Below are 72089 nucleotides of genomic sequence, written 5' to 3'. Positions count from 1 at the left end.
AGCTCATCAGAAGTCATTAACTGGAAACAACATCTACAGATTCAAAGTAAGAGAACCAGGGTACATGTGGCTGTTGTTATCTCCTGTGAACACATGGTAGAAGTCACTGTTCCTTTTGAACAATACCTTCTATTCCACACACATTTTTGCAAGCTATAGACATTTAGCATGCTGTTATCTGTTTCTAGGCTCAGCATTAACCATCCTTCAAGAGGAACTCTCAAGAGATGTGGGGTGTGAAGTGTACAAAGGAAATTTTGATGTAGTTTCTTACTGCCTTAGAACTTAAGATATCTTCTTTAGCATGCCCATGTTTTACTAAAGAACATAGGCATGGGGTCAATGTAACCTCACATTCCATCTGTTTTATTATATTGTCACATTTTCAAAGGAATATTTTAGTAAATAGGACTATGCCTTCTAAAGAAGTATGATCTAAGATTGAATTCTGATTGAACCAGTTGTTAGCTATGTGGGAACGACTGAGTAATTTCTGTTTTGAAGACCAAAGATTTGTGAGAAAAATATATTATAAGACTATTCTAAACATAGTCTCCTTAAGGACTGAATGAGAAATTTAATAAGAACTTCTCAGAAATATCCTATCTAGTTATATAGAATTTCAAATTGTCAATATCAGTTCAAAACAAAAATTATTTTAGCTTACAATTGCATGGGAAGGAAATTTGGATCATTAGGCAGCTCTGCTAGTCTCACCTGGATTCACACATATGGGTTCAATTGCCTGGAGGGTAATGATACGCACATAGAAATAGCTCACCTTGATCCCAAGTCTGGTATTTCATAATAATGCTGTTATTGGATTGGAAGGGGATTGAGTGACATGCAAATGTCACAGGATCAGGAACAGAAAGTGAAAGTCAACTTCGGTGTGCTCTTTGAACCAAGTTTACTAAATCACACTCTTCCCATGAACCCAATAAAGTATTATGACCGAACCAAGATAATTAAGGGTTAAAGGAGTCCTATTAGTGCAATAAATAGGTACTAAGAACCTTATAGTGACAATTTAATGGATTGAGTACATAGAAATGTCCCTTCAATTTCAGTTACCATACTTCTAACTCATCTTGTTTGGGACCTATAACTGTACTCTTCATTAAAATTTTACATACCAACCACAGTTTCCCCTTCCTCCTCTCTTCTCATTCCCGTCCCTATCTTCCTTCTACAACACCAACAATCCACTTTTTCTTAGTCTTCATTCAAAAGGGGTAGGTCCTCCCATGGGAGTCAACAAAGCATCGCATATCAAGTTGTGGCAGAACCAAGCTCCTCCCCACTGCATCACGGCTGGGGAAAGCATCTCATCATAGAGAATAGGTTCCAAAGAGCCAGCTCATGCATCAGGGACAGGTCCTAGTCCCACTATTAGGGGCCCACAAACAGACAAAGCTACACAGCTCTCACCCAGATGCAGAACACCGAGGTCAGTTCAGTGCAGGCTGTCTAGCTGCCTTCTCAGAGTCCTGAGCTCCCACAAGCTCAGGTCGGTTGTCTCCGTGGGTTTCTCATCATGATCTTGAAGCTCCTTGCGCATATAATCCTTCCTTCTTCTCTAGCTGGACTATTCGAGTTTGGCACAGTGCTTGGTTGTGGACCGCTGCATCTGTTTCCACCAGTTACTAGATGAGGTCTCTATGATGAACATTAGGGAAGTCACCAGTCTGATTACAGGGGAAAGCTAGTTCAGGCATCAGTTCCACTCTTGCTAGGGGTCTTAGCTGGGGTCATCCTTGTGTTTTCCTGGGAGATTCCATGGCACCATGTTTCTCCCTACTTTCATAACTCCTGAATATAACTGTAGTCTTAAGTAGTTAGTGTTTGTGATACTATACAAAACTTAAATTTTAAAAGGGGAGGGATATAACCTTTATTATATGAAGCTGGTCATGATTTAACACAAAACTTGATGATTCTATGCCATATTCCCTTTGATTTTTTTTTATTTTTATGTTAAGATGAATAGTGGTATATCATTTACTAACCTGTTTCCCCATCAAGGTTCACAGTCAAGCCTGGACAAAGTGATAAAAACACTTGGAGCCATTAACTTGGGCAAGGTGAAGCATACACAGTGCTTTCTCTATATGATACTTGAAACAGCAAAGAAACTGGCTCCTTCCTTGGTGGACACGAATAACTTAGTACGCAGCAGTGACAAGTTCAAGCCCATGTAAGTGTTTCAAAGCTGTTCTGCAACAATCACTGTCTTACTACTGACATGTGTCCTGTGTTAGATTTCTGAAGTGATCGTTAGAAGGCCACCTTAAAGGATAGGGTTAAAATCAAAGCACATGTGATCCATCATTGTTTTGGAGTCTAGAAGGTAAAAATCAAGATCTGAGCAAGGCTGTGCTGCATTGGAATCTGGTGCGGGATAATTGTCTGTATTCTGTCAATCATGTTTTAAATAAAATGCTGATTGGCCAGGCAGAAGGTGTAGGCGGGAAAACCAGACAGGAAGTGGAAATGATACAAGGAGAGCAGGAGAATTCTGGGGAGGAGGAAGTTGATTCCCCCATTCCTGCCCAGATCACAAAAGCAACAGGATATGATCTGTCCCAGCTGAAAAATGTACTGTGCCACATGGCTAAAATAGATCAGAAAAATGGGTTAATCAAGATGTGAGAATTAGCCAGTAAGAAGCCTGACCTAATGGGCCAATCAGCATTATAACTTATAGAGATCTCAATGTGATTTTTCTCTGGGACTAAACACCTGGGGGGCCGGGCAAGACAGAAACACAAACAAGCAGGCCCTTCATGTTACAGGAATCCACAGAATAGAATTCCTTATGGTCTTTTCTAACACACATTGCCATTCCAGGAGTACCTTGGCTTTATGCTGCAGTGTTCCACTCACTAAACTCACTTTCACATGACCTTCTTTATCCTCTGTGTCTTTTCCTCTTTTGTTTGTTGTGAGGACACTTACCAATAGATTTGGGATTAACAGAATAACTGAGATGAGCTCATTTTGATGTTTTAGACTTGATATTCACAGATCTTTTTTCTAAGCAAGATTATCTGCATAAAGGACTAGCAAGATGTCTCAGCAGGTAAAGGTGCTTGCTAACAAGCCTGATAACCTGAATTCAACCCCTGGGCCTATATGAAGAGAAATATAACCAACTTCCAAAATTAGTATTCTTATTTTCATACATGAACATGTAACATACATATATATACAGATACATATATATGCATGCAATTAAAAATCTTACTTGCCTATACAGCTGAATGTAGGTTGCTGTTTAGCTAGCCATGCCCTGAGTACCTCTGCTAGCTTTTGCCCTGGTACCTATCCAACCATATTCTGCAGAGTAGCTTTCTAATCACAATAAAATTTAAATAAGGATCACGTCTCTCTCCTGCTAACAAGATTTCAAGGCTTTCTGACATGCTTTCAAATCTTTCTGGAATTTACAGCCCTCTGAGCAGAGATTTTCATCTACTTCTCAGGCCTTATATTGTTTCGTACCTACAATATTTCCAGCCATTTTAAAAAGTACTACAAGTTTATTTTTAAAACATAACCTGTATTATAGACATGAGTCTAAAGTCAGAGGCTGAGTTACTCTTTCATACTAGTGTTCTCATGGATGTATTCTAAAGAGTTGATTTTATAAACTAAAGTTTAATTTTATAGCCTGAGGTAAGCTAAAATAACACAAGCAAACTTTTGTCATTTCAGTGTTATTTTCCACAGAAAATAAAAAGGAATAAACACATTAGAATTTGACATATTGGTTCACATCAGTTTGCTTCATGTTAATTATTTTGGTTAAATTTAGAGGAAAGGGACCCTCATTTAAATTCTCTTATCTCTCTCTTTTGCTTACTCACTAGCTCACTCTCATGTTCTTTCCTTCTCTCTCAGAAAGTCAATTAACACTGTAATATTGGTTAGATAACATGAAGCATTATGTGAATGAGTTATTGTTTCTAGTGTTGGAGCTAAATGCAGAAGGTAATGATGCTATGCCATAGCTTTACTGCAATATCTACTTGACCTTCACGAGCTCAGGTCTCCAAGATTGGCTCTTCTCTGTCTAAAACTTCTGTCCTATGCAGATCAGTCTTTACAATAACGACTTACTTTGTTATCCAGATCAGCTCACAAGTTACTTCATCAGAGTCCCGGGTATTCACTTCATTAAAAGTCACCACTGCACAGGATTCACATTTATTTTACTCATAGCACTGATGAGTATTTAAAACAGTTAATTTATTCTACAGATTTGATATTTGATTCATCCTATACCAATAATGAAAACCCTGCAAGAGTTAGGATCATCAGGAGCTGCCACACAGTGGGTTTTAAACCAATACGAGTTCAGTTAATTCTCTTCATGCAACAACTGAGTCCTATTAAAAATATTTTGAACACATTTTACACTGTCCCCATGTATATTTAACACAGTGCTGAGGAGAACCAGAAGCCAGCAGTGATTATATGACTTGAAGATGCTCAATTCTAAAGCCCTTTATGGAATTTTTCTCCTTGGAAGCACCATGTTCTCCTGTATACTACATGGCAACCTGGGAAATTCCCACCCAAAAGCTATTGGGAACTTTTGTCCTACCTAAAATTAGTCCAATCTCTTGACAGAAAGTAGACTCTTGTGGTGGAATAGTTTGCTTAGCACATGGATGAGTGGACCAGAGTTGAAAAAGAGTGTCTAGCTCCACCTACAGAACTCATTCCAAAATGACTCCTGAGCCTCCCACACCATTGCAGGTGTCTTCAGGCATCAGACTCAGTAATGTGGGCTATCTTCATTCCACATAGCTGCGAATCTATGCACTTGACTTTATCTTTTCTTTCAACACAATGCCTTAGGTCTGCAAGATATCAAATTCTATGATTCTGAACTTTGGCTTTTCTGCTTGCTACATTTATTTTGGGAAGTTTGCTTGTTCACAAAACTGTTTCCTTTTACATAAAATAAGACTGATCATATTTAAGCTCCCAAACTGAAAGATCATATTTGAACTCCCTAGCTCAGGCATGGGCAAAAAAATGGCAAATGTTTCCTGGAGCATTTGTACTAGCTGTTAGGCACTGAATCTGAGCCCCCATCACCCTAATGCGATAGTCTATAGTGCAAGTTTCTTATTAGCCCTTCTCACTAGATGGGGAAACACAAAAGGTGAAGAACAATTAACCAACACATAATGCACACAGTGATGACAGGGGCTCAGGCAGTCTTGCTACAGAGCACACAGTCATAGTGATTCTACTGTCTACCTCTTGGGACAATTTAGGGGAAAATAAATACAATTATTCATAACCTATGTGTCTAATGGCTGCTCTTTCCTCTTGTTCCCAACAGTAATCAAGAGTTCAAATTCACCTCCCTGGATGTTACACATGCTGCGTTGGTGAATAGCATCTGGCATTTTGGTGGCAATGAGAAAAGTCAGAAGTTCATTGAGCGCTGTATCCACACCTTCCCCAGCTTCTGTATTATGGGGCCTGAGGGGATTCCTGTATCCTGGGACCTGATGGACCACACTGGAGAATTGAGAATGGGAGGCACCTTGCCTCAGTACCGGAACCAGGGTCTCATTTACCATGTTGCCTCTCACCAGATTCAGACTCTAAATGATCTTGGCTTCCCCATGTATTCACATGTGGATAGAGCCAACTTCACCATGCAGAGAGTGGTTGCCAGGCTTGCTCAAGTTCCCATGCCCTGTACTTGGAACCAGTGGAATTATGTCCCTCTATGAAGCTGAAGAGTTTTGAGGGTACCATCCTTGTAGATGGAGAAAGAGCTGAGTGAACAGAGAGCAGTAATAAATTGTCATTAGGTGGACCCGTGTTTCTAGAAAGCAGGGGTACATCCTGAAGTGCACACACGTGTCTCTACCCTCACATTGCTCATGCACTTAACGTTACTTCCTTGTCATGCAGAAGGTCACCGTCTCCTGCTCCAACTCTGTCACAGGTCTCACATTCTCAGGATGCCTCTAACACAGTGATTCTCAAACTTCCTAGTTCTGTGACCCTTTAATACAGTTCTTTATGTTGTGGTGAACCCTAACCATAAAATTATTTTTGTAGCTACTTTCTAACTGTAATTTTGCTACTGTTATGAATCATAAAATTTATATCTGAGTTTTCTGATGGTCTTAGGCATCCCTTGTGAAAGGGTCATTCAACCCCCAAAGGTTTTGCAATCTGAAGGTTGAGAACACTGCTCTAATGCATTAACTGAATCATTTTCTTTTCTACTTTGATTTTATAGCTTCTGATCCATGCCTATTAGCAAATACGTTTGTTTTGTGACCTGCCACAGCACACACATTCATACTGCTTTTGGCTTTCTGTTGTTTTTCTTCGATAGACTGGAGAATTAGCTTACCATCTATAAATACCTATTCAAAATCATTCTCTCTCAGGTCACTTCCTAGCTGTTATATTGTTTTTATGTAAAAACTACTATACATGCATACACAGATGCACAATGTGTGTGTGGTGAAATTGTATAATTATTAAGAAATAAACTACGGATCAGCAGGTACAGATGCTTGCAGCCATGCGTGGATACCTGAGGTCAATTCCTAGGACCCACATTGTGGAAGAAGAAAACCAATTCCATCAAGTTGTCCTCTGGCCTCCACAGCTGTTCCATGACATATATACTCACAAATAAATAAATGTAATTTTCAGAAAGGATTAGTTCTCTGTAACTTACAATGACTTTTCACCATTAGTTCCCACAGCAGGAAAAAGAAATTAACATTGTTCTAAAGGTTGATTTTGTTACTTCATTTTAATGTTCATATTTAATAAAACTATTCTTTATTTATGGAAGCTTAAATGTTAGAAGGCAGAGCACTGTAGGGAGAGGAGAAAGCAACAGCCCTCAAAACAGAAAATGAATGTGTTTTGGGTAGGAGAGAGAAAAAAGGGGAGGGTGAGGAAATCAATGTTACAGCTTCTCAGAAAATTTGAAATAAGTCTAACTCAAGGCCCAGCTGTATCACTCTTGGCCATATACCCAAAGGATACTCATTCATACCACAAGGGCACTTGCTCAGCTATGTTCAGAATAGCTTTATTGTAATAGTCAGAAACTGAAAACAACCTACGTGTCCCTCAATTGAAGAATGCATGAATAAAAGTGATACTTTTGCACATGGAAACTTGGCTGTCAAAAACAATGACACCTGGAAATTTGAAGGCAAACGGATGGAAGAAAAAATCATTCTGATTGAGGTATCCCAGACTTAGAGATACAAACATGGTATGTACTCATTCATGGTAGATATTTACTGTGAAGTAAATGATAATCTTGCTATAATCCAAAGCCCAAGAAAGGCTATATAGAAAGGAGCGCCCAAGAGTGGGAAATATATGAATCTCCTTGAGAAGAAAAAATAGTAGATATCTCCTGGGTGGACATGGGGGTCAAGTGGGCATGGGAACTTGTGGGATAGGGTTGGGGGTGGGTAGAGAGGGAGACTACTGAGATAACTAGAAAGGGGGACTTTACAGATTTGGGTAGAAGCCCGATGCAAGAGAAACTCCCACAAGTCTATAAGGATTGCACCAGCTGAGCCTCTTCCAAACTTTTGTTAATATCTAGAAATAGCATAAAGCTAAAAGTCTAAATCAGATACCTCATCATATATTACTATTTACAGTTGAGAGATGTAGCATGGATTCTAATTGTTTTAATAATTAAAACCCAGAGTCAGACATGGGAGTTAATGTTAAAGATCAGAGAAGCAGAGCAACCAGCTACTAGAGAATTCTTTTGCTGCTACCGATTCTCAGACCAAAGGGGTGATACTGTCCTTAGACTCTCTCCTCAGACTTCATCCTTGACCACAGGGTTGATTCTCAGATGACAGGTGTCCCCAATAAACCTCAGACTGCAGTGTTCCTTGCTCCTGCTTTAGATTCCTCACTCTACCCAGACATATCACTTCTGTCCTACCTCACTAGTGCTGGGATTAAAGGTGTGTGATCCCAAGTGGTGGCCACCTTCGTGTGAACTTTGTTTCTCTTAGACAGATTCAAACTTGTGTAACCCAGGACGGCCTTGAACTAACAGAGATCGCTCTACCTATGCCTCCCGAGTTCTGTAATCAAACTCCATGGCCTCTAGTGGCTTAACTCTGGACTTCGATCTTCTGGCAAGCTGTATTTGCCCAAACATAAACAAAATATCCCTATTGAGACATTCACACTCTTATAGTATAAATAACACCACAAATTATAGGCATATAAAACAAAGAACAGTCTGAACTTTCTTCATAAGAAAACATCTTACTGTATATCTGATCTTTTAACTATAGACATTAATTCACTTTAATATGTTTTATTAATTCATAGAGGATTTCATACAGGTTTATTTTGATCACATCCACTCCCTGTCTACTTCATCCTTTATCAGATCCTGGATCTCCTTCTTCACTTTCCTCAACTTTATATCTTCTTGTTCCCTTTTAAAAACAACATACCAAATCAAATTTGTGACGCCTGTGTCCTCATGAGTGCATCATCAAACAGCTGGCTGGGGCAGCAGGCAGGCTCACAGACCTTCCATAGCTACTTCACAGGTTCTTCGGGAAACCCTGCCACTCGTGCAGCTGACTCTTGGGCATGCAGAGCCTGGAAGCACCACCACCTTCCACTTGCCCAGCTGCTGCCTTCTCCTTATGCTGCATGCAGATGGGTTGCCCAGCTGGATCTGTGCGGCTCCAGCTTGTCTCAGCTGCAGCATTTGTTACCACATTTGCTGATACTCCCGGCACCGCCATGGTGCCCCCCAGACTGGGCACCAACTGGGCTAAGGAAACATGCCTTTCACCACAGCTGCCCAGCAAAGCTCTGCCCCAGCTACATTCGCTTTGGGTCCAAACTGGTGGATGGATTGGAGCGGGACTGGAAAGCAGGCTTGTCGATCCAGAACCATTTAAGGGGCCCCACTTTTAGGGAATTTGGGCATCGCCAACCTGTCTGACTTCTTCATGCTAAATGGGGGCGCTGCATTCTAGAGGATATTTTACATCCTTATATCCATATTTTTATACATCAACATTTCAGGGGACATCAAATCCTTATATTACATCAACATTTCACATCAAATCCTTCACAATACCTTTTTTTTAAGCAATTCTCAGAGTCAAATGTCTTTTTTCAGTCCAGAACACAAAAGACAACACAATCAACATACACATTTTATCTTTTTGAGCTGTATACATTCTATCTTTTGCAGGCCTTCAATTCACCCTCCCACCTCCTCTTTATCGGGAGGGTGCCCCTCAGAATGTCTCTGGCTATAAAAGCACATACTCTTTTTTCTTTTAAACTTACTCCTTTTCTTTCATTCTTTTTGTACTCATTTTAGTCTATTTTGTACTCTTCTTACGCTTTTCCTTTTTGAAACCTTTCAATTCACCCTCCTGCCTCCTGTTTTGGAGGGTGTCGTATGGAGTGTCTCTGGGGATGAAAAACACATACCACTCCCCAATTCACCCTCACCATTCCCAAGGTGAACTTCTCAGCATTCTCTAGTTCCCGATCTTGCTGGGATCTCCACTTGTAGTGCATAAAGCCCATCTGTACTCTTTGTGCTGCCATACAGTTCATGAACTCGGCAAAGGGCTGGAAACTGAAACACTCAAAGACACAAAGACAGAGACACGGGTCATCCTTGAAACAGCAATGCCCCAATAATGCCCCCTTTATTGTGTCCAGGGGAAGCTTATATAGGGACAGTCACACCCCAGCCAAAAGCACCAGAAACCATTCCCTTGCCATCAGGAACTCCTGAGGGTGTGATGCTCAGAGCAGCTATAGGCACTCGGATCAAGGGAAAACAAGTTGATTACAAGAAATTCAAGATTTGGGGGTTCACAGCTCCTAACATCTAGATGCTCAGCATATTGAGGAATCAACCAGCCCTTGGAATTCTCCTGTATTTGTTGTAAAAAAGAAATCTGGAAAATGGAGAATTGTAACAGATCTACGAGCTGTCAACAAGGTTATCCAACTTATGGGCCCTCTACAATCTGGAATTCCTCTGCCTTCCCTATTACCAAAAGGATGGCCTCTTATATTGTTGATTTGAAAGATTGTATCTTCACTACACCGTTACAAGAAAAGGATAGAGAAAAATTTGCCTCACAGTGCCTACTCATAACAATTGTCAGCCTACTAGGAGATATCAATGAACTATCCTCCCACAGGGAATGCTCAATAGCCTCACCTTGTGCCAATTCTTTGTAAGTCAGCTATTGGAAATAATACATAAGCAATTTCAGAAGTCTATAATTTACCATTACATTGATGACATTTTCTATCTGATTCAAACATGAATACTTTAGAAAGAATATTTGAAGAAGTTAAAAAACAGTTTTGCCAAAATGAGGATTACAAATTGCTCCTGAAAAAATAGAGAGAGGAGATTCTGTTAATTACCTAGGTTATAAAATAGGTTTGCAGAAAATTAGGACACAAAAGGCAGAAATTAGGAGAGACAAGTTACAGACTCTTAATGTCTTTAACATTTTAAGGAGACATTTCCAGTCTATGACAGGTTGTTGAGATAACACCTGATCTAATAATTCATTTAAACAAAACCTTAGATGGTGATAAAGATTTGAATAGTCTCAGAGAAGTAACAGCTGAAGCAGAAAATGAATTGACAATTGGTGAGAAAAATTACAGGAGGCACATGTGGATAGGGTGAATCCAAATCTTAGTTGTATTCTAGTCATATTGCCTTCCACAATTTCTCCTACAGGAATTTTATTGCAAAGGGATGATATTATTTTAGAATGAATCTTTTTATGACATAATCCAAGTTAAAAAAAATAAAACTTATGTGGAAAAAGTCTCTGAATTAATTATAAAAGGTAAATTGAGACTTTGTCAATTAGCAGGTATAGACTCAGTGGAAATTATAGTGCCTTTCACTTCTGATGAAATAAAAAAAAGTTATGAGAAGACAATGAACCATGGCAAAGAGCTTGTACTAATTTTTGGGGAGAAATTAATAGCAACTATCTCAAAAGCGATAGACTTAACCTTATAAAAAGAACTTCTTGGATTCTTCCCCAAATTGTACATTTTATACTGATGTAAATAAATAAGGGAAGACAAGTTACAAATCAGAACAATTAAGTAAGGTGTATCAAAGCCCTTATAATTCAGTCCAGAAGGCAGAATTATATGCTATTCTCAGGGTGCTAAGGAATTTTTCTTTATTTTTTCCATTCAAAAATTTACACTTCCTCCCCTCCTCCCTTTTCCCTCCTGCTCCCACATACCTCCTCCCCCCTCTCCCACCCTGCTTGAGAGAGGGCAGGGAACTCTGCCCTGTGGGAAGTCCAAGGCCCTCCCCCCTACATCTAGGACTAGGAAACTTTGCATCCAAATAGACTAGGGTTCCCAAAAGCCAGTACATGCAGTAGAAACCAGTCCCAGTGCCTTTATCAATGGCTTCTCAGTCAACCCACATTGTCAGCCAAATTCAGAGAGTTCGGTTTGATCGCATGCTCTTATAATCCTGCCCAGAAGACAGAATTATATGCTATTCTCAGGGTGCTAAGGTATTTTAAAGAACCTCTTAATATAGTTACTGATTCACAATATGCCGATAGAGTTATCTTGCATATTGAAACCACTGAATTTATACCAGATAATACAGAATTGACTTCATTATATATTCAGGTACAAGACAAAATCAGGAATAGGCTTTGTCCTATATACATAACATACATCCAATTCCATATGGGTCTGCCAGATCCTCTAGCACAAGGTAATGCAGTAATTGATCAATTATTGATTGGAAGCATGTTGCAGGCCTCAGAATTTCATAAAAAATCATATCAATAGGAAAGATTTAAAGAAAAGTTTTCTATTATATGGCAACAAGCTAAGGAGATTATAAAAAGATGCCCTACTTGCTCTTTCTATAACCAAACACCACTACCTGCAGGGACTAACCCAAAGGGTACTCAAAGGAATGAAATCTGGCAGATGAATGTGTTCCACTTTTCAGAATTTGGAAAATTAAAATATGTACATCATACTATTAACTCTTATTCAGGATTTCAGTGGGCAACTGTTTTAAGCTCAGAAAAGGCTGATTCAGTAATCACACCTCTATTAGAAGTTATGGCCATCATGGGTATACCTGCACAAATAAAGACAGATAATAGTCCAGTGTATGTCTCTAGGAAAATAAAATAGTTTTTAGCTTATTATAATATAAAACATGTTACAGGTATACCACACAATCCTACAGGTCAAGCATTTATAGAAAGATCAAATTGAACTATAAAGGATAAGTTAAACGAACAAAAGGGGGTGGAAAATTTCCCCAGAAATAGATTACATAATGCTTTATTAACCTTGAACTTTCTTAATGCTAATGAGAAAGGAACAACAGCTGAGGAAACAAATTTGATAATGGAAAAGTCTTCTGAATTAATTCAACCGGTTTATATCAAGGATGTGCTGACCTCACAATGGAAGCCAGGAGATGTGCTGTGTTGGGGAAGGGGTGTTGCTCATTTCCACAGAAGAAAAATTATGAATACCATCAAAGTTAATAAAGATTCAGTTTTAAGAGGAGAAACCTCTGGATAAGGAGAAATGACAGCTTATCCAAAATGATGATAACCATACAGGTGGTAATGAAAGCATATAGGATGAAGCCAGGCTTCTGTTCTTGTCTTTGCAGAAAAACACTCATCTTCAAAAATTCAAGAGACCCTGGATGTTTGAATACTGACAGATAGAAAAATAACTACCCAATAAGGACCATCAAGAGAATCAAATATGATCCATAAGCATAAGCATTAAAAAATAAATGTTTATATATATTTAAATTTATGAATATATAGAGTTGCTTTTAACAGTGCTTCAACCACATCAAAGAGCTGTAGAAAATGGCATTTAAATAACTGTTCTGTTGAAGTGAGACACAAGTTCTCTTGTAGTGAGACACAATTGATCCTGGCAGCACCGATCTATACCCAAGAGAATGTTGAACACCAAAGACACTCCACCTGGAACTTTTTTCTTCTTGACAAAAACTGGCCTGTGGGCAAAGAAATGTCCATGCCTCAATCACTGACAAAATACATAGTATCCAGAATTGCATAAGCAGGACTGTCAAATTGTGCCAAGACAGGGAAAGAAGAGTAATGGTGAGTGCTGAAGAGTTTCATCCAGATGAGTGAGTGTGCTCTATCCCGGGGCAGACTATTCTGGAAGAGAGCACAGCCCCCCTACCCCAGCTCCTGCTGCAGGGCTTCTGTGTTCCACTCGACCCTGACCTACCCACACATCTGCCCTTGTGTCTGAGGTGTCCTTGGAATACCAGGTATCCTTGTTTCAGTGATGAGAAGTTTCACCCAGATGGGTGAGTGTGTGCTATCTGGGGGCAGACTGTCCTGGAAGGGAGCACAACCCCCTCTACCCAGATTCCTGCTGCAGGAGCTTCTTTGTTACATGCAACCCTGCCTCCCCCAAGCCTGCCCTATTGTCTGCAAGGTCCTTGGCCCAGGAGCAGTTCCTGTTCCTGCACTAAGGCTATCCACCCAAAGGGGTAAGTGTCTGCAGGCCAGGCAGGCTGGAAGGTCCCCACAACAGAGTGCAGGGCACCTTCAACTTCTGCTGCAGGGTCTTCTGTGTTCCACTTGACACTGCCCTGTCCCCACATTTGCCATTTTGTCTGTGGTATCCTTCGACTACCAGGAGACCCTGTGTCTGTGCTGAGGAGTCCCATCCAGACAGGAACAGTTCCTGCTCCTGCACTGAGGAGATCCACCCAGAGAGTCAGTCACAGCAGACTGGACGAAGACACCAAGACTCTCCTGGCTCTATTTTAAGGAAGAGACAGGCAGGCGCCAATGAAAGAATTCCTCCAACAACCTGAAAGGCAACATGACATCACCAGAAACCAGGGATAATGAAACAAGAATTGAACAACCTACTCCAGAAGAAATAGAAGAAGGTGAGTTTAAACGGAACATTCTGAAAATATTAGAGGACCTTAAACAGGAGGTGAAAAACTGCCATTAAAAATAGAGATGGCAAACAAAAAGGAAAAGGAAATGGATAAATCTCTCAAAGATACTCAAGAAAAACAAGAAAAAGCAATAAAACAGGTAAGGGAAACAATTCAAGACTTGAAAAATGAAATGGAGGTAATGAAGAAAACACAAACTGAGAGAAGGCTGGATATGAAAAATCTGGGTAAACGAACAGGAGCTACAGAGACAAGTATAACCAACAGAATACAAGAGACAGAAGAAAGAATCTCAGACACTGAAGATACTACAGAGGAAATAAACTCACTGATTAAAGAACAAAACAAATCCAACAAATTCTTAACACAAAACATCCAGGAAATCTGGGACACCGTGAAAAGGCCAAACCTAAGAATAATAGGTGTTGAAGAAAGAGAAGAGTTACAACTCAAAAGCCCAGAAAATATATTCAACAAAATTATAGAAGAAAACTTTCCCAACCTAAAGAAGGATATTCTTATGAAGATACAAGAAGCATACAGAACACCAAGTAGAATGGATCAAAAAAAGGATCTCCTCACCATATAATAATCAAAACACAAAACATACAGAATGAAGAACAAATATTAAGAGCTGCAAGGGAAAAAGGTCAAGTAACGTATAAAGAGAAACCTATCAGAATTACACCTGAGTTCTCTATGGAAACCATGAAAACCAGAAGGTCTTGGATAGATGTACTGCAGACACTAGGAGACCATGGATGCAAGCCCAGACTATTATACCCAGCAAAGCTTGCATTCACCATCGATGGAGAAAACAAGATATTCCAGGACAAAAACAGATTTAAACAATACACTGCCACGAACCCAGCCTTATAGAAAATACTAGAAGGAAAATCACAAACCAAGGAAACCAACAACACCCATAAAAATACAAACATCTGACAACCCTCTACCAGCACAACTCAAAGAAAGGAAACGCACAAACTCTACCACCAGAAAAAAATAACAGGAGTTAACAATCGTTGGTCATTAATATCACTTAATATCAATCGATTCAATTCACCTATAAAAATGCACAGATTAAGAGAATGGATACAAAATCAAGATTCAACATTCTGCTGCTTAGAAGAAACATACTTCAAACTTAAAGACAGACACGACCTCAGAGTAAAGTGTTGGGAAAAGGTTTTCCAATAAAATGAACCAAAGAAACAAGTGGATGTGGTTATACTAATATCTCTAACAAAATTGATTTTGAACTAAAATCAAGCAGAAGAGATGGAGATGGAAACTTTGTATTCATAACAGGAACAATTCATCAGGGAGGAAGTCTCTATCCTGAATATCTATGCCCCTAATATGAAAGGACCCACTTATGTAAAAGAAACATTACTAGAACTCAAAGCATACATCAAACCACACACTCTAATAGTAGGAGGTTTCAGCACTCCAATCTCACCAGTGGATAGGTCAACCAGACAGAAACTTAACAGAGAAATAAGAGAACTATCAGATATAATGAACCAAATGGACTTAACAGACATCTATAGAACATTCCACCCAAACAAAAAAGGATATACTTTCTTCTCAGCAACACATGGAACCATCTCAAAAATTTATCACATAATTGGTAACAAAGCAAACATCCATAGATACAAAGAAATTGTAGTGACCACCTGTGTACTATTGGATCAATATAGAATAAAGTTAGAATTCAACAAAAATTCTAAACCCAGAAAGCCTACAAACTCATGGAAACTGAACAATCAACTACTGAACCACCCCTGGGTCTGGAAAGAAATAAGGAAAGAAATTAAAGTCTTCCTTGAATTCAATGAAAGTAAAGGCATATCATACACAAAACTATGGGACACTATAAAAGCAATGTTAAGAGGAAAGTTCATAGCACTAAGTGCCCACATAAAGAAAACAGAGAAAGCACACATTAGAGACTAAAGAGCACACCTGAAAGATCTAGAAAAAAAAGAAGCAGATTCACCCAGGAGGAGAAGAAAACTGGAAATAGTCAAACTGAGAGATGAAATCAACAAAATAGAAACACAGAAAACAATCCAAAGAATCAATGAAACAAAAAGCTGGTTCCTGGAGAAAATCAACAAGATTGACAAACCCCTATCCAAACTAATCAAATACCAGAGAGAGAACACGCAAACTAACAAGATAAGAAGTGAAAAGGGGCACATAACCACAGACACAGAGGAAATTCAGAGAATCATTAGATCTTACTACAAAATCCTGTATGCAACAAAATTGGAAATTGTGAAAGAAATAGACACTTTTTTAGATAAGAGCCATATACCAAAATTAAATCAAGACCAGGTGAACAGTTCAAATAGACCTGTAAATCGTGAGGAATTAGAAGCTGTCATCAGAAACCTCCCTACCAAAAAAGCCCTGGACCAGATGGTTTCAATGCAGAATTATACCAGAACTTCCAAGAGCAGCTAAGACCTATCCTCCTTAATATGTTTCACAAAATAGAAGTAGAAAAGTCATTGCCAAACTCCTTTTATGAAGCTACAGTTACCCTGATACCAAAACCATACAAAGACTTAACCAAGAAATAGAATTAAAGACCAATCTTACTCATGAACATCAATGCAAAAATTCTCAATAAAATACCAGCAAACAGAATCCAAGAACACATCCAAAAAATTATACATTATGATCTAGTAAGTTTCATCCCAGAGAGGCAGGGCTGGTTCAACATACAAAAATCTATCAACGTAATCCATCATATAAATAAACTGAAGGAAATAAACATATGATAATTTCATTAGATGCTGAAAAAGCATTTGACAAAATTCAACACCCCTTTATGATAAAGGTCTTGGAGAGACTAAAGATACAAGGTTCATTCTTAAATATAATAAAAGGAATATACAGCAAGCTGACAGATAACATTAAATTAAATGGACAGAAATTCAAAGCCATCCCACTAAAGTCAGGATAAGACAAAGATGTCCATTTTCTCCATACCTCTTCAATATAGTGTTTGAAGTTCTAGCAATAGCAATAAGACAGCATAAGGAGATCAAGGGGATTTGAATTGGAAAGGAAGAAGTCAAACTTTCGTTATTTGCAGGTGACATGATAGTGTACATAAACGACCCCCTAAACTCTACCAAAGAACTCCTACAGCTGATAAACACCTTTAACAATGTGGCATGATACAAGATCGACTCCAAAAAATCAGTTGCCCTCCTATACACAAAGAACAAAGAAGCAGAGAGGGAACAGAGAAACATCAACTTTCACGATAGCCACAAATAGTATAAAGTATCTTGGGCTAACTCTAACCAAGGAAGTAAAGATAGATTTGACAAGAGCTTTAAGTCTTGGAGGAAAGAAATTGAAGAGGATACCAGAAAATGGAAGGATCTTCCTTGCTCTTGGATTGGGAGGATCAATATAGTAAAAATGGCAATTCTTCCAAAAGCAATCCATAGATTCAATGCAATCCCCATCAAAATCCCAACAAAATTCTTTAAAGACCTTGAGAGAAAACAATAATCAACTTAATATGAATAAACAAAAATCCCAGGATGGACAGAATAATCCTATACAGTAAAAGTACTTCCAGAGGCATTACCATCCCTGACTTCAAACTCTATTACAGAGCTACAGTACGGAAAACAGCTTAGTACTGGCACAAAAACAGGGATTTTGATCAATGAAATCGAATTGAAGATCCAGATATTAATCCACAAACTTATGAACAACTGTTTGTCGAAAAAGGAGCTAAAATTATACAATAGAAGAAAGAAAGCATCTTTAACAGATGGTGCTGGCATAACTGGATGTCAACCTGTAGAAGAATGAAAGTAGATTCATTTCAATCACAATGCAGAAATCTCAAGTCCAAATGGATTAAAGACCTCAATATTAATCTGACCACACTGAATCTGATAGAAGAGAAAGTGGGAAGTAGTCTACAAGACATGGGCACAGGAGACCACTTCCTATGTAGAACCTCAGTAGCACAGACAATAAGAGAATCAATGAATAAATGGGACCTCCTGAAACTGAGAAGCTTCTGTAAAGCAAACAACACTGTCATTAAGACAAAAAGCAACCTCCTGACTGGGAGAAGATCTTCACCAACCCCACATCAGACAAAGGTCTGATCTCCAAAATATACAAAGAACTCAAGAAACTAGACTTTAAAATGCTAATTAACCCAATTTAAAAATGGAGCACTGAACTGAACAGAGAATTCTCAACATAAGAACTTGGAATGGCCAAAAGACACTTAAGGTCATGGTCAACCTCCTTAGCAATCAAGGAAATGCAAATCCAAACAACTCTGAGATACCATCTTACACCTGTCAAAATAGCTAAAATCAAAAACACCAATGATAGCCTATGTTGGAGAGGATGTGGAGTATGGGGAACACTCATCCATTGTTGATGGGAAAGCAAACTTTTGTAACCACTTTGGAAATCAGTGTGGCGGTTTCTCAGGAAACTGGGAGCCAACCTACCTCAGGACCCAGCAATTCCATTCTTGGGAATATACCCAATTGGAAAGATGCCCAATCATACTACAAAAGCATTTGTTCAACTATGTTCATAGCAGCACTATTTGTAATAGCCAGAACCTGGAAACAACCTAGGTGCCCCTCAATAGAAGAACGGTTAAAGAAGGTGTCGCACATATACACTATAGAGTTCTACTCACCGGTAAAAAAAACAATGACATCTTGAATTTTGCATGCAAATGGATGGAAATAGAAAACACTTTACTGAGTGAAGTAACCCAGACCCAAAAAGAGGACTATGGTATGTATTCACTCATAAGTAGATTCTAGCCATAAATAAAGGACATTGGGTCTATTATTCATGATCCTAGAGAAGCTAAATAAGAAGGTGAACCTAAAGAAAAACAAATAGTTAACCTCCTGGATATTGAAAGTTGACAAAATTGCTGGGTAGGGTTTGGGAGCATGGGGGTGGGGGGAGGTGGGGATAAGGGGAAATCAGAGGAGAGAAGGGATAAGGGGAGGATTGGGAGAGCTTGAGGGAATGGAATGGTTGCTATAAAGGAGGGGTGGATGTGGGAGCAGGGAAGTATATTTCTTAATTAAGGGAGCAATTTTAGAGTTGGCAAGAGTCTTGACTCTAGAGGGGTTCCCAGGTGTCCAAGGAGATGTCCCCAGCTTATTCCTTGAGCAGCAGAGAAAAGGGTGCCTGAACTGGCCTTGTCCTATAGCCACACTGATGAATATCTTGCATATTACCAAAGAACCTTCATCTGACGATGGATGGAGATAGAGGCAGAGACCCACATTGGAGCACTGGACTGTGCTGCCAAACACCTAATGAAGAGCAGAAGGAGGGAGAACACGAGCAAGGAAGTCAGGACCTCGAGGGTTGCTTTCACCCACTGAGACGGTGGCACAGATCTAATGAGAGCTCACCAAGGCCAGCTGGACTGGGAGTGATGGAGCATGTGATCAAACTGGACACTCTGAATGTGGCTGGCAATGGAGGCTGACTGAGAAGCCAAGGACAATGGCACTGGGCTTTGATTCTACTACATGGACGGGCTTTGTGGGAGCCTTGTCTGTTTGAATGCTCATCTTCCTGGACCTGGGGGAAGCGGGGAGGACCTTGGACTTCTCATAGGGTAGGGAACCCTGACTGCTCTTTGGCCTGGAGAAAGAAGTGGAGGGGGAGTTGGGGGAGGGGAGGGGAAAGAAGTCGGTGTAGGGGAGGAGGTGAAAATTTTTAATAATAATAATAAAGAGTAATGGTGGAGTTCTAACAAGTAACTCCAGTAGACTGGAGAGCTATTGAGGTATGTGACTAAAGAGTATTGAAATTCACACATGTTTAATGTATGAGAACATTCCAGACATTACAATGTAGAAAAAATAAAAGCAGAGCAAATACGGAAGTAGGAATATATGATATTTTCTGCTCAATATTTATGTTATTTATCCATCGATCTGTCTATCCATCCACTCTCTTCATCTATATGATATTTTATTTGTTTTATATTTATGCCTTAGAATCCTAAGGAACAGACTGGGAGACAAAATGAAAAATAATTAAGATGCTTTCTGCAAGAAAGACTTATGGCTAAAATTTTTCAAAATATTTAATACTAACAAATTACCTACGCAGTAGCAGGCAAAAAGAACATTATTCTCCATGATGGAACCTTAAGCTCAGATGCAGGAGGGTGCCCTTTATATTGGTATATTATTTGTGTTTTATTAAAGAAAGCTTGCCTGAAGACCAGAGTGCAAAGCAGCCATACTAGTCAGTCATAGAGGCCAGGCAGTGGTGGCACACACCTTTAAATCACGGGTCACACTAGTTAGCCATAAATGTTGGGCTGTGGTGGTGCACACCTTTAATCCCAGCAATAGAGAGGAATATAAAATGGGAGAAGACAGGTGTCAGTCTCAATCTCAGTCTCAGGATTCAAAACAGAATCACCTATTTTTGTAATAGGTAGAGGTAAAAGTCAGGCTGCTTTGCTTTTCTGATCTTCAGCTAGAACTCTAATAGCTGTCTCTGGATTTGTATTATTCATGCTACAGCACTCCAAGCTCTCACATCAACTAAACCTTTGAGTCAGTTTGGGGATATCCAAAGTTTGGTATTCTTCTATTAGAGTTGCTCATCCTGGAAAGATTATTTTTGTCTTTCTTCCCTAAGCTTGTAGTATAACTTGAATGAAATTATAAAATATGTTTCCTCACCAAATCAGTTAAGTCAAGAACATGCACACTGTTTTGTCAGTGGGATGGCAGAGACACTGAAAAAATTGTCTTTCTCCCTGACGGAGTCAGAGAATTTAGCTTTCAGAAGTAGCTAATCCATGTGTTGAATAACAGACATGTCCAATCTTCTCTTTGCAATGTAGGTGTCACAGTTCAAACTAGCTAGTAAAACAGAAAAACTCCTGTGAACTGTGTTACGAGTTCCTATACATATGTGCACTGTGCACTTTAAAAATTGATGAATTACATTGAGGTTTTAGGTCACTTGGTCACCATGCAACTTGACTGCCAACTTCAGCTCTACGAGAAATAAATTAAAAACTGAGAAATGGTTTAGGAGAGAATTAGGAGATATGTAATTCAGAGAGTTATTATAATATCATTCTTGAAAGAGTTTTGAAACTTCAAAAATTCAAAAACACTTAGTACAAGGTTTTCTTAGGTAAAAATTAAGGATTTTTTTGAGACATGGTCTCACTGTGTTGATCTTGAGTTCTGATTCACCTGCTTCTGCCTCTCAAACACTGGGATTAAAGGCCTGGGCCACTAGGCATGTATAACACAGTTTTAAAATGAATAAACTAAAGAATATGAATTTGTAGAGAAGAGAATGACCATTTACCTAAGTCCAGCAGAGAGTGAGAATTTTTCAGTTGGCCAGATTGCAAAAGGATGAAAGATAGCTCAAAACGATGGGTTGATGTTGGCAGACTCTGTTGAGCCAGCAGAGGGCAGCAGCAGTAGCCAAGTCCTCTAGCAGAAGTGGATGCATCTTGGAATAAACTCCTCTTCACTTTAGCCTACAGCTCTTAGTAAGTACTGGAGCTCTTCTATTATAACTCAACCTCTGGGAAACTGTTATGTCAAGACATTGGTAGCTACATCACATGAAAATGAGAAAATGCTCTGGAAGACACTCTCTCCAAAGAAGGGGTCTTAAAGTGGAGTCTACGAGAAATGAATTTATCTTTCTTACCTTCAAGGGTTCGTCCTTGTGTTTCAGGGACCATCCACACAGAGGATACCAATGAGATTTTTCATCATGAGTCACTGTTTTCAGAGTAGAAAACAAGCAGAAAGTTTAACTAGAAGTGACTAAAATTGTAACTCAGCATCACTGTTCCCCACATGTACCCACCAAATATCCTAATTCTCCATAAGAACTGGAAGGAGATAATTACTGAATATACTAAATAATGAATGAATCAAATAAAGTAATATGAAGGCTCTTATAGCTATTTTTATTTTACTTCTCACATATATAATTTTCCATAGCTAATATTCAGTTATTGCTTAATAAATGTAGAAATTCTTATACCATACAAATATAATGAATATTTTATTTAACTAAAATGTTCAGAAACAGAGAGAGGTGAGAACTAGAGAATGGGGAGGAGAGCTATGAAATGCTTTCTTCTGGATGTGACGTGACTGCTGTGCACATAAACTCACAACAACTGTGATTATCTGCAAAAGACGTGCTCAAGATCAAGCAGTTGAAATCTCAGCATGAACATGTCAGAGATTCATGAAGCCCCATTCTTGCTGAGTAGTTGCTGGCCATTTTTTGGGGAATGAGAGTCAGTTTTCCTTAAAAGGTGGCCACTGATAGATTGTCCACACCCAAGAGGATGGCTCCACACCCATACGCATCTGAGGGCAGCACTAATTGAGCTGGGTGGAACACACACAGGTACAAGACAAGAAGTTTGGAAGAGCCATATTGAAGGACAGTGTAGAGAATGTGGGCAGTGGATATGATCAGAATATATTACATATATATATGAAATTATCAAATAATATGTAAGGCAACATTATATAGACATAAAAATTAGAAATAGAAGAATTAGAATAAAAAATGTCTAATTTAATTTGAAAGAAAAATAAAGCTATAATGGCAATCACTTTTAGCAGTGTCTTAGTGACCTTTCTATTGCCATGACAAAATAACATTACCAAAACAACTTACAGAAGAAAGAGTTTATCCAAAACTTAGAGTTTCAGAGGGTGAATCCATGAGCATGATGATGGAGAGCATGGAATCAGGCAGGCATGGTGCTAGAGAAGTATCTGAGAGCTTACATCCTGATTGGCAGGTAGCAGGTAGCAAGTAGCAGGAGAACTAACTGGGAAAGACTCAAGCATTTGAAACCTTAAAGCCTGCCCCAGTGACATACCACTTCAACAAGACCACATCTCGTAATCTTTCCCAAAGAGTTTTATCCAACTGGGGACCAAGTATTCAAATATATTAGCCTCTGAGGGTCATTCTCATTCAAATCACCAGATTCATTCTTTTTTAAAGATTTGGATCAATCCATTTGATAACATCTGTTATTGAGAAAAGAACTGGCATGATGGTCATAACACCCTGAATGCACCTGCTCCCCTTTGATCTTGGAAACCAAGCAGGGCTGACCTTGTTAGTACTTAGGTTGGAAGAAAGGGGTGATGAATTGAATTGTCCTCTTCATTATTGGAAAGAATGTACTTTTATGTGGCTTCTAGTTGTTGGCATTAAAGGCCATGTTTTGATGGAAAGAAGTTCTGCTTAGGTCAGTAGATTTCCCAGAGGTTCACTTGAATTCAGGGAAGAGAGCACTAGATGATTGATTTTCATTAACTCAAGCCACATATTAGCAACACATTAGCATTTCCTTGTATACATAAGATTATATAAGATTACAGTAAATGTGCATTCCTGCTGGCTGTGCCCTTAATGGTGATATTATAATTTCATGTCTAATTTCTTTTGCTGAGGGTAAACTGAAACATCATCTACTCTTAAATATTTAATGTAATAACATAATCACTTAATAAATAGTTGCACTCACTACTAGACTTTGCCATTAGATCTTTGTTAGCTATGGAGTTATCATTTGCAACTTAAATAAATGCATTTCAATGCCATTTTGTTTTCTCCATAATCTGTATGTCTAATTTACTTAGTAACTCATCACTTATCTTAAGAGGGGTCCAGAGGCCTCACCAGATTACCGAGTTCACTGAATATAGTTCCTTAATAGCTGCACTTTCACGGAAGAAGAGCTCAGTATCCAGCTTTTAATTATATTAACAAAATCTCAGGCAACAAACAGAGATCAATAGCACAACAAAACACTATAGGCTAGAGATGAGTAGGTGGTTAACAACACTTTCTGCTAAATCAGGAGAACTGGAGTTCGGATAAAACATGTCAGGTAGATCACAAACATGTGTAAGTCTAACTCCAAGAGATGTGACACCCCCCACTGGCTCCCACAAGCACCCCCACACACATAATACGACACTCACACAGATACAAACACATGTTTATTATCACAATTAGAATAAAATGTTTTTTTTTAAATTCTTGGAAATTCAGCAAATGAGAAAAGGCCAAGTGTGCTTTTTTCCCCTAGAATTCTTTTCCAAAGCAATTCTGAATTTACAAGCTCTCTTTTGTAATTGGTACTCTGTAGGGACTCAGCTTGGCATGACTGCAGTCATTCTGAGTTAGTTATAAAAGCAATGAGTTTCTCAAGTAACATGACCTATTCTCCTTACATAGTTTTCTAGTATAGTAAAAGCAGACAACATTACTGAGTAACATGTGGAGCAAAAAGTCAATCGCTGAGAAAGTTATGTCTACTAAAGCTGCCTCAATCTCTGACCTTGAGTCAGCAATGAATACCTGGGAAATTGATCTCCTTTATGTCTCTAGGGGAAATCAAATATTCATCTCCATAGCAACCAGTTTGTTTTAAAAGTGTTCTGAAGTCTAAAATTAGCTGTCTTTGTGAATGAGAATACTATTGTTGTTCTATGTAAGTTTGAGTAATAAAAAATATCCTAGTATTATTTATATTCATCAAAATTATACAACTTAAGCATTAATCATCCTTATGACCCTTCACAGCTATATGTGTGCCCAATAGATGGATTATATGCACGAGATAAACACACAAGCAGTGGGAACACACCCATAGCTCTTCTTAGGGAAGAAATGCAGTTCTTACAGAAGAAATGAAGTGACACATGAGAGAAATTACAGACAAGAGCAACTGGTCATTTGCAGTCAGTCACTACACAGCTCTTCTAGGTGGGGCTCCTATCAAAGAGTCATTAATCTGGTGAGTCGACCTTCTGGATACTAGTTGTCACCTCCTTTATGCCACCTACTGCCTTCCAAATGATAATGTCAGAGACACCCCCAGTTCCACTGTTAGGAGTCCCACAAAAATCTCAAGCCAAACTATATAATTCATAATGTTGCTCACCTGAGGCCAGCCACATGAGAGGTAGCTGCATGTCACCCAAGGCTTTGGTGGGTCCCCTGACAGGTGGCCTGAGACCTTGGCAGGAGACAGACAGAAAGAAGAGCCATTCAGAGACAGCTTGGGTATAGAGTTTATTTAGGGGGTTATGGAAGGAGAAGGGAAGGGGGTAAAGGGAGAAGGGGAATTCTGTGGGACAATGGTCTTGTACATTGTAAAGATTTGTCAGTTGTATTTTAATAAAATGCTGATTGGCCAGTAACCAGGCAGGAAGTATAGGTTGGGCAACCAGGCAAGAAATAGAGGCAGAGCAGTGAGAACAGGAGAATTCTGGGAAGAGGACAGGTCAGTCTGCAGTCATCACCCAGATACAGAGGAAGCAAGATGAGAAAGCCTCACTGAAAAAGGCACTAAGCCACATGGCTAACACAAACATGAATTATGGGCTAATGTAAGATGTAAGAAAGAGACAATAAGAAGTCTGAGCTAATAGATCAACCAGTTTATGATTAATGTCGACCTCTGTGTATTTCTTTGGGATTTAACAATGATGTGACCAAGCAGAATAGAAACCCCAGTCAACAGAGGAAGAGAAGAGAGAGGCAGAGACTGCCTCTCCAGAAGAAAGGCAGACAGACACAGAGGGAGAGGGTGGGGGAACTGCTTGCTTTGGCAGAAGGGGGAGGTTGGCAGGAGTCTGTGCCCAGGTGACAGATCATGCCAACAGATTACACAAACAACAGCAGTATGAATTAAGTGGGCCTAGGGCAGACCAACATGGGCTCTGTGACTGTCACTTCAGTCTTTGTGAACCCCTATGAACCTTGCTTTCCTTATTCTGCAGTCTGTCTTCTTCTGGTGTCCTCCAACCTTCTGCCTCCTACAATACTTCCTCTCCCTTTTATGTGGGGTTCTAAGAACTCTGCCTAGTGTTTAGCTATGAGTCTTTGCATTTGCTCCCATTAAGTTGCTGGAGGACAACTTAATAAGGAACTTAATAAGTTCCTTGTTAAGGAACTCTTTTGACAGCAGGAGTAGGCACTAAGCTGTGAGTATAGCAGAATCTCATTAGGAATCATTACATTGATTTTTGTTTTGCTTTTTTTTTTATTTTTGTCACTTGTGTTTTATTCTTGACCTCTGTGGTGATTTGAAAGAAAATGACCACTATAAGCTCATAGGGAGTAGCATTACTAGAACGTGTGTCCTTTTTAGAGTATGTGTGACTTTTTTAAAGAAAGTACATCTCAGGAAGGTAGTCTTTCTGGTCTTAAATGCTTAAGTCATGTCTAGTGTGGCATTCACTTCCTGGTGCCTGCTTATTTAGATGTAGAACCCTCAGCTCCTCTCTAGCACTGAGTCTGTCTGCATGCCACCATGTTTCCCACCATGACAGTAATGGACTAAACCTCTGAAACTGTAAGTCAGCCCCAATTAAGTGTTTCCTTTATAAGAGTTGTTAGAGCCACAGTGTCTCTTCACAGCAATAGAAACCCCAACTAATATAATCTCTGAATAATCCCTCTCTGGATCTTGCCCCTGAAGGCTGTATTTGGCATTAACTCAGTCTTAAGTCTTGGGTTTGTTGACCGCATCCACAAGCTCTGAGCCACCATTGTCCTAGCACATCTAGAAAAAGAATGATTTGTGGGTAGAAGGTATATGTGGCTTGGTTAATGTTCCAGTTCTCCCAAAGGGAGCCTAGCCTGGTTATAAAGGATGGCCACTTCAGGCTCCATATGCTCCATTATGAGGGAATCTTATTAAGGTCACCATCATAAGTTCCATGAGGTTTGCACAGATTAGGTTTTCATATCACCCCCTAAAAGACTTTAAAAGTGCCCTGGAACATTTATGTTTCTCATGATGTCCCTCTGCAAGGTCTTCTAAATGTTAGTGATGCTCATTTATCCTTAATAAAGTTGTACCATCTCTTGTCACTCATATAATCTGCTCCCTGAGTACACTCACACTGATCTTAATGTTCTTCTCAACTACAAGAATATCTCCACCTCAGGATGGTTGAATTTGTGGCTTCCTTAGATGGAAGTTTCCTTGACTACATTCAGGTCTCTCTGTAGAGAGATTGAGAGCCTTCTCCGACTCCTTCATAAGACAGTCACTTTCCTTCCCATTTACACTGCCCCTCAACTCTGCCTTGTCTTCACAGTGCTCATCAGCACCTCAGCGGCAATCTAAATCCAAGTGAGTGCATTAGCTTGATCAGTTTTAATTACATGAGTCTGCTTGTTACCCTTGCCTGGCACTATTAATGTGACCATGAAGCAAAAACTAGATAGGTCAAGGATCTAAGAGGAAAGCATTATTTTTCTGCTAAAGGAGTCCAGCAATAAAGTGATTCCTAATGATATATTATTAATATACCCATAGATCAGTACCTTGCTCAGTCCTCATCAGAACAGCTTCTTTTTCTTGTTGTAAATGGGAGCTTACAGAGATGCACAATGGGACAGTGCACAGAGTATGAGACACTTGAAGTGCTTAATCCTACATAAGACATCATCAAAACCCTGCCCTCAAGGCTTGGAGATCTATGTAGTAGAGGGGCCAGAAAGACTGTAAGAGCTGGATGTGATGGGTAAATTTCAGATACATCAGGACTGAATCAATATGTATAAATCAACAGAGACTGATGGCATGCACAAGGAATGCACATGTTCAAGTGAGATGAGGTCCCAGCACTGAGAAGGGACATGGACATCCCTAACAAATAAGTTATCTGCAGTTGACAGCCACTGGTAAAGAAAACATCTGCTGTAGTCCACAGAATCTCACTGAATGTATTAACCACATATCAGGGCATTCCCCATAACCACTAGTAGTTGCCTAGAACAAATAAAACTCCATGTTATTTTTGTAGACTTTTTGTCTCATTTTGCTTTGTTTTGGGAACGTTTTTCTTATTGTTCTTTTGATTGTGCATTTGATTTCTTTTATTGTGCTTTTGTTGCTTTGTGTGTTTGTTCTGAGAAAAAGGAAGAGTATAAAGTTTGTTCAGTACGGAGAATCTGGAAAGAATAGAAGTAGGGAAAAATATGATCAAAATATCTGGAAATTTTTTCAATGAAAAGCAGCAAAAATAAAAATACAATACTTTTTAGAAATGTTTGCATGGAGATTGGTTTGTGGAATATATGGTTTCAGATTATATTTGACATTTATATTATTTGTGTATGGATACTCAACTCTGATAGCAGAGTTTGTTGAAAATACATTTTGTCCCAGTCTGCACCATTATAGCAGAATACCAAAGATAGTAATTCATGATTAACAGAAATTTCTTGTCCCATATTTCTGGAGGCTTTGAAGTTCAAAATTAAAATGCCAAAGTCTGGGGAGGGACTTTATGCTGAATCATTAATCTTTTTTTTTTTATTTTTCCATTCAATTATTTACACTTTCTTCCTTCCTCCCAATCCCCTCCCACTCCCCTGTGCCTCCTCCTCCCTCTCCCACCCTGCTTGATAGAGGACAGGGAACCCTGCCCTGTGGGAAGTCCAAGGCCCTCCCCTTACATCCAGGCCTAGGGAGCTGTGCATCCTTATAGACAAGGGTTTCAAAAAGTCAGAACATGCCTTAAAAACAAGTCCCAGAGCCTTTATCAATGGCTTTTCAGTCAGCCCCTATTGTCAGCCACAATCAGAGAGTCCGGTTTGATCACATGCTCATTTAGACCCGGCCCTGCTGGATTTGGTGAGCTCCCATTAGAACAGGTACACTGCTTCTGTTGGTGGACCAACCCCTCTTGGTTCTGACTTCCTTGCTCTTTATCTCCCTCCTTCTGCCTTTCAACTGGACCTTGGGAGCTAAGTCCGTTGCTCTGATGAGGGTCCCTGTCTCTATCTCCATCCGTCAACAGACAAAGATTTGCTGTTAATGATGTTCCTTCCTAACCCTCTTTGGGTCTTAGTACTCCGTGGAATTTTCCTCCTCAGTTGTGAGCCCCTCAAGGAATTCTTTTGTCTTTCTCTTTCTTTCAGGATTAGGCAAGTGAAGACGCTGAAAAATCTGAAGATAGATTCCAAGGAGTGATCTGGCTGTCACTCACTGGGTTCTGTGGAGCATGAGGAAGCTCTTTATAATGGTTTTTCTCCTGCTGTCCCAAGCAGCTCCAAATAGCCTGTGAAGACTCAGGAAGTCGTGGTTGGGAGAGTTGGGGAGACTTCAGTATCTCTGTTTTCTGTTTGATCTCTTCACACAGAATCTTCCAGAAATGGAGGATTATAACCCCATGGCTGCAGTCCTCCAGGCAAGCCTTTGTCCTTGGTTTCTCAGTCAGTCTTCATTGCCAATCACATTCAGAGTGTCCAGTTTGATCACATGCTCCATCACTCCCAGTCCAGCTGGCCTAGGTGAGCTCCCATTAGATCAGTCCCACCGTCTCAGTGGGTGGACGCACTCCTCGTAGTCCTGACTTCCTTGCTCATGTGCTCCCTCCTTCTGCTCCTCATTTGAACCTCGGGAGCTAAGTCCAGTACTCCAATGTGGGTCTCTGTCTCTATCTCCATCCATCGCCAGATGAAGGTTCTATGGTGATATGCAAGATATTCATCAGTGTGAGTATGGGACAAGGCCAGTTCAGGCACCCTCTCCTCTGCTGCCCAAACAACAATCTGGGAACCTCTCCTTGGACCTGGGAACCATTCTAGAGACATGTCTCTTGCACATCCTGAAATGGCTCCCTTAGTTAAGATATTAGCTTCCCTGCTCCCATATCCACCCTTCCTCCATCCCACACATCCCATTTCCCCAAGCTTTCCCAAATCCTCCCCTTTTCCCTTCTCTCTACCCATCTCCCCTTACATCCACCCCAAACACAGAACCCCGTGCACTGAAGTTTTGCCTGTCAATCTTGTCTTCTTCCAATATCCAGTAGGATAACTATATGATATTCTTTGGGGTCAACTTCTTATTTAGCTTCTCTATGATCACTAACTATAGGCTCAATGTTCTTTAATTATGGCTAGAATTCACTTATGAGTGAGTACATACCATATTCCTCTTTTTGGGTCTGGCTTACCTCACTCAGTAAAGCGTTTTCTATTTCCATCCATTTGCATGCAAAATTCAAGATGCCATTGTTTTTATCACTGAGTAAAACTCCAATGTGCATATGTTCCACACCTTCTTTAACCATTCTTCTATTGAGGGGCACCTAGGTTGTTTACAGATTCTGGCTATTACAAATAGTGCTGCTTTGTACATAGTTGAACAAATGCTTTTGTAGTATGATAGGGCATCTCTTGGGTATATTCCCAAGAGTGGAATTGCTGGATCCTGAGGGAGGTTGACTCCCAGTTTCCTGAGAAACCGCAACACTTAATTACAAAGTGGTTGCACAAGTTTGCATTCCCACCAGCAATGGATGACTGTTCCCCTCACTCCACAACCTCTCCAGCATAGGCTATGATTGATGATTTTAATTTTAGCTATTCTGACAGGTGTAAGATGGTATCTCAAAGTGGTTTTGATTTGCATTTCCCTGTTTGCTAAGGAGGTTGAGCTTGATCTTAAGTGTCTTTTGGCCATTCCAAGTTCTTCTGATGAGAATTCTCTGTTCAGTTCAGTACCCCATTTTTTAATTGGGTTAATTAGAGTTTTAGTGTCTAGTTTCTTGAGTTCTTTGTATATTTTGGAGATCAGACCTTTGTCTGATGAGGGGTTGGTGAAGATCTTCTCCCAGTCAGTAGGTAGCCTTTTTGTCTTAATGACAGTGTGCTTTGCTTTACAGAAGCTTCTCAGTTTCAGGAGGTCCCATTTATTCAATGCTGCTCTTATTGTCTGTGCTACTAGGGTTCTACCTAGGAAGTGATCTCCTGTGCCCATGTCTTGTAGACTACTTCCCACTTTCTCTTCTACTAGGTTCAATGTGGTCAGATTAATATTGAGGTCTTTAATCCATTTGGACTTGAGTTTTGTACATGGTGATAGATGTGGATCTACTTTCATTCTTCTACAGGTTGACATCCAGTTATGCCAGCACCATTTGTTAAAGATGCTTTCTTTCTTCCATTGCATACTTTTAGCTCCCTTGTCAAAAATCAGGTGTTCATAATTTTGTGGGTCAATATCCGGGTCCTCTATTTGATGCCAAAGATCGACTTCTCTGTTCTTATGCCAATACCAAGCTGTTTTCAATACGGTAGCTCTGTAATAGAGTTTGAAGTCAGGGATGGTAATGCCTCCAGAAGTTCCTTTATTGCATAAGATTGTGTTGACTATCCTGGGTTTTTTGTTTTTCATATAAACTTGATAATAGTTCTCTCAAGGTCTGTGAAGAAGTTTGATGGGATTTTGATGGGGATTGAATTGAATCTATAGATTGCTTTTGGAAGAATTGCCATTTTTACTATGTTGATCCTCCCCATCCAAGAGAAAGGGAGATCCTTCCATTTTCTGGTATCCTCTTCAATTTCTTTCTTCAAAGACTTAAAGTTCTTGTCAAATAGATCTTTCACTTCCTTGGTTAGAGTTACCACATGATATTTTATGCTATTTGTGGCTATCGTGAAAAGTGATGCTCTCTGATTTCCCTCTCTGCTTCTTTATTTTTTGTGTATAGGAATTCTACTGATTTTTTTGTAACCTGCCACATCACTGAAGGTATTTATCAGCTGTAGGAATTCTTTGGTAGAGTTTTTGGGGTCGCTTATGTACACTATCATGTCATCTGCAAATAACGAAAGTTTAACTTCTTCCTTTCCAATTCGAATCCCCTTGATCCTCTTATGATGTCTTATTGCTATTGCTAGAACTTCAAGCACTATATTGAAGAGGTATGGAGAGAGTGGACAGCCTTGTCTTATTCCTGATTTTAGTGGAAAGGCTCTGAGTTTCTCTCCATTCAATTTGATGTTAGCTGTCGGCTTGCTGTAAATAGCTTTTATTATATTTAGTAATGAACTTTGTATCCCTAATCTCTCCAACACCTTTATCATAAAGGGGTGTTGAATTTTGTCAAATGCTTTTTCAGCATCTAATGAAATGATCATATGGTTTTTTCTTTCAGATTATTTATATGATGGATTACATTGATAGATTTGTGTATGTTGAACCATACACCTCTTAGCACTGATTCATTGTGTCCCATAGGTTTGAGTATGTTGTGTCTTTATTTTCATTAAATTCAAGGAAGACTTTAATTTCTTAAAGATGCTTTCCTTCTTCCATTGCACACCTTTAGCTCCCTTGTCGAAAATCAAGTGTTCATAGGTTTGTGGGTTAATATCTGGGTCTTCTATTCGATTCCATAGGTCGACTTCTCTGTTCTTATGCCAGTACCAAGCTGTTTTCAATACTGTAGCTGTGTAACAGAGTTTGAAGTCAGGGATGGTTATACCTCCAGAAGTTCCTTTATTATATAAGATTGTTTTGGCTATCCTGGGTTTTTTGTTTTGCCATATAAACTTGATTATTGTTCTCTCAAGGTCTGTGAAGAAGTTTGATGGGATTTTGATGGGGATTGAATTGAATCTATAGATTGCTTTTGGTAGAATTGCCATTTTTACTATGTTGATCCTCCCAATCCAAGAGCAAGGGAGATCTTTCCATTTTCTGGTATCCTCCTCTATTTCTTTCTTCAAAGACTTAAAGTTCTTGTCAAATAGGTCTTTCACTTCCTTGGTCAGAGTTATCCCAAGATATCTTATGCTATTTGTGGCTATCATGAAAGGTGATGTTTCTCTGATTTCCCTCCCTGCTTCTTTATCCTTTGTGTATAGGAGGGCAACTGATTTTTTGGAGTTTATCTTGTATCCTGCCACATTACTAAAAGTGTTTATCAGCTGTAGGAGTTCTTTGGTAGAGTTTTTGGGGTCGCTCATGTATACTATCATATCGTCTGCAAATAGCGAGAGTTTAGCTTCTTCTTTTCCAATTTGAATCCCCTTGATCCCCTTATGTTGTCGTATTGCTATTGCTAGAACTTCAAGCACTATATTGAAGAGGTATGGGGAGAGTGGACAGCCTTGTCTTGTTCCTGATTTCAATGGAATGGCTTTGAGTTTCTCTCCGTTCAGTTTGATGTTAGCTGTTGGCTTGTTGTAAATAGCTTTTATTATATTTAGGTATGATCCTTGTATCCCCAATCTCTTCAACACCTTTATCATAAAGGGATGTTGGAATTTGTCAAATGCTTTTTCAGCATCTAATGAAATGATCATATGGTTTTTTCTTTCAGTTTATATATATGATGGATTACATTGATAGATTTGCGTGTTGAACCAGCCCTGCATCTCTGAAATGAAGCCTACTTGATCATAATGGATAGTTTTTCTAATGTGTTCTTGGAATCGGTTTGCCAGGATTTTGTTGAGAATTTTTGCGTCAATGTTCATGAGTGAGATTGGCCTGTAATTCTCTTTCTTGGTTGTGTCTTTATGTGGTTTTGGTATCAGGGTAACTGTAGCTTCATAAAAAGAGTTTGGCAATGACTCTTCTGTTTGTATATTGTGAAATACATTAAGGAGTATAGGTATCAGTTCTTCTTGGAAGTTCTGGTATAATTGAAACCATCTGGCCCTGGGCTTTTTTTGGTCGGGAGATTTTTGGTAACAGCTTCTAATTCTTTGCGACTAACAGGTCTATTTAGATTACTCACCTGGTCTTGTTTTAACTTTGGTAAATGGTATTTATCTAAAAGCCAATCCATTTCTTGTACATTTTCCAACTTTGTGGCATATAAACTTTCGTAGTAAGATCTAATGATTCTCTGAATTTCCTCTGTGTCTGTTGTTATGCCCCCCTTTTCATTTCTGATCTTATTAATTTGAGTGTTCTCTCTCTGCCGTTTGATTAGTTTGGCTAGGGGTTTGTCAATCTTGTTGATTTTCTCCAAGAAACAACTTTTTGTTTCGTTAATTCTTTGGATTGTTTTCTCTGTTTCTATTTTGTTGATTTCAGCCCTCAGTTTGATTATTTCCAGTCTTCTACTCCTCCTGGTAGAGTCTGCTTCTCTTTTTTCCAGAGTTTTCAGGTGTGCTGTTAAGACTCCAATATGTGCTTTCTCCGTTTTCTTTAACTGGGCACTTAGTGCTATGAACTTTCCTCTTAGCACTGCTTTTCATTGTGTCCCATAGGTTTGAGTATGTTGTGTCTTTGTTTTCATTAAATTCAAGGAAGACTTTAATTTCTTTCTTTATTTCTTCCTTGACCCAAGGATGATTCAGTAGTTGATTGTTCAACTTCCATGCATTTGTAGGCTTTCTGGTGTTCGAATTGTTATTGAATTCTAACTTTATACCGTGGTGATTCGACAAGACACAGGTGGTTACTAAAATTTTTTTGTATCTGTGGAAGTTTGCTTTGTTACCGAGTATGTGGTCAATTTTCGAGAAGGTTCCATGAGCTGCAGAGAAGAAGGTATATTCTTTCCTATTTGGGTGGAATATTCTATAGATATCTGTTAAGTCCATTTGATTCATTACCTCTAGTAATTCTCTTATTTCTCTGTTGAGTTTCTGTTTGATTGACCTGTCCTTTGGTGAGAGAGGTGTGTTGAAGTCTCCTACTATTAGTGTGTGTGGTTTGATGACTGCCTTGAGTTCTAAAAGTTTTTCTTTTACATAAGTGGGTGCTTTTATATTAGGGGCATAGATATTCAGGAATGAGACTTCCTCCTGATGAATTGTTCCTTTTGTGAGTATGAAATGTCCATCTCCATCTCTTCTGATTGATTTTAGTTTGAAGTCAGTTTTGTTAGATATTAGAATGGCCACACCAGCTTGTTTCTTAGGTCCATTTGCTTGGAAAACCTTTTCCCAGCCCTTTACTCTGAATAGATGTCTGTCTTTGTGGTTGAGGTGTGTTTCTTGTGAACAGCAGAATGTTGGATCCTGTTTTGTATCCAATCTCTTAGTCTGTGCCTTTTTATAGGTGAGTTGAGTCCATTAATATTAAGTGATATTAATGACCAGTGGTTGTTGATTCCGGTTATTACTTTGTGTGTGTGTGTGTGTGTGTGTGTGTGTGTGTGTGTGTGTGTGTAGTAGAGTTTGTGTGTTTCTCTTCTTTGAGTTGTGGTTGTGAAGGGTCGCTAGATGTCTGGGTTATTGTAGGTAGTGATGGCAATGTTGGATTCCTTGGGTTTCGATTTTCCTTCTATTACTTTCTGTAAAGCTGGATTTGTGGCTACGAATTGTTTAAATTTATTTTTATCCTGGAATATTTTGTTTTCTCCATTGATAGTGAACGATAGCTTGGCTGGGTATAGTAGTCTGGGCTTGCATCCATGGTCTCTTAGTTTCTGCAGTACCTCTATCCAGGCTCTATCCAGGCTTTCATGGTTTCGATAGAGAAGTCCGGTGTAAGCCTGATAGGTTTACCTTTATAAGTTACTTGACCTTTTTCCTTTGCAGCCCTTAATATTCTTTCTTTAATCTGTATGTTTTGTATTTTGATTATTATATGGTGAGGGGATGTTTTTTTCTGATCCAGTCTTTTCGGTGTTCTGTATGCTTCTTGCACCTTCATAGGAATATCGTTCTTTAGATTGGGAAAGTTTTCTTCTATAATTTTGTTGAATATATTTTCTGGGCCTTTGATCTGCCGTTCTTGTCCTTCTTCAATCTCTATTATTCTTAGATTTGGTTTTTTATTTTGTCCCACAATTCCTGAATGTTTTGTGATGAGAATTTGTTGGATTTGCTGTTTTCTTTGGTCAGAGCGTTTAATTTCTCTATGGTGTCCTCAGAGTCTGAGATTCTTTCTTCTATCTCTTGTATTCTGTTGGTTATGCTTGTTTCTGAAGTCTCTGTTCGTTTACCTAGATTTTCCATAGCCAGCCGGCCCTCGGTTTGTGATTTCTTCATTGACTCCATTTCAGTTTTCAAATCTTGAACTGTTTCCATTACCTGTTTGATTGTTTTTCTGTGGTTTCCCAGAATTTCATTTACGGATTTACTCATTTCTTCAAACTTTTTGGTATATTTCTCTTCCATTTCTTTACTCATTTCCTCAATCTTTTTGTTATATTTATCTTCCATTTCTTTATGGCAGGTTTTCACCTCCTGTTTAAGTTCCTCTATTATTTTCATATAGATCCACTTAGAGTCGATTTCTTCTATTTCTTCTGGTGTAGGGTGTTCAATTCTTCTCATTTCATGCTCCCTGGATTCTGGCGATGTCATGTTGCCTTTCAGGTTGTTGGAAGAATTCTTGCATTGGCGCCTGCCCATCTCCACCTCTCTGGATGAAACTCCTCCTCACTCTCTGGATAGAGCTCCTCAGCACTCTCTGGATAGAGCTCCTCAACACTGCAGCTGGGATAGCTGACCTTCCCAGGGCCCAGGAGACAAGAGTGCAGGGCAGTGGGGGCAGGGAGGGGTCCGGTGAAACACGGAAGACCCTGCCGCAGAAGCTGAGGGGGGAGGGGCTGTGTTCTCTTCCCGGGCTGGCTGCCCAGTCTAGCACCCACTCACCTCTCCGGGTAGAACTCCTTGGCACTGCTACAGGGGTAACTGGTCTTCCCAGGGCCCAGAAGACAAGAGTGCAGGGCAGTGGGGGCAGGGAGGGGTCCGGTGAAACACGGAAGACCCTGCTGCAGAAGCTGAATGGGGAGGGGCTGTGCTCTCTTCCCGGGCTGGCCGCCCAGGCTAGCACCCACTCACCTCTCCGGGTAGAACTCCTCGGCACTGCTACAGGGGTAGCTGGTCTCCCCAGGGCCCAGGAGACAAGAGTGCCCAGTTTTCAATTCTTGAACTGTTTCTTTTACCTGTTTGATTGTTTTTTCTTGGTTTCCCAGGGTATCATTCACGGATTTACTCATTTCTTCAAACTTTTTTTATACTTCTCATCCAATTCTTTAAGGGAGTTATTCATATCCTGTTTAAGGGACTCTAATGCTTTCATAATGGCACTTTTATCCACTTCTTCTGGATTAAGGTGTTCAAGTCCTTCTATTGTAGGGTCGTTGGGATCTGGTGTTTTCGTGTTTTTTTCAGATTGTTGGAGGAGGTCTTGCCTTGGCGTCTGCCCATCTCTTCCTTCAAATGCTCTCTATTGGATCTTCTGATACCGGGTCAGCTTCCTTTGTTGGGCAGGGACTTCACTGACAGAAGGCCTACCTTTCCTCAGGCACGCTATTGAAACACAGGCACTCCCTCCTTCCAGGTTGCGTCTACAGCCCAGGCCCAGTGCACAAGGCAGCTGAACTGGGGAAATTTTATGGCCCCAGGGGGAAGGGAGAAATATAGGAAGGTGTACCTGGATGGAAGCTGGGATGGCAGGCGGGAGAGCTTAGCAGGGTGGAGCCACCACTGCAAGGTGCCCTGAGAGTCTAGGGGGTCGGGGGAAGCCTTAACTCTTCCTTGCTGGGCTCCTGCCGAGGGCCAGAAGCAAACTCATCCCTCTGATGGTTGTCTGCTAGAAGTCGGTTCTCCTTGCTGATCAGGAATGTCACTGAGCTGACACAGCCTGAATCATTAATCTTAAAGGTAAAGTGGGAGTAAGAAAATTCCAATGAATTAATTCATTTGAGCTTATAATTCAGTCCCTTAAACAGAATATACAAATTAAAAATCCTTACTTTGATCTATTTTATTTATCTTTCATTTTGTTCTTTAAATTGATATTTTCAAATGTCCAATCTTCAAGAGCATGGACTATTTCTTCAGCTTCAACTATTCTACTGTAAATGATCTCCATTACATTTCAATTTTATTTATAGTGTTTCAGATTCTGGATTTATTTGGTTGTTTTAAAAAGTTTTTATTTCACTATGTCATTAAATATTTATTTTTATTTTGGGTCAATTATTGTATTTCTACGTAATTTGACGTTTTATTGTTTTCAAAATGATTACTGAAGCTGCCTAAAGAATGTGAGAAAGTCCTTCAGGGTTCCTGCATCATGAAAGAGTCTGCCAGATATTCTACAGGACACAGAAGAAAGTGACTGACAAACTTACCAATATAGGTGAATCTGTGTTTGAAATTCCTTCTTCATGAAAATGTCTGCCAGAAACTATGGGCCTACAGGATGCCCCGATGTTACAGAACAACATTGGGTGACTGTTCAGGAAGTGAGATGTCTCTATCAATTCTAGAGTTTTGGAAGTTGCTTAGAACATACTTCCTGTTGACTTAGGTAATACTACATCCCTCTGGAGTCTTTGATGGAGTTGAGGAATAGATAGTTATAATTATAGCTTTCCTTAGTTATTATAAAAGATAAAGTAGATATAAATGTTGTAAATGTAATTCTTGCTTGATACCTACTTTGTTGTATGTAATTTTACTGTGTTAAAGTTAAAACCTTTCTTTATATTTAAATAGAAAAGAGGAAATGGTGTGGGAAGTCCTTCTTTATTTGTGTTGTTTTTATTGGTTAATGAATAAAGAAGCTGCCCTGGCCTGTAATAGGGCAGAGTAAAGATAGGCGGGGAAAACTAAACCAAATGCTGGGAGAAAGAAGGCAGAGTCAGGAGATGCCATGGAGTTACCAGAGGAGAAAGACATGAACTGCCAGCTGGAACCTTGCTGGTAGGCCACGAGCCTCATAGTAAAATATAAAATAATAGAAATGTGTTAACTAAAGCTATAAGAGCTAGCTAGCAATACACTTAAGAGATTGTCCAAGCAGTTATTTAAATAATATTAAAAATTGCTGTTCTGACTAATTATTTTGTTCAGCAGTGCCATAAGCTTCCCTAAACAATGAAGTTGTTTTTAAAAGTAAGAAATAAAGGTTCCTTTTTTCAGTTAAAAAAATGTAACAAAAATTTTAATCAGGAGCGGGCTCTCCACCGGTCTAGCCCGGTCCTCACACAGGTCTCTGTCAGCGGCTCCCGGGAGCGGCCCCGGCTGCCGGATGCTTCCGCCCCGGCTGCGGCGGGCTGGGCTGGACGCTTAGTGCCCGGCTCGTGCCCTACCAGAAGTGCCCGCGGGGGTGGCAGCGGCCCCGCGGGGGTGGCAGCGGCCTCCACCCCGCGGAGACCGAGCGGCTGGAGGACGAGGCGACGGCCGCCGTAAGGAGGATGGGGGCTAACCAGTTAGTGGTGCTCAACGTGTACGACATGTACTGAATGAATGAATACACATCATCTATTGGAATTGGAGTTTTTCGTTCTGAAATTGAAGTGTATGGCAGAGAATTTGCTTATGGTGGCCATCCTTACTCTTTTTCTGGAATATTTGAAATTTCCCCAGGAAATGCTTCTGAACTAGGAGAAACATTTAAATTTAAAGAAGCTGTTGTTTTAGGGAGTACGGACTTTCTAGAAGATGATATAGAAAAGACTGTAGAAGAACTGGGGAAAGCCTACCATTTGATGCACAAAAACTGCACTCACTTTTCTTCAGCTTTGTCAGAGTATCTGGAACTCCAGCCCATGAATGGTGCTGTCCTCATTTAGGATTCTTTGTGGGAAAGAGATTCCTCGCTGGATCAACCGACTGGCCTACTTCAGCTCCTGTGTACCCTTTCTACAGAGTTGCCTCCCAAAGAGTGGCTCACTCCTGCTGCACTGCAGTCTAGTGTCAGCCAAGAGCTCCAGGATGAACTGGAAGAAGCAGAGGATGCAGCCGCATCCGCCGCCATGGCAAGTGCTGCAGCTGGTGCCAGAACTGGGCGTCACACTCAACTATGAGCATCTCCAAAGTCACACCTTCAGAACTGTCTCTGGCAGTTGAATATCACTAGAGAAAAGAAAATAAAGTAAATGTCCTCTGGATATTTTGTATGCAAAGATGGCTCTCCCCCAAATCCCAGTTTTTCAGCTCAGGCTTATCTTTGTAGTCAAAAACAAAAACAAACAAAAAAAAAAGAAGAAGAAAAATCACTTGGCGCAGGAGGGAAAACTTTATATGAAGCTGCCCTCTTTTTTTTTTAATCCACTTGTAAATTTGGATTCACTTCCTCTGTTTTATATGAGCTCTGTTAAATTACGTTTACAGTATTGTGTATCACTGTTTACAAATCTTGCATGGACTTCTGCCACCATGAAAGAAGAAAATCTTCATCTTCAGAAATTAGGTAGGTCATCTTTGTACACATCCTGAAAATCGCCATAACTACAGCATAAAAAGTAGGCACTTGAAGAGGTACTTACATGGTTACAGTTCCCATCACCTGCTTAAGAGCTGTATGTTAGATTTGTATTTGTTTTGTTACCATTTTTGGTGCCCAGATACAGGAATCCAAACTGGCCTGACATGAAGGAGCACACACACAGCCTGAGGGCTTGGAGCCCTGGGTCAGTTCCACTCCACCCCTTCCCATTCTGAGTAGCACGTTTCCCAAGGTGCCCGTGGAGCAGCTGGTTTCATCCCAAATACGCCCACCTCAGCAGGGTGGTATTCTTGTATATGCCTGGCTTGATGCCTTGACTCTATAATGAAGATGTTTTCATGGAAGATACTCTTACAACTGACAAGTGTTTTTGCACATATGTTGGGGAGGGGCTTCATTTTTATTTTAATACATACTAAACTCCTCCCTGCCCAGGATGTTTTGGGTGGGGCGGGAGTATCCTAACCTAGCTTCCTGAGCAGCAGTATGAACTGACATTAAACTGCTTTTTAACTATCCAGGCTACCTTTTATACTAGACGTTGAAAACTAGAGTCTAAAGAAACATCCCCCCAAAGGTAATTCTTTAATATTTAATACTTTGTGTACACCATACCAGAAATGGCTTGTTGGAGTTTATTAGTTCATGATGAGAGTAGTTTCGGCTCATAATAGAAATTCTATTTTCATTGATCTCTTGTTGAAAAGTCATATTTTTGTATGTCTTAAATTCATCTTTTTATGTTCTCTCAAATGTGTGTCTCTTACATAACATAATCGTAGGAATGAAGTTGTCGCTACAGTTAAATCTTTCTTAGTAAGGAAGTTGTCTGCTAGAGCCTACCCCCAGTTGACCCTTGGATGTAAGAACCAATCATTACATGTTACAATCAATGTTCTGCCTTAAGAGTGAGTGTCCTATGTAAAGTAGTGGATGCAGCATAGAAACATCCAAGGTACTGACTGCAGCTTTAGATACTTCATTAGTGTGAAAGTCACATTTCTCTATTTGAGGATACATATCTTTGAGTAAATTACATCTTTAACTTTGCCATGAGCTGATTTTGATTGATACTTAATGTAAGCACACCCTCTTTAGGGAAAGTAAACCTTGGGTTATAAACACTGGCCTGAGGAAAATGAAGCCACTTTGTGTTGTTTGACTGTTCTGTTTCCAGAGAGGAAAGTTGCTCTGCTCCGTCGGGGGGCAGAGCCTGTGTTTCAGGAACCGTGCAGCAGGACAGAATATGCGGTCTTTATGAAGAGTTGACTTAGTTCAGGTCTGAAAATGAGACTTAGGACAAAACACTAATGCTCTCCAGGAGGTTGTTCACTAAAAGAAGAAACCTAGCTCTCAAGCCCAGGTTAGTAGGTAATGCTTGATGTGGTTCACTTGGAGTTTTTTTTTTAATTAATAATATGGATCATGATGTTTTCTAACCCATTGAAATCTGTTTTGAATCTGCTGTTGACCCAAGGGAATGGCCTCTCAGACATTTCTGGGTTAATAACCAGTAACAGCTCTTCTCTGTTCACTCATATTTCAGCAGCTCAAAATACAAGTGACTTGCTGGTCTCTGTAGCGTCTGAAGTGATATAAAGGTCTTCTGGGAAACCTGAAAGTGAGCAGGTCAGATTCTGGACGTGAGGTTTCTTGCAGTCTAGTGTACTTGATTAAGGTTGAAAGAGAAAGGATCTCGTTCAGTGAGGATCTTTTCTACAGTGCAAATTAAAAATGGGTTTTATTAATTTTGCTTCTCCTGCCCTTGGAAGAAAGCAATCTTGTTCTCAACCAGAACTCATAAGAAAAAAATTCCAGGTCAAAACTGTAGTCATGAATTTACATGTGGTCCATGGAGTCCAGTATAGTTTCTGCAGTTGTAACCAAGTGAAACCATTTCTCCTGGAGGGTTGAACAGTAATAGCTGTAAAGATCAGACAGCTGTTTTCTGGTACTTGTTTTAAATATGCTTGGGTTTTTTAACCCTCACTAGGGGCATCAGCTTTAGAAGTGTAGCATGGGACGGTAGCAGGTGGTGATTGTCCTAGAGCGCCTCCAGGCCTGAGCTCCAGCCAACTATTGCTCTGACTCACAGCAATAGCATCTTACCCATCACCAGCATCTTACAGAACAAGGAATTCCAGGTGTAGTCCATTGAAAGCATTGTGTGTAGAGATCAGGCACCACTGACAACTGCAGAACTCTTTCCATGGCTTCTTCTGTCACAAGACGGCTAGAAACACATTCACTGCTTCAGGACTCTAACCCATGTGTCATCTTACAACTCCATTATATATTTCCTGTAGCTTTGGTATATGCTATGTTTGCTTTAAATGACTAATTTTAAAAGTTAGTTTTTGACAGCAGTTGGCCATCCTGCCATTTCACCTCATTCTTGTCAGTATGGGTTTGAGAGTGTAGCTTGATTGTTAGACTTTCATTATCTCCTCATTCTCTACACACACATCCCCACTGTCAACAGTTGGGACAGCTGTCAGTGAATCCTCATGGACCCGAAGAGAATTTCTTGTGAAGTTGAATGCAAGTGTACTGTCATTCAGTGTTTATGAAACACCAGGAACCTTCACTTTTGCTACCTTGATACAGCATTGGGTTATCATGTTACAACATTGAAATACATCAATTTATTAAAAACTACTTTTATAAGAAAAAAATTTTTAATCAGTAAATGAGTGGATGGATGAATATGAGTTAATTGGTAATGAGGTTCACGGGATAATTTTAAGAGTTTGACATAAATTAAAGCTGTAGTAAATGTTTTAAAAGTCAAAACAACTTCCAGATTTAGATTTTTTTTCAAGCCTTAGTTCTCTGTAGCTTTGAAGCCTGTACTCTCCTTGAACTCACAGAGATTAGCCTGCCTCTGCTTCCTCAGTACTGGGATTAAAGACATGTGCTACCACTGTCCAACCAGGATGTGTCTTCTTAAGAGGGTTGTTGAAATGTAGGGAAAATGAGGAACTATGACAATTTGGAGGGAGAAGGCTTTAATTAGGGAGACATCTCAGAAGCTAAACTCAAAGACACCAATGATAGCCAATGCTGAAGAGGATGTGGAGTGAGGGGAACACTCACCCATTGTTGGTGGGAATGCAAATTTGTGCAGCTACTCTGGAATCAGTGTGGCGGTTTCTCAGGAAACTGGGAGTCAACCTACCTTAGGACCCAGCAATTCCACTCTTGGGAATATACCCAAGAGATGCCATATCTTACTACAAAAGCAACTATGTTCATAGTAGCACTATTTGTAATAGCCAGTACCTGGAAACAACCTAAGTGCCCCTCAATAGAAGAATGGTTAAAGAAGGTGGGGAACATATACACATTAGAGTTTTACTCAGCGGTAAAAAACAATGACATCTTAAATTTTGCATGCAAATGGATGGAAATAGAAAACACTTTACTGAGTGAGGTATCCCAGACCCAAAAAGAGGAATATAGTATGTACTCACTCATAAGTGGATTCTAGCCATAATTTAAGGACTTCGAGCCTATAATTCATGATTCTAGAGAAGCTAAATAAGAAGGTGAACCTAAAGAAAATCATATAGTTATTCTCCTGGATATTGGAAGTAGACAAGATTTTCAGGCAAAACTTGGGTGCACAGGGGTGGGGGTGGGTGTAAGGGGAGATGGGTAGAGAGAGGAGAGAAGGGGAGGATTGGGGAAAGCTTGGGGGAATGGGATGGGTGGAAAGGAGGAAGCGTGGCTATGGAAGCAGGGAAGTAAATATCTTAATTAAGGGAGCCATTTTAGGGTTTGCTAGGGACTTCTCTCTAGAGGGGTTCCCAGAACCAAGGAGAGGTCCCCAGATTGTTCCCTGGGCAGCAGAGGAGAGGGTGCCTGGACTGGCCTTGACCCATAACCATACTGATGAATATTTTGCATATCACCATAGAACCTTTATCTGGCGATGGATGGAGATAGAGACAGAGACCCACACTGGAGCACTGGACTGAGCTCCCAAGGTCCAAATGAGGAGCAGAAGGAGGGAAAACATGAGCAAGGAAGTCAGGACCACGAGGAGTGCATCCACCCACTGAGACGGTGGGACTCTTCTAATGGGAGCTCACTTAGGCCAGCTGGCCTGGGAGTGATGGAGCATGTGATCAAACTGGACACTCTGAATGTGGCTGGCAATGAAAGCTGACTGAGAAGCCAAGGACAATGGCACTGGATTTTTATTCTACTGCATAGACTGACTTTGTGGGAGCCTGGTTTGTTTGGATGCCCATCTTTATAGACCTGTATGGAGGGGGGAGGACCTTGGACTTCCCACGGGGCAAGGAACTCTGACTGCTCTTAGGACTAGAGAGGGAGGGGGAGGTGGGGAGGCAGAGGTAGGGAGTTGGAGGGAAAAGGGAGGTGGGGAGGAGGTGGAAATTTTTAATAAAAAAAAAAAGAATGGTCAAGATCAAAAAAAAAACCCAAAATAACTGCAAACATTTGAAAAACAAGAAGGAAAAGCACTCAGTACATTTGTGTTTCATGTAGAAATGAGTCATTTTCTGCTTGCCAGTGTTATCTCTGTCTGAGGGCAGGTCAAGGGTTACTTGACCATAAATTTGGTCAAGTTAGTTAACAGGAACTTGGTTTCAATGGATCAGTGAATTCGGACAGTACAGTTAAACATTTATAAGGACCAGGATGCCAGGGTGGTATTTATATCAATGAACTTTTCACTGTAAGTTCAACCTGTTTTGGGAATGGTTTTAAAGAGATGTTGTAGGCTGGAAGGAGAAAAATATGGCCATATTTTGGTTAATGAGTATTTTTCTTCTCATTTTCTGTTGGGTATTAGCATGTTAGCTCATTCTTCATGAGATAAAGAGGATCCATGCTCCCTCTTGTTCTTGGTAAACAAATCTAGGGATCAGTCTACATTAAGTCAGGTGAGTTGAATATGTTCTATCAGTAAGTTATTTCTGAGGACAGGGTAAAATGAAGGTTTCTTTAATCATTATTGTTTGGCTGACTCACAGAGCCTGTGCAAAGGTGAGCCTCATCAGCCCTTAAGATTGACATATACTAGAATAAATTTTGGGCTTTCTTCAGAACTAGCTCAGTAGACTTTTATGTATATTTATTTAAAGGGTATTGCTAAGGGTTTTTGCCTTCACTATCAAAGATTCCAGAATATTAATGAGTAAAAAACACCATCTGTACTTGTTTTGGAGATAATTTTGAACTGATGAAACTCTCGCACACTATACTAAGAATGTAAACTAATATAGCAATTTTGGGGGAAAAGTTACTTCTTAATTATTTATTTAAAAGAAAATAAGCTATTTTTTTTATTTTATATACCAAAACCAGTTACCACTTCCTCCTCTCCTCTCATTCCCTCTGCGTTTCCCCCACCACACCTCCCATCCACTCCTCAGAGAGGGTAAGGTCCATTACTTTGGGGAAGGTCCAAGGTCCTTTCTATTATATCTAGGCTGAGCAAGGTATCCACCCAAAGAGAATAGGAAAAAAAAGCCAGGACAAGCAGTAGGGATAAATCCTGGTGCAAATTTCAAACTAGAAAAACTATATATAAAAAAAAAACTGAGTGAGGTATCTATTAGGGACCAGCACAGACATAAATCATTTCTCATACCAGAGTGGAGGTGTGGGAATAAATAAAGACACAATTTACACAACAGTATCAGGAGGAAGTTTCAGAGATCATTCAAATCCTGAAATTCATATACATTAATTTTTCAAACAGCTTTTATATCAAGGTAAACTTAGTGGAAAATTTAGCCATTAAAGTTTATTAGCAATTGTTTCCTAGGTAGCAGAGGAATGATTTAACTTTGTCTATGCCTAGTTTGTCACATAGACTGAAAAACACATCTTCCCCAGGTGACCTTTGTGGAGGCCTAAAGAGGCCAAAGATCAGAGAGTTTTGAACTTGTTTCTAGTTTATTCAAGGTTATTGTACTTCTACCTCAAACAAAGCTCCCACCTAGTTGTAAATCAGAGAGTTCTGCTCTGTCAAGGCTATTGTCAACAGGTGTGGCTAGTTGCCAGATCTTGTGCTCCTGGAATAGTGGAGTAGTTTGTTCCTGCTTTACACAAAAGTCTAAGGATCTAAGGATCCAACTAAGTTCCAGTACCTTTTATGGAAATAAATTGGGATTCCACCCAGGGAGTGGTTTACCTACAGAGTGTTTGGTCTGTGGTGTGAGTCTAGTGGGTGAGCGAGATGAATGTAGCCTGTGATTTTCAATTGGTATGTTAATGCAATCTTTTGTCTTATTCCTACCTTTTGGAGTTAAGGGTATATTAAGCAGTTGGAAATTAAACATGGATGAATTTTCAGTACTCACTGAAATATTTTTTTCCCGATACTATCCTATATGTTTCTGTGTTTTATTATTTTCATTCATGTCTTCATATTCTTTACTGTATTTCTAAATTTCCATGCCTCCACTCTGGATAAAAGTATTTTTGTCTAGGCTGGCCCCTGACAGACCTCCTTCCTAATTTACAATAGAAGTAGAGCAACATTAGCAAAAGAAACTCTTCTAGAACTCAAGGCAGTCATCAAACCACACACGCTAATAGTAGGAGACTTCAACACTCCTCTCTCACCAATGGACAGGTCAACCAGACAGAAACCAAACAGAGAATTAAGAGATTTATTGGAGGTATTGAATCAAATGGACTTAACAGACATCTATAGAACACTCCATCCAAATAGGAAAGAATATACCTTCTTCTCTGCAGTTCATGGAACCTTCTCGAAGATTGACCACATACTCAGTAACAAAGCAAACTTCCACAGATACAAAAAAATATTAGTTACCACCTGTGTCTTGTCAGATCACCATGGATTAAAATTAGAATTCAACAACAATGCTACCCCCAGGAAGTCAACAAACTCATGGAAGTTGAACAGTCAACTACTAAATCACCCCTGGGTCAAGGAAGAAATTAAGAAAGAAATTAAAGTCTTCCTTGAATTTAATAAAAACAAAGACACAACATACTCAAACCTATGGGACACTATGAAAGCAGTGCTAAGAGGAAAGTTCATAGCAATAGGTGCCCAAATAAAGAAAACGGAGAAAGCACACATGGGAGACTTAACAGCACGCTTGAAAGCTCTAGAAAAAAAAGAAGCTGATTCACACAGGAGGAGTAGAAGACTGGAAATAATCAAACTGAGGGCTGAAATCAACAAAATAGAAACACAGAAAACAATCCAAAGAATCAATGAATCGAAAAGCTGGTTCTTGGAGAAAATCAACAAGATTGACAAACCCATATTCTTGCCACTTGTTAGGGTAGCTTCAGGTTGTTTTACTATCAAAGAGTCAGGCCACCAACTTCCACACCTTCTGTGTGGAAGGTACAAATTGTGCTTTGTATGTTGCTCAGAATTCTCTGACCATCAGATAACGTAGAATATGGGCCTACATAATTCAGCCCCCACAATTCCCTCCTTTCTATTAATTTTAATAAAGTCTGTGCTTCTGCAAGAGAATAGATGATGGCATCTGTCTTAGGCAAAGACTTCTTCGTTTACCCAGACTTACCCATCTTCAGGATAGGCATTCTAATCATGTGAATTCCTGTTTTAAGCATCTAGGGAGAAGAAGCTTCAGAACCATCTCTGACTGCTGAACTCTGTGAAACAAAACAGATTAAGGGAAAGAAAGACCTTTGGGTTCTGTGTCCCAGAGCCATATTTCCTTGTCTGGGGAGACCACAGTGTTTTATGACTAATCATGCTCCTAAAGGTTATAGTCTTCTAGTTAAAGGAGAGGAAGACTGTCTGAGTTGGAAATGTTTTCTTCAGCTGGCCTAGAGAGGCTCTTAATTTGATACTGTATCAAAATATAAAACTCTTCACACATGCATTAAATCCAAACATTTACAGGGTATGTCAAACTTTTCTCAGCATCTTGTAAGCAGTTACAAACATGACCGGGTTAATATCATAATTCTAGAATGGGAATTAGCAATAAATCCACTATTTGACATATCACAATTTTCTTAAATCCATTCTAATCAACAGACATGAAAAGTTTTGTCTCATGGGTGAGAGTCCAATGGCATTGCTGCTATTAAATACCAGTTCCAGTCTCTGAGCAGCAATTAAACTCTCAGGCTGCCCCCCTCGAAAGTGAAGAGGGACTTCAGTTGTTTTTTATTTTGAGTCTTTCTTTCCCTGAGGGGAAAGTTTAGGTCTTAATTCTCAGGTCCAATATTTTAATAAAAATGAGTTCTGTGTCCCAAAGATTAAAACAGTCAAATGTTCAGCCTGCATTTCTAGTTCAGCTCCAAAGCAAGCAGGATTCACACTGCAAGCAAGTTGTAGTCATCACAGTCATCCTTCCTGCAAGAAAAAGAACAAGCACATCCTCAACCCCAAATTAATATAGGGTCAGGCCGTTTTATATCCCAAGGCAAGTACTTTTTCACCTTGCCTTAGCAAATGTCACCTTGGTGTCATCATGGCAGAATCTGTCTGCAGCTTTGCCCATCAATCAAAGATGTATGACATAAGGCATTATATGGTAATTCTCGATTTCTTGTTTTTATACTTTTAAGTAGTTTTTATTTTTTAATTAATTAATTTATTTATTTATTAAAAATTTCCACCTCCTCCTGGCCCCCTTTTTTCTCCTCCTCCCTACCTCCCCCTCCCTCTCTAGTCTTAAGAGCAGTCAGGGTTCCCTGCCCCGTGGGAAGTCCAAGGTCCTCCCCCCTCCATCTATGTCTATAAAGGTGAGCATCCAAACAAACCAGGCTCCCACAAAGTCAGTCCATGCATCAGAATAAAAACCCAGTGCCATTGTCCTTGGTCTCTCCGTCAGCCTTCATTTCTAGCCACATTCAGAGTGTCCATTTTGATCACATGCTCCATCATTCCCAGTCCAGCCGGCCTTGGTGAGCTTCAATTAGATCAGTCCCACCATCTCAGTGGGTGAACGCACCCCTCGTGATCCTGACTTCCTTGCTCACGTTCTCCCTCCTTCTGTTCCTCATTTGGACCTTGGGAGCTAAGTCCAGTGCTCCAATGTGGGTCTCTGTCTCTATCTCCATCTATCGCCAGATAAAGGTTCTATGGTGATATGCAAGATATTCACCAGTGTGGGTATGGGACAAGGCCAATTCAGGCACCCTCTCCTCTGCTGCCCAAGAAACAATCTGGGGATCTCTCCTTGGACCTGGGAACCCCTCTAGAGACAAGTCTCTTGTAAACCCTAAAATGGCTCCCTTAATTAAGATATTTACTCCCCTGCTCCCATATCCACCCTTCCTCCATCCCACACATCCCATTCCCCCAAGCTCTCCCACATCCGCCCCTTCTCCCTTCTCTCTACCCATCTCCCCTTACATCTACCCCACACACACACCCGTGCACTGAAGTTTTGCCTGTCAATCATGTCTACTTCCAATATATAGGAGAATAAGTATATGATATTCTTTGGGTTCACCTTCTTATTTAGCTTATCTAGGACCACTAATTATAGGCTCAATGTCCTTTAATTATGGCTAGAATCCACTTATGAGTGAGTACATACCACATTCCACTTTTGGGGTCTGGGATACCTCACTCAGTAAAGCGTTTTCTATTTCCATCCATTTGCATGCAAAATTCAAGACGTCATTGTTTTTTTACCACTGAGTAAAACTTCAATGTGCATATGTTCCACACCTTCTTTAGCCATTCTTCTATTGAGGGGCACCTACATTGTTTCCAGGTTCTGGCTATTACAAATAGCGCTGCTATGAACATAGTTGAACAAATGCTTTTGTAGTAAGATATGGCATCTCTTGGGTATATTCCCAAGAGTGGAATTGTTTGGTCCTTAGGTAGGTTGACTCTCAGTTTCCTGAGAAACTGCCACAGTAATTTCCAAAGTGGCTGCACAAGTTTGCATTCCCACGAACAATGGATGAGTGTTCCCCTCACTCCACATCCTTTTCAGCATAGGCTATCGTTGGTGTTTTTGATTTTAGCTATTTTGACAGGTGTAAGATGGTATCTCAAAGTTGTTTTTATTTGCATTTCTGATTGACTTTAGTTTGAAATCTATTTTGTTAGATATTAGTATAGCCACACCCACTTGTTTCTTTGGTCCATTTGATTGGAAAACCTTTTCCCAACCCTTTACTCTGAGGTAGTGTCTGTCTTTGTGTTTGAGATGTTTCTTATAGGCAGCAGAATGTTGGATCCTGATTTCGTATTCATTCTCTTAATCTGTGCCATTTTATAGGTGAGTTGAGTCCATTGATATTAAGTGATATTAATGGCCAGTGCTTGTTGACTCCAGTTATTTTTCCTGGTGCTAGTATTTGTGTGTTTCCCTTCTTTGAGTTGTGTTGGTAGAGGGTTGTCAGATGTTTGTGTTATTATGGGTATTGTTGGATTCCTTGGTTTGTGATTTTCCTTCTAGTATTTTCTGTAAGGCTGGGTTTGTGACTATGTATTGTTTAAATCTGTTTTTGTCCTGAAATATCTTGTTTTCTCCATCAATGGTGAATGCAAGCTTTGCTGGGTATAGTAGTCTGGGCTTGCATCCATGGTCTCTTAGTTTCTGCAGCACATCTATCCAAGACCTTCTAGCTTTCATGGTTTCCATTGAGAAGTCAGGTGTAATCCTGATAGGTTTTCCTTTATATGTTACTTGACCTTTTTCCCTCGCAACTCTTAATATTTGTTCTTTATTCTGTATGCTTTGTGTTTTGACTATTATATGGCGAGGGGATTTTTTTTTTTTGATCCAGTCTAAATGGTGTTCTGTATGCTTCTTGTACCTTCATAGGAATATCCTTCTTTAGATTGGGAAAGTTTTCTTCAATAATTTTGGTGAATATATTCTGGGCCTTTGAGCTGTAAATCTTCTCCTTCTTCTACACCTTTTATTCTTAGGTTTGGCCTTTTCACGGTGTCCCAGATTTCCTGGATGTTTTGTGTTAAGAATTTGTTGGATTTGTTTTGTTCTTTAATCAGTGAGTTTATTTCCTCTACAGTATCTTCAGTGTCTGAGATTCTTTCTTCTATCTCTTGTATTCTCTTGGTAATACTTGTCTCTGTAGTTCCTATTCGTTTACCCAGATTTTTCATATCCAGCCTTCTCTCAGTTTGTGTTTTCTTCATTACCTCCATTTCATTTTTCAAGTCTTGAACTGTTTCCCCTTACCTGTTTGATTGCTTTTTCTTGAATTTCTTGTTTTTTCTTGGGTATCTTTGAGAGATTTATTCATTTCATCTACTTTTTTTGTTATCTCCACTTCTTCATGGCAGTTTTTCACCTCCTGTTTAAGTTCCTCTATTATTTTCATATAGTTAAACTTAGAGTTGATTTCTACTATTTCTTCTGGAGTAGGGTGTTCAATTCTTCTAGTTTCATGATCCCTGGATTCTGGTGATGTCATGTTGCCTTTCAGGTTGTTGGAGGAATTCTTGCATTGGCACCTGCCCATCTTTTCCTTCAAATGGAGCCAGGAGAGTCTTGGTGTCTTGGTTCAGTCTTTGCTGTGACTGACTCTCTGGGTGGATCTCTTCAGTGAAGGAGCAGGAACTGTTCCTGTACCTCTAGATGGAACTCCTCAGCACCCTCTGGATGGAATCCCTCAGCACAGACACAGGGATAGCTGGTATTCCAAGGAAACTGCAGACAAAAGGGTGATTGTGGGGGCAGGGCAGGGTCGAGTGGAACACAGAAGATCCTGCAGCAGGAGCTGGGGTGGGTGTCTCTGCTCTCTTCCGGGACAGTCCACCCCGGAGAGCATACACTCACCCCTCTGGATGGAACTCCTCAGTACTGAAATAGGGATAGCTGGTATTCCAAGGACACAGGAGACAAAAGGGCGACCGTGGGGGCAGGGCAGGGTCGAGTGGAACACAGAAGACCCTGTAGTAGGTGCTGGGGAGAGGGCTGTGCTCTCTTCCGGGACAGTCCACCCCCAGATAGCACAACTCACCCCTCTGGATGGAACTCCTCAGCACAGACACAGGGGTAGCCCTCTAGATGGAACTCCTCAGCACTGAAATAGGGACAGCTGGTATTCCAAGGACACAGGAGACAAAAGTGTGACTGTGGGGGCCTTAAGTGGTTTTTAAAGGGCCATGGCATGCTCCACCATTCCTTTTCACTATTAAGCATATATGCAGTTCTTCCATGGAAGAATCATCTGTAAAATTTAGCATAACATCCTTTAAGAGATCTTTTGCTATAACCTAAGGAATATATACAATTGTTCAAACGGCAGCTGCAATCAGCTGGGAAAAGATTATGAATTTCGGCATTAAATTGAGCAAATGCAAATGTCCAAGAATCACTATTTTAAAATTATCAAATAATCTATTACTTAGCATAAGAACATCGATCATAGTCAGTTCTCTGCCAAAATATCCTCTAGATTCTATACGGCTCTTCTGTACTAAGCAAGCTACTGCTTCAAATTAAGAGTTTAATATCCTGACTGACAAAACGGGGAGGTACAGCCATAAAAAATGGACCATTTTTGCCCATAAACTGCTATAGAATAAGTTTTACATTTGCATTTGCTGTTTTTGTATAGCTGACTTGAGTACCTGTCTGGCAGCTTCTGTAAAACTGTCTACTAAAAATTTTTTCATTGCTCCCTTTAAGAATTTTACTTAGTGGCTGAAGATCTCCCATAATAACATTATATTTAGGGTTTTAGTCATTGTACGTCTTATTAAAAGTTTGCAGACTATCTTCCTTTTAAGTTGCAAGTCTGTCTAGCTGACAGGAAAATGGAAAAAAGAAAACATATTTAACAAATGATGCCTGGATAATTGTATATCAACATGTAGAAGAATGAAAACAGATCCACATTTATCGCTATGCACAAAACTCAAATCCAAATGAATCCAAGAAAGGCCTGAATATAAAACCAACAATACTGAACCTCATAGTAGAGAAAGTAGAAGTATACTCCTGAAACTGAGAAGCTTCTGTCTTAATGATCAGAGAAATGCAAACCAAAATATCTCTGAGATTCCACCTTTTCACTGAAGGAATTGCCAAGATTAAAAACACTCATGCCAAATTGTACTGAAGAGAATGTGGGAAAAGAAAAAAGAAAACCTCCCCCATAGCTGGTGGGAGTGCAAACTGGCACAGCCACTTTGAATACCTGTAAGGCAATTTCTCAGAAAATTATGCAACAAACTACTTTAAAACTCATTAATGTTACTTTTAGGTATATACACAAAGGATGATTAATCATACCATGAGGACATGTGCTCAACAATGTTTTTAGCAGAATTTTTTGTCATAGCCAGAAACTGGAAACAACCTAAATGCTCCTCTCTTATGCAGATGAAAAATGAGCTGAGAAAGAAATCAGAGAAACATCACCCTTCATAATAGCTATCAATAACATAAAATATCTTGAAGTAATTTAAACCAAACAAGTGGAAAAACTTGTATGATAAAAACTTTAAATCTTTGAAGAAAAAAATTGAAGACACCTGAAAATGGAAAGATTTCCTATTCTTTTGGGAAGATAGAACCAACATTGCATAAATGGCACTTTTACCAAAAGTAATCTACAGATTCAGTTCAAATGCCCATTAAAATTACAGCAAAATTCTTCACACTTCTTAAAAGAACAATCCTTAACTTCATAAGGAAAACAAAAACTCAGGATGGCCTAAACAATCCTAAACAATCCTGTACAACAAAGGAACTTCATAATCCTTGTCTTCACACTCCATTACATAGCTACAGTACTGAAAACAACCAGATATTGGCATAAAAATGGATATGAGGACCAAAGAAACTTAATTGAAGACCCTGGACATCAATCCACATGACTATGAACACCAGATTTTTGACAAAGAAGCAGGAAATGTGAAATGAAAAAGAAAGTATTTTTAACTTGCTTATTTTTAGTTTTAACTGTCCTGAAGCTGTAGTTCTCTGAGGCTCTCTAGTGTCTGCCAGTGTGGCGGCTCTAAGACCATAGCATGTAGTCACAAGATTGGCATGTTATATTTAACAACGTATTTGTAAGTTTTATAGGTTAGTTTATATTAAATGGATATGCGGCTTTATGAACGCTCATCTCTTCTACTTAAGAGGTGTCTCTTGTTCAAATCAAATCTTTATCAAATTTGGTGATATCCACAGCTTTTCTTCTTCTGTGGAAACAAAAGCAAAACACCTTCCCCAGTATAACACATATCCATATCTCTAGCTTTATTCCACTCTTCAATAGTATTTGACTCTTCTCTGGACCAGGTACTCTATTGTAATTGTGGACCAGGTTCTAAAACAGATTTAGCCAACTGTATCCAATCTCTAGGAATAATTCTACTGCAAATTGTCCATGAGTTTTTCACAAAAAGTGAAGATATGCCATATGAGACTATTGCTTCCTTGAATTCCCTTATATCTAACATTGGCACAGGAGTTCGTTCAGCCTTTACAAAGTCTCTATCATTTGTCAATTCCTGTAAGGTTACTGGATATATTAAGGTTAATTGTTTAAAAGCTTTAAGCTGTTCCTCTCTATTCTTATAATTCAATCCTGAAATTGACTCTCCGTTAAATTCCTGTGTCTGGATTTGAATATCTCTAGGATATGTTTTATTAAGTTTTTTCAAGGTGTGTATTTTAGCACTCATATTAACCACCTTTTTTAAGATAAAATAAAAATGATAATGCTGACAATGTCCACAATTTATATTAGATAAATCTCATCTAAGTTAGTTATCCTCTCATTTAATTGTTCCATTTTTAAACTGTCAAAAAAAGACCCAAATTCCTTCATTGTAATGGTTTTCCCATTTTTGAATGTGGAAAAAACTCTCTCCTTTAAATAATTCCTCCTTTTCAGAATTCTGAGTTGTCTTGTCAAATGTCCCAAAGGTGTTGGTGAAGATGTTAGACTTACTGCTGTTGCATAAATCAGTATAATCCTGACTGGATTTCTAGGCAGTTACCTACTTTGACGGCATCCTGAGAAGGGGATTCCTGGAGACTCTGCTGGGAGATAAGAAAGAAAAATCCTAGCTGGTAGGGTGGTGACTCTGGCTATATGTAGCTCCAGACTACACTGGTGTCTATAAAGCCACAGGCTGCTGTGGGAGCACATTCTGCTCCTTCCACCAATAGCCTTTAAGATATCAGCCCACTTGGGTGTGGTTTCTTATACCATAAAAACAGCAGTAAATGTGTGCCTGCTCTTTTGCTTCCAGCTCCTGCTTCCTGCTGCTGCTGTTCTTGTTCGTCCAGAGGATTGTTGTCTATGACAGTGATCTGTAAGTTTTCCCCTTAAATAAATAGCTCTTTTATTATTCATAATTCTTAACTGGTGTGGGATTGTTTTGTAACCTATGTCATCAACAGACAAATGGCTTTTTCATGAATTTTTACCCCAAACATTGGGTGCCAAATGTAGTACAATTAATAAAAACCCAGATATAGATATTGGGTTCAAGTTTAAGATCAGAAAAGCAAAGCAGCCAACCAATACAGAGACCTCTGACTTTTAAGAAAATTGATTTTGTAACTTTTTTCTTTTAATTTATTTAACATGTTTTTTGCAACATGTATCTTGATCCTATTTATTTCCCCATCGCTTTACATCTGCTCTCTACTCTTATACCCCCCAAAACAAAACAAAATTTAAGAGAAGAAGAAAATAATTTAAAAATTAAAAATATCATCATGGAAGCTGTAGTGTAACACAGTAAGTCACACAGTAAACCCCTTTGTCCATACGTCTTTACTTGCAAGTATTCATTGCAGAGTCATTGGTCTGGCTAGAGGCTTCTGTTTCTAATGCACTGTCAATGCTGGAATTAGATATTTTGTTGTTGCTTCCACAGGTGCCAGGCACTCATGTGGTTCACACAGACACATGCAGGCTAAATACTCAAACAAACAAAATGAAATAAATAAATCATTGTCAAAAGACTGTTATTGCTGACTACTTAGTCTGTGTAGCGACATTTCAATTCTTTTTAATAAATAAAGACTACCTGAAGATTTGAGAGTAAAACAGTCCCATTGGTCAGCCTTATAGACCAGGTTATGGTAAAAGACACCTTTAAACCCAGTAGTCACAATGGCAAAACACCTTTAATCCCAGGAGCCATACAAATTGCCGTCGAAATCAGATGGTGCATGTCCTTAATCCCAGCTCTAGGGAAGAATAAATCAGGAGGAGACAGCTCTCAGACTGAGATTCTGAGATTCTGGGAGGCAGGACTGCCATTTCAGATGGGGGTCAAAGTAAAAGCCAGTGGCTGACTGTTTTACATTCAGATCTTCAAGTTGAATCCCAATTTCTGAAACTGAGCTTTTATTAGTAATACTTGAAGTCTGTGTCCCTGTGGACTGTATCACACAGGCATGAGACAGAAATATTGGGGAAACTTTCAGCTGCACTATGCATGAATATGTCTGCTTCATATGTGTATAGATAAGAAACTCTAAATTTTACACAACTATTTTCACCCAACACTTCTGGCTTCACCCTTGTTACTGTAGCAGGAAACTGGGAAAGGTAGAAGTGTAAACAGAGCTTAATATCATGTTTACAGCATACAGAGGGAAATTCCACATCAGGCAATGAGGAAAGATATTTTCTAGACAACCACAGATTCTGTCTAGTCCTAGTCAGCTGTTTTCCTGTGGGCCAAAGAAATGATGTATGAAAAGCTGAGAGGGCATACACAATCAGGATCTCAGATCTGCAGAGTCATCTTCCTGGGCACACATCTGTAGGGATACTGAATACTTCTGACTCTCAAGACAGCCAGAATTTTGTTTTCCTATTTTTTAGTGAAAATCAAGGTCCAGAGTACATCCTCAGTCTAAAGATTTTTGTAAAACATTTGCCAAACCACTGTGAATGCGAGCATTTCAGAAAAGATCTGCTGCTTGTTATTTGTCCTGAGCAGGCTCTGTGTGAATGCAGATTTATAGGTAAGGATTTATCACAGAAGAATGACGATCGATTCCCTGTCCTTTCTCTCATACAAGGTTGGAAAAAATCGAACGTTGTTGGTTTTAGAAAGGAAATACTGATCGTTTTGTGGGTGCCTATGCAGTGAAAAGGGGTAGTTTATTCAACTTGAGAAGTGCATATATCAATTAATATGTACCATAAGAAAAATCTTTAATTTTAATTGTGAGATTATAATTTGATTACATTATTTCTCCCTTTTCTTCCCTCCAAACTTCTTATATACCCCTCCCTGCTCTCTTTTAAATTTATGGCCTCTTTTTGAACTAATTTTTATTGTATGCAAACATTTATATACATATATATTTCTAAATATAACTAGCCTGTTCTGTAAAACTGTAGCTGTACATATTTTTTAGAACTGACTATTTGACACAATGTACTGGTGTGCTCTTCCTTGAGGAAGGCAACCTCTTCCGTTCCCAAATTTACTCCCTGAACTGTTGTTCTTTGAGTAGTTTTGAAGTCTTATAGACTTTCTCCATCAAGTTTGGTGTGTTTGTTGGTGTCAAAGAGATGTATGGCAGGTTTTCATTCCAAATGGATAAGAACTGTGGAGATATTGTGAAAGCTAGGCAGTCCATTTGGTTAGCAATATTTGCAAAGAAGTATTACGTATGCTCCAGCAACTTTTATTCAGTTCCAAAGGCACAGGGATCCTGGGCAGATGATAATGTCTTTAGTTCTTTTTCAATGAATATTTACCAGGAGAGTAAAATGTCTCAGACAAAATTATGATGGAATATGATGAGAAATATGAAAAACATAAAGTGCTTTCGCTGCTAATCGATATTATCTAAAAAAGAAAGCCAACCTAAAAGATTTTATCTATATTGTTAACGTGATGAGCTATTTCTAAAATTTTGATTTTTATCTTAATTTATTTTTCTGTATTTTTTCATATTCAGATGATTAATGCTTGTGAAATGTTCGTAGATTCATACATAATTAACCAAAGTCTGTGCACTACTTTATTTTATGTTTCATTCTTTTAATTTAGTACTTATACTTTTACATATGTGAAATAATTTTATGTTAATAGTTATTTAGAGCAGTGACAAACCATGAGTTTATGATTACATAATCTCATCATAGTTTGGATGTAATCATTGCATTTTTCTTCTATTCCTTAAAGGTTTTATAAAATCTGTTCTTTGGATTTATTCTCTCTGACTTATTCTACCTAGATATATCTTCAATAAAGTAAAATCTCTGTCTGAAGACCTTAAAGACCACAATGAACTTTATCCATTAACAATGCTAAGATTTCCCATTTCTGTAGCCTTTTCAGACTTCTATCGGCTCCTTTAACTGGACATCATAATTTTGCCATTCTTGTCATTCTGAATTATTATTTGTTTATTTATGTGTTTATATGCTTCCACATTTCTCAAACATTCACATGTTATCCAGTTTGCTGACATTATAACAGTGCCTATGTTTTAATAACAAGCTTGCTTTGCCTTTTGTGTTTATGATACTCTCAGAAAAATGTTTCTAGAGAAAAAGTCAGTTGTCTATAGGAATATTCAACCCCTACTATTTTGTTATTCTCTAGGACATTAGAATTAATGTAAGAAACTTTTTTGCTGCTTTTGCCAAGAGATATAGTGCTGCCGCTGTCATTTAACAAACCCTGCGAATTCTGTTATATAGTCAGCAGTTTACATGGTTGTCTTCAAAAGCAAAGAATGAAGTATCTTGGCCAGAATATTGTAGAGTCCAATTTGAGTATCTCTGTTCTAATGTTACCAAGAAATACAAATAGAAGACATGTATTAACACTACCATGAATGAGGAAAAGAACACTATACAGAAACTACAGACAATAAAAGGTTGCTCCTGAGAGCAAACCTACTCCTTCCATCCCAAGAAGGCACAGCTAGAGGGTGTATCTGACAGAAAACAGAATTCTACAGGACAAGAAACATGCCAATGTCTTAATTACGGATTTCCCAGTCCTGTGAGAAATAAATTCCTGATGTTTATATGTCTGTGACTCCTTATTTTAGAGGTAGTCTGGACACACTGTGTAAAGATCTTCCCACTCCTGACTTGCTATTGTCACTAATCTTTTCACCTTAGGTATCAGGAGAGATGTTCTACTTACAGGGTTCTCAGATGCTCCAGGCTCTGGAGAACTCCCTGAGGAAGCACCTGCCTGAGACCTTAAAGGTGAGAGTAGAATGTTTTCATAGAGACTGAGGATCACACCGTGGTAAGGCAGAGGAGGGAAAGAGTCAAGACTCACTGCGCCCTGGCACCACGACACTCCTCTCACCTGTGCTTACGCTACCAGAGCAGAAAGAAGTCCCAATAATGTCACCTGCACAGCATTAAAAAGGCAAAGTGCTGCTCCCCATAGCCTAAAACAAATGTCACTGTTTACTCCCAAAGGATAATCACAATTTGTGTGAGACCCAGACACAAAATAAAAACTTGAAAGTGTAAGATATTTATCAATAATAGTGTTTGCCTAGCCTGTGCAAGGTCCTTTGTTTAATGGCCAGTAGAGAAAAAATAATTTTCCTGATTCCTAAATAACAAATCACTATTTAGTTGAAATCATATTAGATACTAAATAAAAGGATTCTGATCTTATTTAAATTTTGAGGTAGTTGTGTCCCCCAACATGGAAGATTTTATAAAGTATAAAATAAATTAAAATGTGTATCATCAGATGCCTTCTGTAGCATATATTATTTCAATGAAATAAGATTTAATGTACAAGAATTTCCAGTTCTCTTGAACTTCCCACAGGGCAGGAAACCCTGACTGCCCTAAGGGATGAAGAGGGAGGAGGAGAGGGAGTGGGGGGAGTGGGAGGGTTTTGGGAAGAGGGGCGGAAATGGAAACTTTTATAATTTAATAAAATTTACTTTCAAAAAAAAAAGAATTTCCAGTTCTCTTTTTATGTTTTACATGACTAACTACGGAAATTTTCAGTGAACTAGGACTTTGGCCTATAATATGTTCTCAGAAGAGATGAGGTAAAATTGTCTGTCGTAAAATATTCTATTTTTATAATTTGACCTGGGACTCCCTGTGTATTCTAAGCTGTCCTTGAATTTTCAACCTGAGTGTGTCAGCCTCCCTATTATCTGACTTAACAGACATGTATCACTAACCCTGGCTAAATCTTAACTTAGATGAGAAACCGTGATCCACATGTATCACAGTCAGATGATGCAGATCTAAAAATGACATAGTATCACTATTAAAGCAGCAATCACAAAAATGCTTCAAGGCATAGAAAGAAAAAGACTTGTGATGAATGGAAACCATTTCTGAAATGTCTCAGCTTCATGAAATTTGTCTGCATATGAAAAGAAATAAATATGCTATCCATGAAAAAATTTTTTAGATTCTACACCAAGACAGTTAGTGAGTTTATTAGCAAATCTCATCATTCTTCATATTTTACCTCTCTATATAAAAGATACTGTTGTTAGAATAAGCAACTAGACACAAGGAACCATTTGAAAAATTAATTGATTATATCTTTCCAACAAAAATTTCATAATTTCTTAGGAATGATCATTGTTCTAGTCAAATATGCTGCAGCTTCCTACTTCTTTGCATTATATGACATTCCTGCTGGCTTGAATATTTAGGTTTATGGAACTGTCTTCCACATGAATCAGGGAAACCCATTCAAGCTCAAGGCTCTGGTGGACAAGTGGCCTGATTTTAACACTGTTGTTATTCGACCCCAGGAGGAGGTAAGTGACAATAGAGAGTAAATATACCTGTATCTCCACATGTGTTGCATTCCTAGCATGAGTCTGGCTGGATGGTTGATGCCACCACCTATTCCCATCATGAAAAATAGACATGAATTGTACTAATGTCAACCAATACCCTGCCTGAAGGATAACTCACAAAAGTCCTCAAAAATTACAGAATGTTATAAAACTTTCAAGAAGGGAAATACGCAAAGGTATAGTAACAAGCCATGGAGAATGGTAACTGAAGGTACAGATGGTACACTTTCATTTTTATCCATGTTTTTGTTTTACTTGGCAGCATAGTTCCTCCATCAACAGTGACTGATTTGAACTGAGAGGCCACTTTACCACTTCATTTTTTTCTTACGTCTTTTGTAGAATTTAAAGGCAACTGATGGAAAGTATTATCAACATAAGATCATGTTGATACACAAAAAAAAATGGCTTGATCTTTTGTTATCAACATCAAAATAACATTTCCCGAGGACTGGAGAGATCACTCAGTAGTCAAGAGCACTTACTATTTGTGCAGAGGACTAGGGTTTGGAACCAGGCACCCATGTGGTGGCTGCCAACTGTAAGGAATTCCAGTTATATGGAATCTGACACCCTCTTCTGATCTCAACAGGCATCTCTCACATGTGATATACATACATATGTGCAAGAAAAACATTTATATTTATACAATAAGAGAAGGAAATCTGTAGAGAAAAGGGCATCAACTAAGCTAGGTTTGTATATTGTAGTTAGTTAGTTCTTAGTTCCATTGTCATCTATTATCCTAGGGTGAGACAGATTTCTTGTCGTGAAAATTCACTGCACTTAAAATAATCTAGCTCATTCTCACTCCATCATGAATTTTCATTGTAATATCAGCTTTCCATTGAGATACTGCTCTGCTTTCTATATCACTTATATATAGCAAAGTTAATAAAAAAAAAAGGTTAAAAAAGAATGGTAACTTAAATATTTAATAAGGCAGAAAAGAAAATCAATAGTTTTATCTGCAGTATCATTACACAGTATACAACATTTTAGTTAATATTTCACCAAAATTAGAGGAAAAAAGCATTCAGATTATACATTAGTAGAAGTAATATTTCTGTGATATGCCCATATGTTCTTTGATATTTAAGTAGTCCCATTTTGGGTTTGCAAACTTGTTCCATGTATGTATGTGTATGTGTATATATATGCATATATATGTGTATGTGTGTGTATGTACACATGTATATATATATATATATATATGTATGCTCATTTATTTGCTTTATGCGGTTGTCATTTACTTAACAATGATAAGCTATTTTTGAAGGACAACATATCTTACTAGCTTTAGCATTGGTTCCCTATTTATAGGTGCATATTCTGATTCTGTTTTCAGTATAGACTTTAATAGCAGAGTATTCATAGCCCAGAGCAAGGAGTATTCTTTTAGCAAAAAGTTTTCCGTTTAATTTGCTATTTGGATTCTTCTAAATGAATTTTATAGCACTCTAGTTTCCCTTGAGTTTGGGTAATGTTCAGGGTGATTTTACTTTGAATTGAATCAAATCTTTTCTTTTGATTTTGCACTGTAAATAATTACAACATAAATCCACGGGAGCCATTACTTTCAGTATTTTAATATCTCACAATGTAGCTGAATACTGAATACCAATATCACCGAACACTTACCCATCCATAAACATTTTGGTTTATTCTTCTTGTTGAAAACAGGACATGCAAGATGATCTTGACCACTACACCAACACTTACCTAATCTACTCTAAGGATCTCGAGAATTGTCAGAAGTTCCTCAGCTCATCAGAAGTCATTAACTGGAAACAACATCTACAGATTCAAAGTAAGAGAATGAGGGTTTATGTGGCTGTTGTTATCTCCTGTGTACACATGGTGGAAGTCACTGTTCCTTTTGAACAACACCTTCTATCCCACACAGTTTTGCAAGCTGTAGACAATTAGCATGCTGTTATCCATTTCTAGGCTCAGCATCTAATACCTGCAAGGGGAACTCTCAAGAGCTGTGGGGTGTAAAGTATACAAAGGAAATTTTAATGTAATTTCTTACTGCCTTAGGACTTAAGATATCTTCTTTAGCATGTCCATGCTAAAGTTGTCTGGAGGGTAATGGTGAGCTCATAGAAATAGCTCACCTTGATCCCAAGTCTGGTATTTTATAATAACACTGTGCCAACTCTTAACCTCAGGGATGGAAGGTATTGAGTGACATGCAAATTTCACAGGATAATGAACAGAAGGTGAAAGTCACCCTCAATGCACTCTTTGAACCATGTTTACTAAATTACATTCTTCCCACGAACCAAAGAAAGTTTTATGACTAAACCAAAGTAATTCATGGTTAAGGAACCATATTAGTGCAATAGAAAGGAACTGAGAACCTTATAGTAGCAACTCAATAGATTGAGTCCATATAAATGCTCTGTAAATTTGTTACCATGCTTCTAACTCATCTTGTTTGATAGCTATATCTGTAGCCCTTTTTAATTTTACATACCAAACGCAGTTTCCCCCTCTTTCTTCTCTTCTCATTCCCTCCCCCATCTTCCATCTACACACACAACCCCAATCCACTACTCCTCAGCCTCCATTCAAAAGGGCCAAGTCTTCTTATGGGAGTCATCAAAGCATGAAATATGAAGTTAAGGCAGTATCAAGCTCCTCCCCACTGCATCATGGCTGGACAAGGCATCCCACCATAGAAAATAGGTTCCAAAGAGCCAACTCATGCATCAGAGACAGGTCCTAGTCCCACTGCTAGAGAACCCATACAAAGATGAAGCTACACAACTCTCACCCAGATGCAGAAGGCTAGGGTCAGTTCAGTACAGACTGTCTAACTGCCTGTTCACAGTCCTGAGCTCCCACAAGCTCAGGTCAGTTGTCTCTGTGGGTTTCCCATCATGATCATGAAGCTCCTTGCTCATATAATCCTTCCTTCTTCTTCTGCTGGACTATTGGAGTTTGGCACAGTGTTTGGTTGTGGACCTCTGCATCTGTTTCCATCAGTTACTGGATGAAGTCTCTATGATGAACATTAGGGAAGTCACCAGTCTCATTACAAGAGAAGGCTAGTTCAGGCATCATTTTAACTAATGCTAGGGGTCTTAGCTGGAGTCATCCTTGTGGGTTCCTGGGAGTTTCTCTGACACCATGTTTCTCCCTAATTTCATAACTCCTGAATATAACTGTACTCTTAAGTAGTTAGGGTTTGTGATACCATCCAAAACTTGAATTTTAAAAGTGGAGGGATATAAACTTTATCATATGATTTAACACAAGACTTGATGATTCTATACTCATATTCCCTTTGATCCCACTGAATAGCCTTTCCCAAATATTAAGATGAATAATGGTATATCATTTGCTGCCTTATTTCCCCTTCAAGGTTCACAGTCAAGCCTGGACAAAGTGATAGAAACTCTTGGAGCCATTAATTTGGGCAAGGTCAAGCATACACAGTGTTTTCTCTATATGAAATGTGAAACAGCAACGAAACTGAATCCTTCCGTGGCAGACGTGAATAACTTAGTACGCAGTAGTGACAATCCCAAGCCCATGTAAGTGCTTAAAAACTGTTCTGCACCAATCACTATCTTACTAATGACATGCCTCCTGTGTTAGATTTCTGAAGTGATTGTTAGAAGGTCACCTTAAGGAATAGGGCTAAAATCAAAGCACATGTGATCTATCATTGTTTCGGAATCTTGATTTGGTAAAAATCAAGATCTGAGCAAGGCTGTGTTGCATTGGAATCCACAGGATAGAATTACTTATGTTCTTTTTCAACACACATTGCCATTCCAGGAGTACCTTGATTTTGGGCTGCAATGCTCCACTCACTAAACTCACTTTTACCCGACCTTCTTTGTCCTCTGTGTCTTTTCATCTTTTGTTTGTTGTGAGGATATTTATCAATAGATATGGGACCCACGAATAACTGAGATGAGCTTATGTTGAAGTCTTAGACTTAATGTTCAAAAATCCTCTCTTTATAAAATATTTATTTATATATTTTTGTTTATTTTTTATTTTTATTTTTCCATTCAAAAATTTCCACTTCCTCCTATCCTCCCATTCCCCTCCTGCTCCCTCACTCACCCTCTTCCTTCCCGCTCCAGTCTTAAGAGAGGGCAGGAGCTAAATGCAGAAGGTAATGATGCTATGCCATAGCTTTGCTGCAACTCTTTATTTTGACCTTCATGAGCTCAGGTCTCCAAGATTAGCTCCCCTCTGTCTAAAACTTCTCTCCCTTCTGCAGATCAGTCTTTACAGTAATGACTTACTTTGTTATCCAGATCTACTCACAAGTTACTTCATCAGAGTCCTGGGTAAAGCACTTCAATAAAAGTCACCATTGCGCAGGATTCACATTTATTTTACTCATAACACTCATGAGTATTTGAAACTTGTCAGTTTATTCTACGAATTTGATATTTGATTCATCCTCTACCAATAATGAAAGCCTCCAAGAGTTAGGATCATCAGGAGCTGGTACACAGTGTTCAGTGAATTCTCTTCACTGAATTGAGTATACTCAATCCTATGATCAGGATGAGGATCCAACTCCAAATTCTCTATATTTGGGGCCCTACGAGCAGTAGCACAAACAATTTCATGCGAAGTAACAATAGCAATTATTCTCTTATCCGTACTCTTAATAAATGGCTCTTTTTCAATCCAAGCCCTCATTTACACCTAAGAACCAATATGACTTTTAATTCCAGCCTGACCCCTAGCCATAATATGATTTATCTCAACCCTAGCAGAAACAAACCGAGCCCCATTCGACCTAACAGAAGGGCAATCAGAATTAGTTTCAGGTTTCAACGTCGAATACGCTGCTGTATTAGGATACAACTGAATCCTAATAAAAATATTTTGAACACATTTTACATTGTCCCCATTTATGTTTAACGTAATGCTGAGGAGAACCAGAAGCCAGCAGTGAGTGTGTGACTTGAGAATGCTCAATTCCACAGCCCTTTGTGTAATTTTCCTTCTGGAAGAGCTCTGTTCTCTTGTATAATACCTGGTAACCTGGAGAAAGTTCCCATCTAGAAGCTACTGGAAACTTGTGTCCTAATGTGAGCTATAAGTTAGCCCAATCTCTTGACAGGCAGAATCTAGTGATGGAATAGTTTGTTTGGCACATGGATGACTGAATTAGCATTGAAAGAGTGTCTAGCTCCGTCTCCGAAGCACATTTCAAAATAATTTCAGAAGCCTCCCTACAGTATAACATGTGTCTTCAGGCATCAGACTCAGTAATGTGGGCTATCTTCATTCCACATTGCTGGGAGGTTTTTTTTTAATTGATTGCTATTGAGCTCTACATTTTTCTCTGCTCCCCTCCCTGCCTCTCCCCTACTTTTAAATCCTCTCCTAAAGTCTCCATGCTCCCAATTTACTCAGGAAATTTTGTCTTTTTCTACTTCCCATGTAGACTAGATTTGTGTATGTCTCTCTTAGGGTCCTCACTGTTGCCTAGGTTCTCTGGGATTGTGATTCGTGGGCTGGTTCTCTTTGCTTTATGTTTTAAAACCACTTATGAGTGAGTACATGTGATCATTGTTTTTCTGGGTCTGAGTTACCTCAATCAAAATGATGTTTTCTAGCTCCATTCATTTGCCTGCAAAATTCAAGCTGTCATTATTTTTTTCTGGTGTGTAGTGCTCCATTGTATAGATGTGCTGCATTTTCCTTATCCATTCTTCGATGGAGGGGCATTCGGGTTGTTTCTACATTCTGGCTATGGCAAACAATGATGCTATGAACATAGTTGAGCACATGTCCTTGTGGCACGATTGAGCATCCTTTGGATATATACCCAAAAGTGGTATTATTGGGTCTTGAGGAAGGTTGTTTCCTAATTTTCGGAAAACACGCCACACTGACATCCAAAGGGTCTGTACCAGCTTGCATTCCCACCAGCAATGCAGAAGATTTCCCTTTTCCCCACAACCTCTTCAGTATAAGTTGTCACCAGTGTTTTTAATCTTGGCCATTCTTAAAGGTGTAAGATGGAATCTCAGAGTTGTTTTGATTTGCATTTCTCTGATGACTAAGGATGTTGAACATTTCCTTGAGTGTCTGTCAGCCATTTTAGATTCCTCTGTTGAGAGTTCTCTGTTTAGGTCTATACTTCATTTTTTATTGGATTATTTGTTCTTTTGATGACCAATTTCTTTAGTTCTTTGTATATTTTTGAGATCAGACCTCTGTCTATATGGGGATGGTGAAGAACTTTTTCCATTCTGTAGACTGTTGTCTTGTTGACCATGTCCTTTGCTTTACAGAAGCTTTTCAGCTTTAGGAGGTCTCATTTATTAATTGTTTCTCTCAGTGTCTGTGTTAGTGGGGTTACATTTAGGAAGTAGTCACCTGTACCAACACGTTCAAGTGTACTTCCTACTTTCTCTTCTATGAGGTTGAGGTCTTTGGTCCATTTGGACTTGAGTTTTGTGCATAGTGATAGATATGGATCTATTTTCATTCTTCTGCATGTTGATATCCAGTTATGCCAGCACCATTTGTCAAATATGTTGTTTTTTGTCAATTTGATATTTTTTGCCTCTTTGTCAAAAATCAGGTGTTTGAAAGTGTGTGGATTAATATCCTGGTCTTCAATTCAGTTCCATTGATCTTCCTGTCTGGTTTTTTTTTCCAGTACCAGGTTGTTTTCAGTACTGTAGCTTTGTAGTAGAGTTTGTAGTTAGGGATTGTGATGCCTCCAGAAGTTTTTTTATTGTACAAGATTGCTTTGGCTATCCTGGGTTTTTGTATTTTCCACATGAAGTTGAGTACTGTTTTTTTTTGAAGTATGTGAAGAATTTTGCTGGGATTTTGCTGGGCATTGAATTGAATCTGTAGAATGCTTTTAGTAAGATTGCCATTTTTACTATGTTAATTCTACCTACCCAAGAGCATGGGCGATCTTTTCATTTTCTGGTGTCTTCTTCAATTTCTTTCTTCAAAGATTTAAAGTTCTTGTCATACAAATCCACTTGCTTCATTAGAGGTACTCTGAGATATTTTATGCTATTTGTGAATATTGTGATGGTTGATGTTCTCTGATTTCTTTCTCCGCCCTTTTATCATCTGTGTACAGGAGGGCTACTGATTTTTTTGAGTTAATCTTATATCCTGCTACATTACTAAAAGTGTTTATGAGTTGTAAAAGTTCCTTAGTAGAATTTTTGGAGTCACTTATGTAAACTCTCATATCACATGTAGAAGGAACGAGCAGGCTGCGTTCCCGCCCTGATCCCGGCTGGCTTACCCCCAAAATAATTACACAGAAGCTGTATTCTTTTAAACACTGCCTGGCCCATTATCTGAAACCCCTTATTGGCTAATTTTCACAAATTGATTTAACCCATTTCTAATAATCTGTACGTCACCATGAGGTTATGGCTTACAGGGAAGGATTCAGCATTTCTGACCTGACAGCTTCATGGCGGGCAGCTCTCTGACTCTGCTTCTTTCTCCCACAATTCAGTTCTGTCTTCCCTGCCTACCTATGTTCTGACCTATCAGGCCAGGCAGTTTTCTTTATTAATTAACCAATGAAAGCAACAGATAGATAGAAGACTCTCCTACATCATTTCCCCATTTTTCTGTTTAAACAAAAAAGAGAAGCTTTCACCTTAACATAGTAAAATTACATATAACAAAAGAGTTATCAAGTAAGAATTACAGTTACAATATTTATACCTACTTTATCTTTTATAACTAAGAAAAACAATAACTATCTATCTATTCTTCAACTCCATCTAAGACTCCAGAAGGATATAGTATTACCTAATTAAACAAGAAATAAGCAACTTCCAAACTCTAGAAATGACAGAGACATCTCGCTGAACCCAAAGTTCTTTTGTACCATTGGGGCATCCATCTTTGGCCTACAGGCCCATAGTATCGAGCAGACATTTCCATGAAGCAGAAAATTTCAAAGGCAGTTCAGTCACTATCTGCTGTGTCCTGCAGAATGTCTCACAGACTCTTTCATGAAGCAGGAACTCCGAAAGACCATCTCACCTTTAGGCAAGTTTAGCAGTCCTCTCTCTACGGGTTTTCTGTGTCCAATTAATTCAACAGTTCAGGCAAGAGCAGTTTCTTGCCCAAATGGCTATCAAACTCCATAAGGAGCCTCTTCAATGCCCATCTTCCTCTTGAAGTAGCTGGTGCTGCCAAGAGCAGATGTGTCTCATTGTCATGAAAAACCCTAAGTTATTAAAACATTCAAAATGCCATATTCTGTAGTCTTTGAAAGATATGAAGAATGTCTATTTAGCTGAAATATATCTCTCTATATATAGAAAATCCAACTAACATGACTACAAGCTTGACTATTATTGATGATTATCCATTAACAACCTATATTTCCTAATTATACATTACATTTTTTAATGAACTACACAATCACAATACCTTAATCAAGATCAGAAATACATATACATATAACAAAATTGACCTTAAATTCCTATCAATAAGGCAAAATTTATACCAATGTAAATTATTCATATCTATATTAGTCACATTGCTGCCAATCTTTACACTTAACTTTATCTTTTGCTCACCACAATGCCTAAGGACTGCAAGATACAAAATTCTATGATACTGAAATTTGGCTTCTGCTTGCTACATGTGTTTTGGGAAGTTTGCTTGTTCGCAAAACTGTTTCCTTTTACATAAAACAAGACTGATCATATTAAAGCTCCCTCACTGAAAGATCATATTTGAACTCCCTAGCTGAGTCATGAGCAAATAAAAACTGCAAACGCTGCCTGGAGCATTTTTACTAGTTATTAGGCACTGAATCTGAGCCCCCATCACCCTAACATGATAGTCTATAGTGCAAGTGGCTTATTAACCCTTCTCACTAGATGGGGAAACACAAAAGGTGAAGAACAATTAACCAACACATAATGCACACAGAGTTGATAGGGGCTCAGGCAATCCTGCTACAGAGCACACAGACTTAGTGATTCTACTGTCTGCCTCTTGGGGCAATTAAGGGGAAAATGAATAAAATTATTCATAACCTATGTGACTAAGGGCTGCTCTTTCCTCTTATTCCCAATAGTAATCAAGAGTTGTTCAAATTCACCTCCCTGGATGTTACACATGCTGCGTTGGTGAATAGCATCTGGCATTTTGGTGGCAATGAGAAAAGTCAGAAGTTCATTGAGCGCTGTATCCACACCTTCCCCAGCTCCTGTATTATGGGGCCTGAGGGGATTCCCGTGTCCTGGGGCCTGATGGACCACACTGGAGAACTGAGAATGGGAGGCACCTTGCCTCAGTACCGGAAACAGAATCTCATTTACCATGTTGTTTCTCACCAGATTCAGACTCTAAATGATCGTGGCTTCCCCGTGTATGGACATACGGATAAAGCTAATGTAACCATTCAGAAAATGCTTGCCAGGCTGGCTTATGTCCCCATGCCCTGTACTTGGAACCAGTGGAATTATGTCCCTCTATGAAGCTGAAAAGAGTGTTGAGGGTACCATCCTTGTAGATGGAGAAACAGCTGAGTGAACAGAGAGCAGTAATAAATTGTCATTAGGTGGACGTGTGTTTCTAGAGCAGGGGTAAATCGTGAACTGCACACACGTGTCTCTGCTCTCACATTGCTCATGCACTTAACTCCACTTCCTTGCCGTGCAGAAGGTCACTGTCTCCTGCTCCAACTCTATCACAGGTCTTACATTCTCAGGATGTCTAACACAGTGGTTTTCAACCTTCCTATAGCTCTGACCCTTTAATACAGTTCCTCATGTTGTGGTGAACCCTAACCGCAAAATTATTTTTATTGCTACTTTATAACTGTAATTTTGCTACTGTTATGAATTATAAAATGTACATCTGAGTTTTCTGATGGTCTTAGGCAACCCTTGTGAAAGGGTCGTTTGACCCCCAATGGTTTTGCAATCTGAATGTTGAGAACACTGCTCTAACGCATTTAACTAAATCATTTTCTTTTCTACTTTGCTTTTATAGCTTCTGATCCATGGCCATTAACAAGTAGGTTTGTTTTGTGACCTGCTGCACCACACACATTCATACTGCTTTTGGCTTTCTGTTGTTTTTCTTTGATTGACTGGAGAAGAAGCTTGCCATCTATAAATACCTATTCAAAAATCATTCTCTCCCAGGTCACTTCCTAGCTGTTATATTGTTTTTATGTAAAAACTACTACACATGCATGCACAGATTCACAATGTATGTGGTGAAATTGTAGAATTATTAAGAAATAAACTAGGGATCAGCAGGTACAGATGCTTGCAGCCACGCCTTTTTACCTGAGTTCAATATCTAGAACCCACATTGTGGAAGAAGAAAACCAATTGCTTCAAGTTGTCCTCTGGCCTCCACGGGTGTTCCATGACATGTATACTCACAAATAAATAAATAAATGTAATTTTTAAAAAGGACTAGTTTTCTGTAATTTGCAATGAGTTTTCACCTTTAGTTCCCACACCAGGAAAGAGAAGTTAGCATTGTTCTAAAAGTTGAGCTTTGTTACTTCACTCTAATGTTCATATTTAATAAAACTATTTTTTATTTATTGAAGCATGAATGTTAGAAGGCAGAGCACTGTAGGGAGAGGAGAAAACAACAGCACTCAAACCAGACAAATGGATGTCTTTACATAAAAGAGAGAGAAAAGGGGAGGGTGAAGAAGGAGAAGAAAAACAAAACTGGAGGGGCTAAAGGAAGTTAAGGAGAGAGAGAGAAGAGAGAGATTTTGGGTTGTAGAAAGACTATCTCTTCAGTAAAGAGGAAAATGCTGTGTCTGAACTTTTATGAGCTGAATTTAAATAAATTTTCTGGAGTATGTTCAAACACTCAGGACTTTAGACAACCGTCTTAAGCTCCAACAGGAGACAGCCCCTGCATTCCTCCCTCCAGCACTCAAATCCTTCTGCTGACAGTCCTGTGGCTCCAAACAGTTGTTTAATTTGTTTAACCCTCTCAAGTTTTCTGGAAATGACGGAATATTTATATTCTTTTTCAATCTAAAGTCAAATTGCACAGGGGTTCATTTCAAAACAAGTCTTTAATAAGCCTTTCTTATTACATTTGAAGTCAGTTATGTTTTTAGGAACTTATAAATTATATAGTGTATATATTTATATGTATTTATGTGTATTTACATCTATTTACAATCTTAGTTCCTGAAATATTTAAGAGTATACCAAACTATATTTTTGAATTTTATTTTCACTTTAATTTTTTATGATTTCTCGTAGCAACAGAATCATCCAAAATAGCAAATTCTAAAATT

The 72089-nt window shown here is 39.1% G+C and overlaps 2 protein-coding genes and 1 pseudogene across 3 annotated transcripts in view; all 3 read left to right on the top strand.

The window, feature by feature from the left end:
- LOC125397995 (glycine N-acyltransferase-like protein Keg1) overlaps positions 1–6708 on the top strand; it is a 10341-nt gene extending 3633 nt beyond the window's left edge. Inside the window, exons 3-5 of the mRNA XM_087908078.1 lie at positions 1–46; positions 2026–2197; positions 5360–6708. The exon at positions 1–46 is cut by the window's left edge and continues 81 nt beyond it. Of these exons, the coding sequence (XP_087764204.1) occupies positions 1–46; positions 2026–2197; positions 5360–5759 (618 nt within the window). The 3' untranslated portion in view covers positions 5760–6708. The remainder of the gene's footprint in view (positions 47–2025; positions 2198–5359) is intronic.
- Positions 6709–39033: 32325 nt separating this feature from the next.
- On the top strand, positions 39034–40759 carry LOC125398023 (deubiquitinase DESI2-like; annotated as a pseudogene).
- Positions 40760–55249: 14490 nt separating this feature from the next.
- On the top strand, positions 55250–71235 carry LOC125397996 (glycine N-acyltransferase-like protein Keg1). Of its 2 annotated transcripts, none has more exons than XM_087908076.1 (6): positions 55250–55332; positions 59130–59219; positions 60659–60766; positions 62492–62618; positions 64182–64353; positions 69882–71235. In XM_087908076.1, the coding sequence occupies exons 2-6, from the start codon at positions 59142–59144 to the stop codon at positions 70282–70284; spliced, it is 888 nt and encodes a 295-aa protein (XP_087764202.1). In that variant the 5' UTR covers positions 55250–55332; positions 59130–59141; the 3' UTR covers positions 70285–71235. The 2 variants fall into 2 exon arrangements, with proteins under 2 accessions (XP_087764202.1, XP_087764201.1); XM_087908075.1 differs by lacking the exon at positions 55250–55332 and adding an exon at positions 56868–57004.
- Positions 71236–72089: the final 854 nt, after the last annotated feature.

This window comes from Myodes glareolus, chromosome 7, assembly GCF_982192425.1.
Source record: "Myodes glareolus chromosome 7, mMyoGla1.1, whole genome shotgun sequence".
NCBI classification, from domain to species: Eukaryota; Metazoa; Chordata; class Mammalia; order Rodentia; family Cricetidae; genus Myodes; species Myodes glareolus.
Note: the sequence above shows the minus strand (reverse complement) of the source record. Positions and strands in the feature narration are given on the sequence as shown.

Coding starts and splice junctions, on each gene's coding strand:
- LOC125397996 (XM_087908076.1), top strand. CDS start 59,142: ATGTTCTACTTACAGGGTTCTCAGATGCTCCAGGCTCTGGAGAACTCC. Junction 59,220..60,658: donor ACCTGCCTGAGACCTTAAAG/GTGAGAGTAGAA, acceptor TTGAATATTTAG/GTTTATGGAACTGTCTTCCA. Junction 64,354..69,881: donor AGTGACAATCCCAAGCCCAT/GTAAGTGCTTAA, acceptor TATTCCCAATAG/TAATCAAGAGTTGTTCAAAT.